Raw genomic sequence first — 72,089 nt, forward strand, 5'->3', positions numbered from 1 at the left:
AATATTCCAAAAGCTAGATGTTTTTATGAAACGCTTGTTGCCTAAGCGTTTAAGATAGGAGCTGTTTCTCAATCTAAAAGCTAGTAGCTATTTTAAGCCAAACGGAGATTTTTACTAGTAAAGAGCTTTTTCTACAAAAGCTAAAAGCTAAAAGCTTTAAAAAGCTTCAAAAAGCTTCTCGCCAAACATGGCCTTAGAACTTTTTAGAGACTATATACTTTCTCTCTCTAGAAATTAAGCAAATAAGCTTAGCCGGACTCAAATCTTATTTGGTTCCGATAGTCATCGTTAACGGAGAGCGACTTCTGTTAAGCCATTCACGATCAACGTGACTAAGTGCGCTCGTACGCAGCTCGGTGTCCGGAATACGTACGATCAATTAACAATCCATGAATATTGTCATGCTTGAATTGTCTTTTAAGTAGAACCATGAAGTAGGAATCTAGTCGCGTCCCAAAATATTGCAGTTTGACATCACAGGTCAAACAAACGTCCTTAAACTTAATAATCAGCCTATTATCTTTGATAATTACTAGCAAAAGATGATTTATTACCAAGCTAAGGACTTCCGCAAATAATATGTTCAAACTAATATGATTTGACCTTGCAGGATTTTCACTTTATCTTGGCTTCTTAATTGATCGAATGCACCATCATCTTAAAAAATTGATTACGTTGAGAAAAAACGGATCATCAAAGAAAGAAGTAGAAAAGCTCATGGCAGAAAAGTTGCAGCTAAAAGAAAATGAAGATAAAGCAAACGGAGAAATTAAAAGGTTGGAGAAAGAGATTTCGACTTTGTCAGAAAGCTTAAAGAAGCTTAAGCACGAGTCAAAAGAAAAGGATAAAAAGATCGAGACGGCAGAGAATCATGTTGCTTCACTTCAGAAACAATCTGCTGATTTGCTTCTTGAATACGACCGTCTTCTTGAAGATAATCAAACACTTCAAGCCCAAACAAAAAATCGAAAATTTTGAGGTTAAATTTTTATGACTTCAGTTTAGATATGGTCTGTTGTATCATGTTTGTATCACCCATGATCTTACATTTTTGTGAGAAGTATGGTCTTGTGTATCGAACTGGAAAAGGTATTGGTCTTGAACCATTTAAGTTGGGTACCGATTTGATTGTTTTAGAATCTAGATAGAATGCAACGATCAAGAAACAAACAGCACTCATGTCTTATAAGTCTACAAAAGTTATGGTTCACAAGTTTCTTTTTGGTCGTGGGTTTAAAACCAGATCATGTCATTTTTGTTTATTTAAATGATATAAGCTGGAGTTTCGTTTTGCTTCCGAATTGAAAACGAACCCTTATACTTGGCAATTGGGTCAAGTACTGGACTTATTTCTTTCGTTGCGATTTTTAGTTCTGTCGGGTTTTTTTTTTTTATCTTTAGGATTGCTCTTGTTAGTTGCAGTTCCAATCCGGTACACATTCATATAGTCTATACTATGATCTTGTTGAGCATAAAGGTGAATTTGCAACTCATATACTGCATGTGAACACTTCAACCATTTGGCGTTTTGCATTCACTCGTACTTGAATCTGATTTCTGACGACAACTGTTTTATATCTTCGACCATAGTTTTGTGTTCATAGACTAAAGGAAGATGACTGTATGTGAAAACAAGGGCCGTGTGTGATAAATTCATAATGGAAAATGCGTGCTGACTCTCTCCAAGTCTTAACCATTCAAGAACTTACATTTTTCTTTGATATCCTGTTTAATTTATACGGAGTATCCAAAAAAACGGTGCCTAAATACAAGCTATGGATTAAAAGTTATCGCGATTTGAAAATTTTCAATCGTACCCGGTCATGCCCAGTCACAGGGTCGCAAGACCACCTTGCGACCCGGCGATCGCAAGGTGATCTTGCGATCGTAGTCGTAAAGGCACCTTGCGACTTGCGATGACATTTTAACAATTTTCTTTAATGGCGAATCGTTATAGTTCACTTGAAAAATGGGCATTATGGTCAACAACCCTTTTTCATTTATGTAAAAAACTAAAAGGACCAAAATAACCATGTGAATAGTAAACTGCTCATCATATGTAGTATATTAGGATAAGCGATCGCAAGGTGGTCTTGCGATCGTAGTCGTAAAGGCACCTTGCGATTTGCGATGGCATTTTAACAATTTTCTTTAATGGCGAATCGTTATAGTTCACTTGAAAAATGGGCATTATGGTCAATAACCCTTTTTCATTTATGTAAAAAATTAAAAGGACCAAAATAACCATGTGAATAGAAAACTGGTCATCATATGTAGTATATTAGGATAATAATGTTATGTAATGTAATTATTCATCATTCAGAATTCACAGTCAAGTTCAATAAAATCATTCGGCTTTTAAACAATTTAACACTTAATCATCATGTTTTATTAAAATCACCTGAAATAAGCTTACATACCTCACACGGTGTGAATCACACCTGACTTGAGACAACAATTTTTTTTTTGAAAGGCAAAATAATTTTATTAATATATAAATATATGTACATTATACATCCCCGAAAAGTAACAAACATCCAACGATTATAACTACTAGACAAATGGAATTAAAAACCGACTATAAGTAAAACCCCCAGGAGAGGGGACTCAACGAATCGAGTAGGGACACGAAGTAGTACACAGTGCTGATCGAGCAGCGACAAAGCATAAACTCCAAGGCCCGTTTAACCCCTGAAGATCTTGCCTTATAGAAGGTTAGCCACGAGAAGCATAGGGGATGCTGTGGGGTATTAGCCAGTGCCCACTCTTGATGTAACAACGCAATACGAGCTCGGGTTAATGAGCCATTGTGACCATTGAATTTGAGCTTTCTTTATTCGACCCGAAATCCATTTAAAGGATGAAAGTTGGATATCCGCTAGAATTGAAGGTATGTCCCAGATTTGGTTTTGAAAGATTTTTAGGTTGCGATATCTCCAAATAGAATAACCGCAGACCCACTTGGTGGCTTCCCATATTTTTGAACCTATCGATGAGAGACTGGAGCTGCAGCTACTTGAAAATAAATCCGCGACGTTTAGTTCTGCCGGGGGAGAAAAATTCCACCATTTGTAAAAATCCAACCATATAGCTTTAACCTGGGGGCATGTGGCAAGAATATGTTCGGTTGTCTCGGACGAGTCTTGGCAGATATTGCAAAGAACCGAACCGAGGTCTAAACCACGTTTGTCAAGTTCGAGTTTAACTGGAAGTCGATGAAGTTTTGCTCGCCAAACGAAAAGTTCAACTTTTAATGGGACAGATCTGTTGCGTTTTGTAGGTGGTTTTACAGTTGAAGGTTGGAGACGAAGCATGTCTAAGTTTGCCGAAACTTGTTTGGTGAAAGAGTTATCCGAATCTGTTAGGGTGCAAAGCCACGAGTCTTCGGTAACGTTATTAGTATTCTGAGGTGGAGTAAAGTTCTCGATCAAACTTGATAGCTCCTCCATATCGCTAGCGCTTCTGCCCCTTGGAGAATGGAGCCAACTGCCATTGAATGAAAAGGATGACCCAGCTAAGTCCACCCGATCGAAGACGGTGCAACTTTTATCAGTATCAAGTGCAAATAATCGGGGGTATTTTTCTTTCAGAATGAAGCTCCCAAGCCAACGGTCGTGCCAAAAAGCTGTGCGTTTTCCATCTTTTAGAAACCTGCAAAAAATATGCGAAAAATCCCATCCAGCTTTCTCGAAATCCTTAGTGATATTGATGATGTTAAACCAAGTGGCACCGAGTTTCTTAAACCTTCAAAAGTCGTTAGTGACAAGCCCACCGTCCCTACCGTAAATACTAGAAATCACTTTAGTCCAAAGTGAGCAAGGTTCCGATTTGAACCGCCACCACCATTTTCCTAGCAAGGCTAGGTTTTTGGCGGAAAGCGATCCAATGTCTAAACCTCCCGAGTCGTAAGGTAGTAAAGTGTCATCCCATTTAACCCAACATATTTTCTTACCCGACCCGGACCCGCCCCAGAAAAAATTACAAAGAAGCGATTCAAGTTGTTTTAAGATAGAGGACGGGGCTTTGAAGAGTGAAAAGTAATAAAGTGGAAGACTAGAGAGAACGGATTTTACCAATGTGAGCCGACCTCCGAAAGATAGATTTCCACTCCGCGAGTCGCTTTTTGAATTTGTCCACCACCGGAAGCCAATGAGTGGGTTTGTTCATCTTAACTCCTATGGGTAAACCTAAGTAGGTAAAAGGAAAATCACCCGCTTTACATCCGATTCTTAGAGCTATACTTTCCAAGTCCCCATTCGAAACACCAACACCGAATAGATTGCTTTTATGGAAGTTAACTTTTAGACCCGAGAGATCTTCAAAGCACTTGAGAATTTTCATGGTGTTCAATATGTTGTGACGGGACCACTCACCAAAAAAGATGGTATCGTCGGCGTATTGTAAGTGCGAAATTATGACTTTTTCTTTACCGACTTCTATCCCTTTGAAATGCCCCGACAACATGGCACGCTTTACAAGGAGGTTTAAACCTTCCGCCGCAATTATGAATAAAAAGGGGGAGAGTGGGTCACCTTGCCTAACACCTCGTTCCGGGGTGAATTCACGGGTTGGGGATCCGTTAACGAGAATGGATATTGAGGCGGAGCTAAGGCATGCGAAGATCCATTTTTTCCATCTATTACCGAACCCGATATTCTCCATGGTTTCCATCAAGAAGTCCCATTTTAGGCAATCAAAAGCCTTTTCGAAATCTACCTTGAAAATGAAACCTTTTCTTTTTTGTCGTTTGAGTTCATCGATAGTTTCGTTTGCGATGAGAACCCCATCGAGAATAAATCTTCCTTTCAAGAATCCACTTTGTTCGGAACCTACGAGTTTATGGATAACCTTTTCGAGTCTCTTTGAAAGAACTTTTGCCACAATTTTATAGTAAGACCCGATAAGGCTAATGGGGCGAAAGTCACTGGGGGTTAGTGTAGTGACCCGAACTTTTCCATGTTTATATATATTAATTGAGATTGATATTTACATGATTAAATGTTTCCAACATGTTAAGCAATCAAACTTGTTAAGACTTGATTAATTGAAATATGTTTCATATAGACAATTGACCACCCAAGTTGATCGGTGATTCACGAACGTTAAAACTTGTAAAAACTATATGATGACATATATATGGATATATATATATAGTTAACATGATACTATGATAAGAAAACATATCATAAAGTATATTAACAATGAACTACATATGTAAAAACAAGACTACTAACTTAATGATTTTTAAACGAGACATATATGTAACGATTATCGTTGTAAAGACATTTAATGTATATATATCATATTAAGAGATATTCATACATGATAATATCATGATAATATAATAATTTAAAATCTCATTTGATATTATAAACATTGGGTTAACAACATTTAACAAGATCGTTAACCTAAAGGTTTCAAAACAACACTTACATGTAACGACTAACGATGACTTAACGACTCAGTTAAAATGTATATACATGTAGTGTTTTAATATGTATTTATACACTTTTGAAAGACTTCAATACACTTATCAAAATACTTCTACTTAACAAAAATGCTTACAATTACATCCTCGTTCAGTTTCATCAACAATTCTACTCGTATGCACCCGTATTCGTACTCGTACAATACACAGCTTTTAGATGTATGTACTATTGGTATATACACTCCAATGATCAGCTCTTAGCAGCCCATGTGAGTCACCTAACACATGTGGGAACCATCATTTGGCAACTAGCATGAAATATCTCATAAAATTACAAAAATATGAGTAATCATTCATGACTTATTTACATGAAAACAAAATTACATATCCTTTATATCTAATCCATACACCAACGACCAAAAACACCTACAAACACTTTCATTCTTCAATTTTCTTCATCTAATTGATCTCTCTCAAGTTCTATCTTCAAGTTCTAAGTGTTCTTCATAAATTCCAAAAGTTCTAGTTTCATAAAATCAAGAATACTTTCAAGTTTGCTAGCTCACTTCCAATCTTGTAAGGTGATCATCCAACCTCAAGAAATCTTTGTTTCTTACAGTAGGTTATCATTCTAATACAAGGTAATAATCATATTCAAACTTTGGTTCAATTTCTATAACTATAACAATCTTATTTCAAGTGATGATCTTACTTGAACTTGTTTTCGTGTCATGATTCTGCTTCAAGAACTTCGAGCCATCCAAGGATCCATTGAAGCTAGATCCATTTTTCTATTTTCCAGTAGGTTTATCCAAGGAAATTAAGGTAGTAATGATGTTCATAACATCATTCGATTCATACATATAAAGCTATCTTATTCGAAGGTTTAAACTTGTAATCACTAGAACATAGTTTAGTTAATTCTAAACTTGTTCGCAAACAAAAGTTAATCCTTCTAACTTGACTTTTAAAATCAACTAAACACATGTTCTATATCTATATGATATGCTAACTTAATGATTTAAAACCTGGAAACACGAAAAACACCGTAAAACCGGATTTACGCCGTCGTAGTAACACCGCGGGCTGTTTTGGGTTAGTTAATTAAAAACTATGATAAACTTTGATTTAAAAGTTGTTATTCTGAGAAAATGATTTTTATTATGAACATGAAACTATATCCAAAAATTATGGTTAAACTCAAAGTGGAAGTATGTTTTCTAAAATGGTCATCTAGACGTCGTTCTTTCGACTGAAATGACTACCTTTACAAAAACGACTTGTAACTTATTTTTCCGACTATAAACCTATACTTTTTCTGTTTAGATTCATAAAATAGAGTTCAATATGAAACCATAGCAATTTGATTCACTCAAAACGGATTTAAAATGAAGAAGTTATGGGTAAAACAAGATTGGATAATTTTTCTCATTTTAGCTACGTGAAAATTGGTAACAAATCTATTCCAACCATAACTTAATCAACTTGTATTGTATATTATGTAATCTTGAGATACCATAGACACGTATACAATGTTTCGACCTATCATGTCGACACATCTATATATATTTCGGAACAACCATAGACACTCTATATGTGAATGTTGGAGTTAGCTATACAGGGTTGAGGTTGATTCCAAAATATATATAGTTTGAGTTGTGATCAATACTGAGATACGTATACACTGGGTCGTGGATTGATTCAAGATAATATTTATCGATTTATTTCTGTACATCTATGTCATAACCCGTCCTTAACCATAAGAACGTGTTAGATAACGTATGATTTCATTGCGAGGTATTGACCTCTATATGCGACATTTTTTTAAAAAGGAAAACTGCATATATTATACATTACAAACCAAACCATTATTTTTGTTACAAGCTTTAGACAATAAAAAGATGATTAACGTTTAACGAAAATCTTCGACTTACAAACTTTACAAATGATAATAACAACACGATTTCTAGCATATTTTACAACACACGTCCTCGGATATGCAGTTTTATTTTTGACACAAATATGAGTACGCATGATCCTGCTTAGATTCAACATAATGCAGCGGAAGCTTTAATTATCACCTGAGAATAAACATGTTTAAAAACGTCAACATAAAGTTGGTGAGATATAGGTTTAGTGCGCAGCAATATATATATATAGACCACAAGATTTCGTATATAAACAGTTTAATAAAAGTATTCTAAGTGGTTGAGCACTTGGTAACCATACTTAACATTTTCACGTCGCATATTCCCTTTAATATGAAATCTTACTACACCGTACCAAGTGTAGTCACAAAACGAAGTACTGTGCAACCGTTGAATACTGGTCGTCCAGTCCGGTTGGGGTTGTCAGGCCCGATAGATCTATCAACAGGATTCGCGTTTACAATACCGCTGTAAATATTAGTTACCAAGCTACAGGGAAGTATGCCAGTGGTACAACTCAACGTAGAATATATTTTTCAGTTACTTGTGTCCATAGCGTAAAACATAAAATACATGTATTCTCATCCCGAAATACTTAGAGTTTAAAAGTGGGACTATATACTCACTCTTGTCTTGATGATATAAATAATTTGACTCGGTCTTCCGGTTGATATCACGAACCTATCCATATATAATATATCAATATGTTTTCATTTTTTTAAACAAACGTTATAAATATATACTTGTTATACTTTTAATACTTTGAATAATTCCTTAGTCCGTAGTTAGCAGTCCGATGTTAGTAATTCAATTTTTAATGGTTCATTTTTAGATGTTTAATATACCCGCAATGAAATAAATAAAACCCCCAATGAAATAAATAAAACCCCATCGTATATGTATTGGTCGAGATTAATCTTGACCCATGGTACCGGTGTTGTCAAATGACGTGTTGCGTACATAAAGTACCGGTGTTGTCAAATGACGTGTTGCGTACAAACATGGGATCTTATGATTAATCTTCTCGTATTGTTTACGGGTGATCCTGAACCATATAAAATTGAATTATAAGTACATATATATAAAATATCATGTTATCTTAGAAATATGTGATTTATATCATTTTTTCCAATTGATCCCGTAGTTGAAATGATCTAGGATAACCAATTTTGTTTCGGTCATAGTTTCTTCGTTACAAATCCGTTTTCGTTGATTCAAATTGCCATCTTCTTGGATCGAGTTCTTCTTTAAGACTATGAACTGTAAATACCTTGGTTTGTATTCAAAATCATACGGCATAAGTGAAACATTAGTGAAACATATGAAGTTAAACATTTTTGTTACAACAAAATCATTTAATGACCATTTTTCTAAAAATACTTATACTTTGAAAAACCAAGTTTTACCTTGTTAAATTAGCATATACATAAGTTATATTACAGGTCTTGAAGTATTTTAAAAGTTAAGTTAGAAGGATCTATTTAGTTTGCAAACAAGTTTGAAAACATTCAAACTATGTTCTTGTTGTTAAACTTTTGTACCACAAAATAAGATAGCTATATATGTATGAATTGAATAAGGTTATGAACATAGATTCTACCTCAAGTTCCTTGGATAAGTTTGCTGTAAAAGAGGAGTAAGAAGCTAGAATCAAAAGGGTGATAGAAGTGGATGAAAGATTGGAAGTAAGTTGGTGTTCTTGGAAGGTTTTCTTGAAGTGTTTTTGTATGGTTTTCTTATGGTGTTTTAGTATGGTTTTTGAAGCTAGATCTTCTTGGAAACTTTGCTGAATTGATTAAGGGTTTTAAGGCTTCAAAGTATGTGTGTGTTTTGCTAGAGAATTTGAGATAAAATGAATCAAAATGATGATACATATATACACCATAAAAAACGTGTTTCATGGGCATACATGGACAAATTTTAGTTTGTAATCTTGCTAATTAGTCTTGCAATCATACAAAAGTAATTACCTAGCTCTAAGGGCATGAATAATGGCTGGTTAGGTGGTGATGTTGATGTGTATTTACTATTAGTAAATACGTATAGGAGCTAGGTATGATACGAGTACAAATACTCTAGGTATACGTATAGAAATTTTGTGAAAAATGAAATGAGGATTCAAATATAGCTATCTTTTGTGAATACACTTATATGGTTTTATGTATTTAAGTTCTTTAAAAGTAATTAAATACATTACTTATACAATATATGTATAACATTATAAGTCTTAAGTATATATGTCAAATAACGTTACGTATTGTTATCGTTTTGAAAACTTAAGTTAGTAGTTTCAAAATACACATATAACTTGTTGTTATTAATATAAAATGAGATATTAAAACATTCTTTAATCATGTTAAATATGTATATATACATATATATACACAAACGTATAATTATCATATATTGTATAGTTCGTGATATCATCGGTCAAACTAGACGGTCAAACGTTGTGTAAAACTCTTTTCGGAAATATAAATCTCGACAATTTGGATTGCTTATCATGTTGGCAAGGTTTAATTTATGTAAATATCAATCTTATAAGTATAGAACGATCGAAAAAGTGCGGGTCGTTACATTACCTCCCCGTTAAATAAATTTCGTCCCGAAATTTTAAAATTGTACCTATTTTGCGTCATCGAGAAACAAATGCGGATACTTTCGTTTCATCTGATCCTCTCGTTCCCAAGTAAACTCGGGACCTCTTCTAGCATTCCAACGAACCTTAACAATCGGTATATTGCTCTGTTTGAGCTGTTTAACTTCACGGTCCATGATTTCGATTGGTTCTTCGACGAATTGTAGTTTCTCGTCGACATGAATTTCTTCAAGAGGAATGGTGAGGTCTTCCTTTGCAAGACACTTCTTCAGGTTTGAGACGTGAAAGGTATTATGTACTCCAGCGAGTTGTTGCGGTAACTCGAGTCGATAAGCTACCGGTCCAATGCGTTCGATGATCTTAAACGGGCCTACGTACCTTGGGTTCAGTTTACCCCTTTTTCCAAAACGCATCACACCTTTCCAAGGTGACACCTTTAGCATAACCATGTCCCCGACCTGAAACTCTAATGGTTTCCTTCGGACATCGGCGTAGCTCTTTTGGCGACTGCGGGCTGTTTTTAATCTCTCCTTGATTTGCACTATCTTCTCAGTCGTTTCATGTATGATCTCGGGACCAGTTAATTGTCGATCTCCTACTTCATTCCAACAGATAGGAGATCTACACTTCCTTCCGTACAATGCTTCGAATGGCACAGCTCCAATGCTCGCATGATAACTATTATTATACGAGAATTCTGCTAACGGTAGATATTTATCCCATCCGTTTCCAAAATCGATCACACATGCCCTGAGCATGTCTTCGAGAGTCTGAATCGTTCTCTCACTCTGTCCATCGGTTTGTGGATGATATGCGGTACTCATATCCAAACGAGTTCCTAGTGCCTCCTGTAGTGATTGCCAAAACTTTGAGGTAAATCTACCATCACGATCGGATATAATGGAAATAGGTATTCCATGTCTTGAAACAACTTCCTTTATATACAATCGTAATAGTTTCTCCATTTTATCCGTTTCCTTTATAGGCAAGAAATGTGCAGACTTGGTGAGACGATCAACAATCACCCAAATGGTGTCGTATCCCCAGGCAGTCTTTGGTAACTTCGTGATGAAATCCATGGTAATACCGTCCCATTTCCATTCTGGAATTTCTGGTTGTTGAAGTAACCCTGACGGCTTCTGGTGTTCTGCTTTAACCTTGGAACAAGTTAAACACTCCCCAACATATGTTGCAACGTCTGTTTTTAAATTAGGCCACCAATAATGCGTCTTAAGATCTTGGTACATCTTTCCAACTCCAGGATGTATCGAATATCTTGTCTTATGTGCCTCGTTCAATATCAACTTCCTTAATCCACCCAACTTCGGTACCCAAATACGATTTGCAAAATATCGAATTCCATCTTCCCGTACAACGAGTTGCTTCTCATACTTCTTCATTATTTCATTCTTTATGTTTTCTTTATTGAGTGCTTCTTGTTGAACTTCTTTGATTTGTGAGTTGAGGTTCATGCGAATTTTTATGTTCATTGCTCGAACTCGAATTGGTTCTCGTTCCTTTCTGCTTAAAGCATCAGCCACCACGTTCGCCTTCCCGGGATGATAACGAATTTCACAATCATAGTCGTTTATTAGCTCGACCCACCTACGTTGCCTCATGTTCAATTGTTTCTGATCAAAAATATGTTGAAGGCTTTTATGATCAGTAAATACAGTGAATTTAACCCCATACAAGTAATGTCTCCACATCTTCAATGCAAACACGACTGCTCCCAATTCTAGATCATGCGTCGTATAATTCCGCTCGTGAATCTTCAATTGTCGGGATGCAAATGCAATAACTTTCTTCCGTTGCATAAGAACACAACCAAAACCTTGTCGTGAAGCGTCACAATATATTTCAAAATCATCGTTCCCTTCTGGTAACGATAAAATAGGCGCCGTAGTTAACTTCTTCTTCAGTATTTGAAATGCGTTCTCCTGCTCCGAGGTCCATTCATATTTCTTCCCTTTTTGCGTTAACGCTGTCAACGGCTTAGCTATTCGGGAAAAATCTTGAATAAACCTTCTATAATAACCGGCTAAACCCAAAAATTGGCGTATCTGTGTTGGTGTATTAGGAGTCTCCCATTTTTCAATAGCTTCAGTTTTTGCTGGATCAACCTGAATTCCTTCGCTATTAACAACGTGACCAAGAAATTGCACTTCTTTCAACCAGAAAGCACACTTAGAAAATTTAGCATAAAGTTGTTCTTTTCTCAACAACTCCAGTATCAACCTTAAATGCTCTTCATGCTCTTGCTCACTCTTGGAATAGATAAGAATATCATCAATGAAAACGATAACAAACTTATCTAAATACGGACTACAAACTCGATTCATGAGGTCCATGAATACAGCTGGCGCATTCGTCAATCCAAACGGCATAACCAAAAATTCGTAATGACCATAACGTGTCCGAAAAGCAGTTTTCGGAATGTCCTCTTCTTTGACGCGTAGTTGATGATAGCCCGATCTTAAGTCGATTTTCGAATACACACATGATCCTTGCAATTGATCAAATAAGTCATCAATTCTCGGTAGTGGATACCGATTCTTGATAGTTAACTTATTTAATTCACGATAGTCTATACACATCCTAAAAGATCCATCTTTCTTCTTAACAAACAAAATTGGAGCTCCCCACGGCGAAGTACTCGGTCGTATGAATCCACGGTCCAGTAATTCTTTTAACTGACTTTGAAGTTCTTTTAACTCGGACGGTGCAAGTCTATATGGAGCACGAGCCACTGGTGCAGCTCCTGGTACTAAATCTATTTGAAATTCTACCGATCTAAATGGAGGTAGTCCCGGCAATTCTTCCGGAAAAACTTCAGGAAAATCTCTTGCCACAGGCACGTCGTTGATGCATTTTTCTTTCTTTTCGACTTTATTAACATGTGCTAAAATAGCGTAACATCCCTTTTCTAAACACTTCTTGGCTTTCAAACAGCTAATGAGTTTTAGCTTTGAATTACCCTTCTCTCCATAAATCATCACCGGTATTTTATCCTTACCAGGAATACGAATTGCCTTCTTAGCACAAACAACTTCCGCTCCTATTTTGGACATCCAGTCCATGCCGACTATTACATCAAAACCTCCTAATTCTACGGGTATTAAGTCGATTTTAAACGTTTCTCCGGCTAGATTTATTTCACAACCACGACAAATTTTATCGGCTTTAATTAGTTTACCATTAGCTAACTCAATCAAGTACTTAGCATCTAGAGGTAATGATGAACAATTCAATTTAGTGTAAAAATTTTTACACACATAACTTCTATCGGCGCCAGTATCAAATAAAATAGATGCTGATAAGTTATTAATGGTAAACGTACCCGTAACAAGCTCCGGGTCTTCTCGTGCCTCTCTAGCATTAATAACAAACGCTCTTCCACGTGCAGGTCCGCCATTCTGATTCGGGCACTGGCTCTTATAATGACCTTGTTTTCCACACCCAAAACAAGTAATGTTAGCCAAAGCAGTTCTATTTGCGTTGGTGGCAGGAGTCTTGTTACCATTTGCATTTGTAACGAGAGCCTTACAATCTTCAGCAAGATGTCCCTGTCGATTGCATTTGGTGCACAACACACTACAGTAACCAAAGTGATGTTTGTGACAACGGTTGCATAAAGGACTTTGTCCTTTGTAACCAAAGCCTGAACCGCTACCCGCACCTTTCGGGGTTTCTGGTTTCTTAAAAGATTGCTGTTGGTAACCTCGATCATAATTTCCGTTCCACTTCCTTTTGTTACTCGATACCTTCACCTCAGTAGTGAATGCTTTCTTATCCAGAATGACCTGATCCATTAACTCGTTCGCCATGGTTATAGCTTCATGAATTGTCTTAGGGTTCGATGCTGTAACGTTTGCCTTGACCTTTTTGGGCAAACCACCTTTGTACATTTCAATCTTCCGTGCTTCGGTTGGAACCAATTCAGGACATAGTAAAACAAATTCCATGAATCGCTGATTGTAGTTGGTGATTTCAGTACCAACCACCTTCAAACTTCGTAACTCATCTTCTAACTTAATAACCTCATTCCTTGGACAATACTCGGTGATTATCATTGCTTTGAATTCTTCCCATGGAGTATCATAAGCTACATCTCCTCCTACCGCCTTCACATAATTCTTCCACCATGTGAGTGCACTATCTTGTAAAGTGCACGATGCAAACTTGGTCATGTCTTTTTCATCACAACCACTGATTTTAAACACCGTCTCCATCTTTTCTATCCATCGGGTTAAACCGATCGGTCCTTCCGTTCCACTGAATGATGAAGGCTTGCAAGCTTGAAACGTCTTGTAGGAGCATCCCACACGAGGATTTGGATTAACTGCAGCAGCTCTTGCAGCCTCAACCCATAACATTCTGTCGTTCACTCGCTGGTTGATGAAGTCCTCGACTTCTTGTTCCGTCATTCGATTCAATCGTGCCATTTCCTAATGAAAGAAAATAATTATTCACATGGATTATTATAGATGTAGTGTGTATTTATAGTACATTATAGCTTATTAATAATATGAACTAGGTATTATTATAAAAGCCTTTTCTTCTTATTAGCGTTTTATAATTATATCTTGGGTAGTACCTACCCGTTAATGTTCATACTTAATAGCTTAGTACAGAATCAATTACTACAATCTAAATAATACTTAACCATGGAAAATTATTGCATTTCATACTTCAATATTTTACATATGCTTATCTTACATCGAACATTAAGCAAACCACACTATTAATATTATACAAAACATTATTCGGTTCCATGGTTTGACACAGCAGCGCATCGTTTGATCTATTTTCTAGGACGTTTAGACACAAAGATTTGCTTAACGCTTATCCTAACTGTCTGCCTATATTTTGGCTGTGGGACTGAAGAACTGGATGCCGGGACAGAACGAATAGGAATAGCGGGGATAGGGGTGGTAGTGTTGAGTGGAATTGGTGCCACATCATTCTCATTAAACTCGGGATTTGGATTTTCTAATTCATTAGCCTTTCGTTTCTTTCCTAGTTCGAACTCGTCTTTTGTAATTTCCTGTATTTCTTCCTCGGGTTCACTTTCCTCCTCGGGTTCACTTTCCTCCTCGGGTTCACTTTCCTCCTCGGGTTCACTTTCCTGGTTCTCTATAGTTGGTTCATCCGGAATTTGTGAGTCTTCCCCAAGGATATCATTTTCGTCATCGGACAGGTTAATGACTGGAACGCCATCTGAAGATTCTGATTCGGAGTCGTTGATTGTGATAACAATTTTTGAGCTCGACATCTATCACACAACAACTAACCCATTAGTACTTATATAATATTTACATATAAATTTTAACCAACAGTGATAAGCAATGGTTTTTTTTTTTTTTTAAATCAGACCCGGTCAAAGTCCAGACTTACTAATGTATCCTAACGGCTTCTCGGTTAGACACACTAATGCAGACCTGGTTCGCTAAGACCAACGCTCTGATACCACATGTCATAACCCGTCCTTAACCATAAGAACGTGTTAGATAACGTATGATTTCATTGCGAGGTATTGACCTCTATATGCGACATTTTTTTAAAAAGGAAAACTGCATATATTATACATTACAAACCAAACCATTATTTTTGTTACAAGCTTTAGACAATAAAAAGATGATTAACGTTTAACGAAAATCTTCGACTTACAAACTTTACAAATGATAATAACAACACGATTTCTAGCATATTTTACAACACACGTCCTCGGATATGCAGTTTTATTTTTGACACAAATATGAGTACGCATGATCCTGCTTAGATTCAACATAATGCAGCGGAAGCTTTAATTATCACCTGAGAATAAACATGTTTAAAAACGTCAACATAAAGTTGGTGAGATATAGGTTTAGTGCGCAGCAATATATATATATAGACCACAAGATTTCGTATATAAACAGTTTAATAAAAGTATTCTAAGTGGTTGAGCACTTGGTAACCATACTTAACATTTTCACGTCGCATATTCCCTTTAATATGAAATCTTACTACACCGTACCAAGTGTAGTCACAAAACGAAGTACTGTGCAACCGTTGAATACTGGTCGTCCAGTCCGGTTGGGGTTGTCAGGCCCGATAGATCTATCAACAGGATTCGCGTTTACAATACCGCTGTAAATATTAGTTACCAAGCTACAGGGAAGTATGCCAGTGGTACAACTCAACGTAGAATATATTTTTCAGTTACTTGTGTCCATAGCGTAAAACATAAAATACATGTATTCTCATCCCGAAATACTTAGAGTTTAAAAGTGGGACTATATACTCACTCTTGTCTTGATGATATAAATAATTTGACTCGGTCTTCCGGTTGATATCACGAACCTATCCATATATAATATATCAATATGTTTTCATTTTTTTAAACAAACGTTATAAATATATACTTGTTATACTTTTAATACTTTGAATAATTCCTTAGTCCGTAGTTAGCAGTCCGATGTTAGTAATTCAATTTTTAATGGTTCATTTTTAGATGTTTAATATACCCGCAATAAAATAAATAAAACCCCCAATGAAATAAATAAAACCCCATCGTATATGTATTGGTCGAGATTAATCTTGACCCATGGTACCGGTGTTGTCAAATGACGTGTTGCGTACATAAAGTACCGGTGTTGTCAAATGACGTGTTGCGTACAAACATGGGATCTTATGATTAATCTTCTCGTATTGTTTACGGGTGATCCTGAACCATATAAAATTGAATTATAAGTACATATATATAAAATATCATGTTATCTTAGAAATATGTGATTTATATCATTTTTTCCAATTGATCCCGTAGTTGAAATGATCTAGGATAACCAATTTTGTTTCGGTCATAGTTTCTTCGTTACAAATCCGTTTTCGTTGATTCAAATTGCCATCTTCTTGGATCGAGTTCTTCTTTAAGACTATGAACTGTAAATACCTTGGTTTGTATTCAAAATCATACGGCATAAGTGAAACATTAGTGAAACATATGAAGTTAAACATTTTTGTTACAACAAAATCATTTAATGACCATTTTTCTAAAAATACTTATACTTTGAAAAACCAAGTTTTACCTTGTTAAATTAGCATATACATAAGTTATATTACAGGTCTTGAAGTATTTTAAAAGTTAAGTTAGAAGGATCTATTTAGTTTGCAAACAAGTTTGAAAACATTCAAACTATGTTCTTGTTGTTAAACTTTTGTACCACAAAATAAGATAGCTATATATGTATGAATTGAATAAGGTTATGAACATAGATTCTACCTCAAGTTCCTTGGATAAGTTTGCTGTAAAAGAGGAGTAAGAAGCTAGAATCAAAAGGGTGATAGAAGTGGATGAAAGATTGGAAGTAAGTTGGTGTTCTTGGAAGGTTTTCTTGAAGTGTTTTTGTATGGTTTTCTTATGGTGTTTTAGTATGGTTTTTGAAGCTAGATCTTCTTGGAAACTTTGCTGAATTGATTAAGGGTTTTAAGGCTTCAAAGTATGTGTGTGTTTTGCTAGAGAATTTGAGATAAAATGAATCAAAATGATGATACATATATACACCATAAAAAACGTGTTTCATGGGCATACATGGACAAATTTTAGTTTGTAATCTTGCTAATTAGTCTTGCAATCATACAAAAGTAATTACCTAGCTCTAAGGGCATGAATAATGGCTGGTTAGGTGGTGATGTTGATGTGTATTTACTATTAGTAAATACGTATAGGAGCTAGGTATGATACGAGTACAAATACTCTAGGTATACGTATAGAAATTTTGTGAAAAATGAAATGAGGATTCAAATATAGCTATCTTTTGTGAATACACTTATATGGTTTTATGTATTTAAGTTCTTTAAAAGTAATTAAATACATTACTTATACAATATATGTATAACATTATAAGTCTTAAGTATATATGTCAAATAACGTTACGTATTGTTATCGTTTTGAAAACTTAAGTTAGTAGTTTCAAAATACACATATAACTTGTTGTTATTAATATAAAATGAGATATTAAAACATTCTTTAATCATGTTAAATATGTATATATACATATATATACACAAACGTATAATTATCATATATTGTATAGTTCGTGATATCATCGGTCAAACTAGACGGTCAAACGTTGTGTAAAACTCTTTTCGGAAATATAAATCTCGACAATTTGGATTGCTTATCATGTTGGCAAGGTTTAATTTATGTAAATATCAATCTTATAAGTATAGAACGATCGAAAAAGTGCGGGTCGTTACAATCTAACTGTGGACAACTAGTTATAGGTTACTAACGAGGACAGCTGACTTAATAAACTTAAAACATCAAAATATATTAAAAGTGTTGTAAATATATTTTGAACATACTTTAATATATATGTATATATTGTTATAGGTTCGTGAATCAACAGTGGCCAAGTCTTACTTCCCGACGAAGTAAAAATCTGTGAAAGTGAGTTATAGTCCCACTTTTAAAATCTAATATTTTTGGGATGAGAATACATGCAGGTTTTATAAATGATTTACAAAATAGACACAAGTACGTGAAACTACATTCTATGGTTGAATTATCGAAATCGAATATGCCCCTTTTTATTAAGTCTGGTAATCTAAGAATTAGGGAACAGACACCCTAATTGACGCGAATCCTAAAGATAGATCTATTGGGCCTAACAAACCCCATCCAAAGTACCGGATGCTTTAGTACTTCGAAATTTATATCATATCCGAAGGGTGTCCCGGAATGATGGGGATATTCTTATATATGCATCTTGTTATTGTCGGTTACCAGGTGTTCACCATATGAATGATTTTTATCTCTATGTATGGGATGTGTATTGAAATATGAAATCTTGTGGTCTATTGTTACGATTTGATATATATTGGTTAAACCTATAACTCACCAACATTTTTGTTGACGTTTTAAGCATGTTTATTCTCAGGTGATTATTAAGAGCTTCCGCTGTCGCATACTTAAATAAGGACAAGATTTGGAGTCCATGCTTGTACGATATTGTGTAAAAACTGCATTCAAGAAACTTATTTTGTTGTAACATCTTTGTATTGTAAACCATTATGTAATGGTCGTGTGTAAACAGGATATTTTAGATTATCATTATTTGATAATCTACGTAAAGCTTTTTAAACCTTTATTGATGAAATAAAGGTTATGGTTTGTTTAAAAATGAATGCAGTCTTTGAAAAACGTCTCATATAGAGGTCAAAACCTCGCAACGAAATCAATTAATATGGAACGTTTTTAATCAATAAGAACGGGACATTTCAGTTGGTATCCGAGCGTTGGTCTTAGAGAACCAGAAAATTTGCATTAGTGTGTCTTATCGAGTTTGTTAGGATGCATTAGTGAGTCTGGACTTCGACCGTGTTTTCTTTAAAAATGATTGCTTAACATTTTTGTTGGAAACTATATATTTTTAACATATGAATATTATGTGATATATTAATCTCTTAACGTGTTTGATATTATGTGATAGATGTCTACCTCTAGAACAAGTCCCATTGACTCACCTAATAATAATGAAGAGTCAAATGTAAATTGGAATGATTTGTGGACTGATTCACAAGTTCCCGAAGAGGAACCGGAAGAAGAGTCGGAACCGGAAGAAGAATCGGAACCGGAAGAAGAATCGGAACCGGATGAAGAAATAGAACCGGTGGGGGAAATAATAAAACGGTTAAGTAAAAGAAAATCCTCAACCAACCGACCAAAGTTAATTATGGTCAATGGTGTTTCCGCCAAGGAAGCAAAATATTGGGAGGATTACCAATTCTCCGATGAATCGGATTCCGACGAGAATTCCGATGATGTTATAGAAATTACCCCAACTGAATTTAAAAAGGTAAAAGAAAATAATAAGGGAAAGGGCATAAAAATAGAGAAATCTAATTCCAACCCCGATGAACTTTATATGTATCGTCAACCCCCGAAGTCCTTAAGTTGTAACAATGACCCGGGAACCTCTAAACCACCAGGTTTTTCTAAACCAATGTGGACAACGACGGCTCGTATTAGGGGAACATCATATATCCCTAGAAACTTGGCAAAATGAACCAAAACCGAAGAAGAAGAAACGAGCGAGTCGGAATAAGATAGTTGTATTCGTGTGGTGTAATATATGTAATATAGTGTTCTTATGCTTTATGATATATGTAAAAATTGCTTGTATTAATAAGTATTTTTTTATGAATCTAACTCTTGTCTATTTTACAGTTTAAAAACACAAAATGGATAGACAACCCAATATTTTAAGAGACCTACCCGGAGACATGATTGATGAAATCTTGTCTAGAGTCGGCCAGAATTCTTCGGCACAACTATTTAAGGCGAGATCAGTTTGTAAGATATTCGAAGAACGTTCCAAGAATGTCTTGGTTTATAAGAGACTTTCGTTTGAAAGATGGGGGATATCACATTGGGAAACCCATAAGTTACGATGTGTTTACTTTGACGCATATATTGCGGGGAACCCAAATGCTATTTTACGCAACGGGTTAAGAAATTATTTTGACTCAATATATCCGAATATTGGACTTCGTGATTTAGAAAAAGCGGCTAACATGCAACATAAAGAAGCATGTTATGCTTACGGATTAGTAATGTTCGCTTCTCACCAAAGTGAGAACAAGAACATCGGGCTACAACTATTAAACAAAACGTTTCCACAAGTGACGGAGTCGGTAATTGGGGTAAGAAATGAGGTTTTTAGATTATTACGGGACTGTTGGACATTACGTAACCCTCGTCCCTTTGATGACGTTACAACACGCTGTCTTATCAACGGCCATAACGGTTATGTTGCACAAGACCAAGGATGGGAAGTAGTCCTAGTAAAACCAGAATGCATGACTTGTTTCTGGACGTATGAATTACGTGTCTTTATTGCCTTTGCTGAACGACTTGTGTACTAGCTAGAATTGTCTTCACAACTATCTTGTATCAAAGTTATTGTATGCTATATTTCATGCTTTATGTAAAATAAGCGGTATTGTAAGTTTGTAAAATATTGTATAAAAGTTTGAACGCGAAATATTATTATAATCAGTTTTTCATATAGAATTGTAGTAGTTGAATTGTATATTAGCTACTAAGTATGAACTTAACGGGTAGGTACTACCCGAATTTAAACTTATAAAACGCTAATATGAAGAAAAAGCTTTTATAAATGAGTTCATATTATGCTACGAAATACTATTAACTACTCTTAATATTCTGTATGATTAACTTGTTCCATTTAACTATTTTGAAGGAAATGGCACCGACTACTCGACACACCGTGAATATGAATGAAGAGGAATTCCGTACTTTTCTAGCTTCAAACATAGCCGCAGTACAGGCTGCGCTACATACCAACAATAACCTTGGATCTAGCAGTACAGGAAATCGTGTAGGATGCACCTACAAAGAATTCACTGCCTGCAAACCTTTGGAATTTGATGGAACCGAAGGACCGATCGGATTGAAACGGTGGACCGAGAAGGTTGAATCGGTGTTTGCCATAAGTAAGTGTACTGAAGAGGACAAAGTGAAGTACGCTACGCATACCTTCACAGGTTCTGCGTTAACATGGTGGAATACCTATCTAGAGCAAGTGGGACAAGATGATGCGTACGCACTACCGTGGTCAGCATTCAAGCACTTGATGAACGAGAAGTACCGTCCCAGAACCGAGGTCAATAAGCTCAAGACAGAACTTAGAGGGTTACGAACCCAAGGATTTGATATTACCACGTATGAAAGACGATTCACAGAATTGTGCCTATTGTGTCCGGGAGCATTCGAAGATGAGGAAGAGAAGATCGACGCATTTGTGAAAGGATTACCGGAAAGAATCCAAGAAGATATAAGTTCACACGAGCCCGCCTCCATACAACAGGCATGTAGAATGGCTCACAAACTAGTGAACCAGATTGAAGAAAGAATTAAAGAACAGACTGCTGAAGAGGCCAATGTGAAGCAAGTCAAAAGAAAGTGGGAGGAAAATGGTGATAAGAATCACCAATACAACAACAACAGCAATCGCAACAATTATCCCAACAATCGCAACATCAATCGCAACTACAACAAACGGCCCAACAACAACAACAACAACAACAACAACAGCAACTACAACAATCATCCCAACAACAATAATAACCGCAACAACAACAACAATCAGAAGCAGCTATGCCAAAGGTGTGAAAAGTATCACTCGGGGTTCTGCACCAAATTTTGCAACAAGTGTAAAAGAAATGGTCATAGCGCGGCGAAGTGTGAGGTCTACGGACCAGGGGTTAATAGAACGAAAGGAACAAATGGTGTCGGAACGAGTAATGGCGGAGCAAGTAGTGTCGGAGCAAGCTATGCCAATGTAGTTTGTTATAAATGTGGAAAACCGGGCCACATTATTAGAAATTGCCCGAACCAGGAGAACACGAATGGACAAGGCCGCGGAAGAGTTTTCAATATTAATGCGGCAGAGGCACAGGAAGACCCGGAGCTTGTTACGGGTACGTTTCTTATTGACAATAAATCTGCTTACGTTTTATTTGATTCGGGTGCGGATAGAAGCTATATGAGTAGAGATTTTTGTGCTAAATTAAGTTGTCCATTGACGCCTTTGGATAGTAAATTTTTACTCGAATTAGCAAATGGTAAATTAATTTCAGCAGATAATATATGTCGGAATCGAGAAATTAAACTGGTTAGCGAAACATTTAAGATTGATTTGATACCCGTAGAGTTAGGGAGTTTTGATGTGATAATCGGTATGGACTGGTTGAAAGAAGTGAAAGCGGAGATCGTTTGTTACAAAAATGCAATTCGCATTATACGAGAAAAAGGAAAACCCTTAATGGTGTACGGAGAAAAGGGCAACACGAAGCTACATCTTATTAGTAATTTGAAGGCACAAAAACTAATAAGAAAAGGTTGCTATGCTGTTCTAGCACACGTCGAGAAAGTACAAACTGAAGAAAAGAGCATCAATGATGTTCCCATTGCAAAAGAATTTCCCGATGTATTTCCGAAAGAATTACCGGGATTACCCCCACATCGATCCGTTGAATTTCAAATAGATCTTGTACCAGGAGCTGCACCAATAGCTCGTGCTCCTTACAGACTCGCACCCAGCGAGATGAAAGAACTGCAAAGCCAATTACAAGAACTTTTAGAGCGTGGTTTCATTCGACCAAGCACATCACCGTGGGGAGCTCCTGTTTTGTTTGTCAAGAAGAAAGATGGTACATTCAGGTTGTGTATCGACTACCGAGAGTTGAACAAACTTACCATCAAGAACCGCTACCCACTACCGAGAATCGACGACTTATTTGATCAACTACAAGGCTCGTCTGTTTATTCAAAGATTGACTTACGTTCCGGGTATCATCAAATGCGGGTGAAAGAAGATGATATTCCAAAGACTGCTTTCAGAACACGTTACGGTCATTACGAGTTTATGGTCATGCCGTTTGGTTTAACTAATGCACCAGCTGTGTTCATGGACCTTATGAACCGAGTGTGTGGACCATACCTTGACAAGTTTGTCATTGTTTTCATTGATGACATACTTATTTACTCAAAGAATGACCAAGAACACGGTGAACATTTGAGAAAGGTGTTAGAAGTATTGAGGAAGGAAGAATTGTACGCTAAGTTTTCAAAGTGTGCATTTTGGTTGGAAGAAGTTCAATTCCTCGGTCACATAGTGAACAAAGAAGGTATTAAGGTGGATCCGGCAAAGATAGAAACTGTTGAAAAGTGGGAAACCCCGAAAACTCCGAAACACATACGCCAGTTTTTAGGACTAGCTGGTTACTACAGAAGGTTCATCCAAGACTTTTCCAGAATAGCAAAACCCTTGACTGCATTAACGCATAAAGGGAAGAAATTTGAATGGAATGATGAACAAGAGAAAGCGTTTCAGTTATTGAAGAAAAAGCTAACTACGGCACCTATATTGTCATTGCCTGAAGGGAATGATGATTTTGTGATTTATTGTGATGCATCAAAGCAAGGTCTCGGTTGTGTATTAATGCAACGAACGAAGGTGATTGCTTATGCGTCTAGACAATTGAAGATTCACGAACAAAATTATACGACGCATGATTTGGAATTAGGCGCGGTTGTTTTTGCATTAAAGACTTGGAGGCACTACTTATATGGGGTCAAAAGTATTATATATACCGACCACAAAAGTCTTCAACACATATTTAATCAGAAACAACTGAATATGAGGCAGCGTAGGTGGATTGAATTATTGAATGATTACGACTTTGAGATTCGTTACCACCCGGGGAAGGCAAATGTGGTAGCCGATGCCTTGAGCAGGAAGGACAGAGAACCCATTCGAGTAAAATCTATGAATATAATGATTCATAATAACCTTACTACTCAAATAAAGGAGGCGCAACAAGGAGTTTTAAAAGAGGGAAATTTAAAGGATGAAATACCCAAAGGATCGGAGAAGCATCTTAATATTCAGGAAGACGGAACCCGGTATAGGGCTGAAAGGATTTGGGTACCAAAATTTGGAGATATGAGAGAAATGGTACTTAGAGAAGCTCATAAAACCAGATACTCAATACATCCTGGAACGGGGAAGATGTACAAGGATCTCAAGAAACATTTTTGGTGGCCGGGTATGAAAGCCGATGTTGCTAAATACGTAGGAGAATGTTTGACGTGTTCTAAGGTCAAAGCTGAGCATCAGAAACCATCAGGTCTACTTCAACAACCCGAAATCCCGGAATGGAAATGGGAAAACATTACCATGGATTTCATCACTAAATTGCCAAGGACTGCAAGTGGTTTTGATACTATTTGGGTAATAGTTGATCGTCTCACCAAATCAGCACACTTCCTACCAATAAGAGAAGATGACAAGATGGAGAAGTTAGCACGACTGTATTTGAAGGAAGTCGTCTCCAGACATGGAATACCAATCTCTATTATCTCTGATAGGGATGGCAGATTTATTTCAAGATTCTGGCAGACATTACAGCAAGCATTAGGAACTCGTCTAGACATGAGTACTGCCTATCATCCACAAACTGATGGGCAGAGCGAAAGGACGATACAAACGCTTGAAGACATGCTACGAGCATGTGTTATTGATTTCGGAAATAGTTGGGATCGACATCTACCGTTAGCAGAATTTTTCTACAACAACAGCTACCATTCAAGCATTGAGATGGCGCCGTTTGAAGCACTTTATGGTAGAAAGTGCAGGTCTCCGATTTGTTGGAGTGAAGTGGGGGATAGACAGATTACGGGTCCGGAGATTATACAAGAAACTACCGAGAAGATCATCCAAATTCAACAACGGTTGAAAACCGCCCAAAGTCGACAAAAGAGCTACGCTGACATTAAAAGAAAAGATATAGAATTTGAAATTGGAGAGATGGTCATGCTTAAAGTTGCACCTTGGAAAGGCGTTGTTCGATTTGGTAAACGAGGGAAATTAAATCCAAGGTATATTGGACCATTCAAGATTATTGATCGTGTCGGACCAGTAGCTTACCGACTAGAGTTACCTCAACAACTCGCGGCTGTACATAACACTTTCCACGTCTCGAATTTAAAGAAATGTTTTGCTAAAGAAGATCTCACTATTCCATTAGATGAAATCCAAATCAACGAAAAACTTCAATTCATCGAAGAACCCGTCGAAATAATGGATCGTGAGGTTAAAAGACTTAAGCAAAACAAGATACCAATTGTTAAGGTTCGATGGAATGCTCGTAGAGGACCCGAGTTCACCTGGGAGCGTGAAGATCAGATGAAGAAGAAATACCCGCATCTATTTCCAGAAGATTCGTCAACACCTTCAACAGCTTAAAATTTCGGGACGAAATTTATTTAACGGGTAGGTACTGTAGTGACCCGAACTTTTCCATGTTTATATATATTAATTGAGATTGATATTTACATGATTAAATGTTTCCAACATGTTAAGCAATCAAACTTGTTAAGACTTGATTAATTGAAATATGTTTCATATAGACAATTGACCACCCAAGTTGATCGGTGATTCACGAACGTTAAAACTTGTAAAAACTATATGATGACATATATATGGATATATATATATATAGTTAACATGATACTATGATAAGAAAACATATCATAAAGTATATTAACAATGAACTACATATGTAAAAACAAGACTACTAACTTAATGATTTTTAAACGAGACATATATGTAACGATTATCGTTGTAAAGACATTTAATGTATATATATCATATTAAGAGATATTCATACATGATAATATCATGATAATATAATAATTTAAAATCTCATTTGATATTATAAACATTGGGTTAACAACATTTAACAAGATCGTTAACCTAAAGGTTTCAAAACAACACTTACATGTAACGACTAACGATGACTTAACGACTCAGTTAAAATGTATATACATGTAGTGTTTTAATATGTATTTATACACTTTTGAAAGACTTCAATACACTTATCAAAATACTTCTACTTAACAAAAATGCTTACAATTACATCCTCGTTCAGTTTCATCAACAATTCTACTCGTATGCACCCGTATTCGTACTCGTACAATACACAGCTTTTAGATGTATGTACTATTGGTATATACACTCCAATGATCAGCTCTTAGCAGCCCATGTGAGTCACCTAACACATGTGGGAACCATCATTTGGCAACTAGCATGAAATATCTCATAAAATTACAAAAATATGAGTAATCATTCATGACTTATTTACATGAAAACAAAATTACATATCCTTTATATCTAATCCATACACTAACGACCAAAAACACCTACAAACACTTTCATTCTTCAATTTTCTTCATCTAATTGATCTCTCTCAAGTTCTATCTTCAAGTTCTAAGTGTTCTTCATAAATTCCAAAAGTTCTAGTTTCATAAAATCAAGAATACTTTCAAGTTTGCTAGCTCACTTCCAATCTTGTAAGGTGATCATCCAACCTCAAGAAATCTTTGTTTCTTACAGTAGGTTATCATTCTAATACAAGGTAATAATCATATTCAAACTTTGGTTCAATTTCTATAACTATAACAATCTTATTTCAAGTGATGATCTTACTTGAACTTGTTTTCGTGTCATGATTCTGCTTCAAGAACTTCGAGCCATCCAAGGATCCATTGAAGCTAGATCCATTTTTCTCTTTTCCAGTAGGTTTATCCAAGGAAATTAAGGTAGTAATGATGTTCATAACATCATTCGATTCATACATATAAAGCTATCTTATTCGAAGGTTTAAACTTGTAATCACTAGAACATAGTTTAGTTAATTCTAAACTTGTTCGCAAACAAAAGTTAATCCTTCTAACTTGACTTTTAAAATCAACTAAACACATGTTCTATATCTATATGATATGCTAACTTAATGATTTAAAACCTGGAAACACGAAAAACACCGTAAAACCGGATTTACGCCGTCGTAGTAACACCGCGGGCTGTTTTGGGTTAGTTAATTAAAAACTATGATAAACTTTGATTTAAAAGTTGTTATTCTGAGAAAATGATTTTTATTATGAACATGAAACTATATCCAAAAATTATGGTTAAACTCAAAGTGGAAGTATGTTTTCTAAAATGGTCATCTAGACGTCGTTCTTTCGACTGAAATGACTACCTTTACAAAAACGACTTGTAACTTATTTTTCCGACTATAAACCTATACTTTTTCTGTTTAGATTCATAAAATAGAGTTCAATATGAAACCATAGCAATTTGATTCACTCAAAACGGATTTAAAATGAAGAAGTTATGGGTAAAACAAGATTGGATAATTTTTCTCATTTTAGCTACGTGAAAATTGGTAACAAATCTATTCCAACCATAACTTAATCAACTTGTATTGTATATTATGTAATCTTGAGATACCATAGACACGTATACAATGTTTCGACCTATCATGTCGACACATCTATATATATTTCGGAACAACCATAGACACTCTATATGTGAATGTTGGAGTTAGCTATACAGGGTTGAGGTTGATTCCAAAATATATATAGTTTGAGTTGTGATCAATACTGAGATACGTATACACTGGGTCGTGGATTGATTCAAGATAATATTTATCGATTTATTTCTGTACATCTAACTGTGGACAACTAGTTATAGGTTACTAACGAGGACAGCTGACTTAATAAACTTAAAACATCAAAATATATTAAAAGTGTTGTAAATATATTTTGAACATACTTTAATATATATGTATATATTGTTATAGGTTCGTGAATCAACAGTGGCCAAGTCTTACTTCCCGACGAAGTAAAAATCTGTGAAAGTGAGTTATAGTCCCACTTTTAAAATCTAATATTTTTGGGATGAGAATACATGCAGGTTTTATAAATGATTTACAAAATAGACACAAGTACGTGAAACTACATTCTATGGTTGAATTATCGAAATCGAATATGCCCCTTTTTATTAAGTCTGGTAATCTAAGAATTAGGGAACAGACACCCTAATTGACGCGAATCCTAAAGATAGATCTATTGGGCCTAACAAACCCCATCCAAAGTACCGGATGCTTTAGTACTTCGAAATTTATATCATATCCGAAGGGTGTCCCGGAATGATGGGGATATTCTTATATATGCATCTTGTTATTGTCGGTTACCAGGTGTTCACCATATGAATGATTTTTATCTCTATGTATGGGATGTGTATTGAAATATGAAATCTTGTGGTCTATTGTTACGATTTGATATATATAGGTTAAACCTATAACTCACCAACATTTTTGTTGACGTTTTAAGCATGTTTATTCTCAGGTGATTATTAAGAGCTTCCGCTGTCGCATACTTAAATAAGGACAAGATTTGGAGTCCATGCTTGTACGATATTGTGTAAAAACTGCATTCAAGAAACTTATTTTGTTGTAACATCTTTGTATTGTAAACCATTATGTAATGGTCGTGTGTAAACAGGATATTTTAGATTATCATTATTTGATAATCTACGTAAAGCTTTTTAAACCTTTATTGATGAAATAAAGGTTATGGTTTGTTTAAAAATGAATGCAGTCTTTGAAAAACGTCTCATATAGAGGTCAAAACCTCGCAACGAAATCAATTAATATGGAACGTTTTTAATCAATAAGAACGGGACATTTCAGTTAGCGGGTTATGTTTTTTGGGGATGAGTGTGGTAAAGGAAGCATTACACCCCTTGGAGAATTCCATATTTGACCAAAACCAGTTGAAAGCGTTAACTACATCATTCTTCACTAACCACCAATATTTTTTGTAGAATTTCAAATTGAAACCGTCCGGACCGGGTGCTTTAGAGCTACTACAACAACGAATTGCCTCCCAAATCTCGGATTCACTAAAGGGGTTTTCGAGCATCTCATTATCATTGTCGTTTAAGATCTTTGATTGAAGGTTGAAAGAGCATGAAGAATCATTATTAGCTTTGAAGATGTTCGAGTAATGGTTGAAGATTTCATCTTTAATTGCGTTTGGTTCCTCCGACCAACAACCATTAATTGAAATGCCGAAAATATTATTTTTCGTGTTTCTCCTTTTGACGTAATTGTGGAAGAACTTTGAGTTTTCGTCTCCCTCAAGGGACCATTTGATGCGGGCTTTTTGTTTAAGCATTTTACATTTGATTTTCTCTTTTTCAATCCATGCTTTACGTTCGTTCAACCACGTATCCCTCTCGGTTTGAGATAAAATTCTGATCTGAGCATTCTTTTCCCACTCGCTAACCGAATCTGCTAGTTCTTGGATCTCGATATCGAGTTTACCAAAGTTTGTTTTGCTCCAATCGTTGAGTGCTTTTTTCACGTTTTTTAGCTTATTTCGAAGTATGCAATCACCACGGTTACCACCGACATGTAAATTCCATGCATTTGAAATGACTTCCACCGAACCCTTATCATCGAGCCAAGCGTTGAATACTCTAATTGGCTTTGGGCCAAAGTCGATGATTCGGTCTCGGAGAATTATTGGGCAATGGTCGGAGGTGAATCTATCCAAGGTGTTTGCGAAAAGAGTTGGCCAAATATTATGAAACTTGCTGGAGACAAGGAAACGATCTAACTTACTGAATTTTAAACAGTCTCCGCTGATTCTCGTGAACTTTTGGCCGCCAAGAGGTATTTCAATTAAACAGCACTTATTGATGAAATCGTTGAACATATCCGACCAGGGTTTGTTGAAGTCGCAATTTAATCTTTCGTCTAAACCTCTAACCTCGTTAAAATCCCCGCAAAGTAACCAAGGCATGTCTTTAATGCTGAGAAGATTTTCTAAACTTTCCCACATTAGTTTCTTCTTGGCGGTGTTATGTGGTCCGTAGACATTGACAAAAGCTATTTCTTCATCGATACCTTTCCAATGTCCTTTGATAGTTAAAAAGAATTCGCCTTCGATCGCTTGATTGACATTAAAAACATCAGTGTTCCAGACTAACAACATCCCACCCGAGAAACCTACTGCATGTTTTTGTATGTACTTGAAGTTTTCAGAACCCCAAAAATTCTCTATTATTTTGTCTTCGATCTCACCACACTTGGTTTCCTGGAGTGCTAGCACCTGTGGTTTTTCTTGTCTACAGAGTTTTTGAATCCAATCCTTTCGATCATCCTGTCCAATACCACGAATGTTAAGAGATAAGATATTCATTATGAAAACAATGACTTACCGAGGGTTGGAGGTAGATCAACAATGTTGATCCGCTTTCCAACGAATGCCGATCTCTTTTCCGAGCTCTTTATGGTTGAGGCTGCCGATGGATCCCGAAGAGTTACCTTTCCTGGAACGAGAGAGACCATTGGAAGAAGCTTCATTGATGTGTTTCGATGATGTGTTTTTATCTTTCAATTTCTTTCGATTGTTGGTAGGGAGTTTCTTGATAGAGTTGAAAGCATCTGAGAGCTTTTGGAGATCAAGGTCAATAATTGGTGATTGGTTTGATGCAGCGTTGGTTGCCAAAACAGTGTCAGTGTTTAAGTTATGCTCGGGGTTGGGATTAGGGATTGTTGGGTTAACTGAGTTTAGATCGGGGATAGGTTCGGCAGTTGAAATGGGATTGTGAATATCATTACTGGGATTAGCTGCGGGTTGATCCGGGATATTAATAATGGGTTGGGTAGACTTTGGTGTAATAATGGGCTCAGGAATTGGGCTAGAGGGTTGATGAGGTGAATTGGGTTTAGGGGGAGTAATGGGCCTGGAGGTATTGATTGGGCTCGTCACCGTGTTAAAAATAGTTGAAGGGTCAGGGGTATTTTGGTTACCGTTATTCTCGACATTAATGAAGGTATCGGGAACATGAGGGGATTTATTGCTCTGTGAAAAAATCTTGTTAGTTTCGAGGCGTTTTGATTCGGAAGACAAACCGTTTGTTCCACCTTTATTGTGCTTTGTTTCGACCGGTGCCGGAGTATGACTGTTGCAATCAGAAAAAGAACCATGACCTTCAATGTTGACGTTATCGGAATCTGGATTTAGGGGCGGAAAGGAATCGTTCACCGATTTTATCCCATCATCGTTACTAGACGTATAACCATCACTTTCACTAGAGTTGGAAGTATCATCCGACGTGTATGAATCCGAATCCGAGACAATTTCCACAATGTCGTTAGTATCTTCGATAACATGGACATAGACGAATTGAGTGCCTACCAAAAGTCTGACATACCCACTAACAATCATTGGATCCCAAATTTTGATGAGGACTTTACCTTTAACAAGATTCTTAGCTTCTAAAAGGTTGCAGTTTTGTGTGTCGAGGGGTTCTCCCCACCATAAAGCAATTGATTTGAAAGTGTTTTCATTCCAGCATATCGTTGGGACGCCTGTGATCGTGACCCAGGTGAGTCGACCCGGGGGGCTATCCTGGATATTCCAAGGTTTAAGGGAATCCAACCAATCACGAATGGGATGATTTTCATTCTCCAAAATATTGGTAACCACTGCCTTGTTGTTTAAGATTAGTAACACAGAGACTCCACCTAAATACTTAATGTTACAGTCGTGTAAACCCGCTGCAATGCAGACTTCTTCAATGCATTCAAGTGTTTCAATCTTCTTGACCACACCACCGATGGCGTTTTCAAGATATTTGACGTTGGTTTCGCAATCCTTTGCTTGAGTTACTCTTTTTGTTTTTGATTTTATTTCCTGCCCTTGTTGATGGATAGTTGGGTTGTCGATAATTACTTCTTTGAAGAGCCTCTCACACGGTGAAAATGTTGGAATGCATAAACCGAAAGCAGAGGTCAATATATATCGTAATGTAGAACAAGTGAAATTCTGGATTATAACTCTATTAACAAATACAAACAACCATTTCAAACCTCTAAGACAATACATGTTAAAGATATGGTGTAGCAAAGCATCAGGTTGATTGAGACGCATAAATGGATACAGAGCAGAACTTAAAAGCATGCAAAAGATTATAAGTTTATAACTGACCACATACTGGGTTAGAAAACCAGGGATTATACAATTTTTTACGTGACATTGTAAGTATTTTATAATTTACTAAAGTATACAGTATACTATGCATAGTTTGAAACTAATTAAGGTTATGGGCTCTGAGCGTATCTAACATACATTTTGTTCGGTTACTGCCTGCATACAAGCCTAAGATTTCGAACTCTTTCTTATCTTAACAACAATGATTATAAGACCAATACAAGTTAAAAAAAAAAAAACACTATTCAAACAATATCTTCAATTTTATAGAGACGCAGATATTATTCGTCAAGAACATCTCTGGAAATTATTTTTAAGAATGAAACCATGACATACAATAATAACAATTCCCGGAGTAACAATTCCCGGAGCAAATACTAAAATTGACCCCTATTTAACCCATTAACCAGCCCACCGAGCCCCCAATCCCCCATGGTCCACCTCTTGTTTTGTGACAGAACCAACCATCTTTTAAACGCTTAATTGGACAGACGTGAAGCAAAATAGTCATTAAAAACGAGGATACATTAGAAAACAATATGGTTCTAAGATTCCTAATTTGTGTAAAAGGCCTAATAAAAAGGAAATCTCATGTTTTGTTCACTACAGTAGTATACAAGCCTTGTGTATCGCCTAAATCAGGATCTCATCCATTATAATACTGCCATCCGAAAGCAATTGCCGCCATAAATATGATTTTCATAATTACCTTTGAACTTATGAAATTTGATGACGAAGATGGTGGTGTTGATGAGGGCGGTGTCCAAGTTTTCCCTCTTAATTTAGCTGACAATTTGGATAATAGCAATGAGAGCTTTCCAGTCCTTTTATCTGCAGAATGAGAGAAATGTATAAGTAGACTAAGTGTAATGGTTTAATAGATTGGGGAAATTTGGGATGCAAAAGGTTCAAAGTTGGTATTAATTGCTCCTGTTTTTATGATAGGGGCACAAGGTTAAGCTGTGTTGTGTAAGCAAGAGTGAAATGGATTTTCAATATGTAAATATCTTAGGACACAGATTTATGTAGTTGTACTTTCATGATAACCACCCACCAACTTTTAATAACCACCTCACTACTATACCTTAATGTACCAATTAATATGCATAAAACGTTTTCTTAATGTACCAATAAATATGCATAAAACGTTTTCTTAACCATCGCGCTAAGGACTACAGTTGGATAATTCCTAAATTTTATCGGAAGAAATGAGAAGCAAATGTATTACAAAAATCTTGGGCGAATCCAATGAACGTTTTCCAGTACGATCATCATAAAATATCTAGATCCCAATACACCCAAATACAAAAAAGGAAAATAACTTTTGATCCAAGTCTAATTCATCTTGTGTGATACACAATGAAGTCAGCTCATTATAACACCGCGTCTTTAAAAAAGAAACAAAACAAATTAAAATACTTTTGAATAACATGAAATTCAACCAATGAAAAGAGGCATCTGTGCAAATATAAAAGAATAAAAGGTTGCTTCAGGCTGCTATAAGTGACATAAGTCCTTTATGTTATCTATCTTTAGATCTACCATGCAATGATACCAGTTATGTTCTACGATCTAACACAACTACACAAGCATGCATTCCGTATATTTGAGAGTAAAATATGGCTAATAAGTTTTACCTTTGTTTTTCAAAAGTCTTTCTTCCTCACCAGCACGCCTTATCAGTGCGTTCAGCAACGACCCAAAATATAACGCAAAGACAGTGCATGTAATCGTGATTACATTGTAAGGCATGCTAAAATCAGGAGTTGTCAAAGGAACAAGAAGCACTTCTGTGTAAGACAATATTGTTCTTTTTTCCTGCAATGGAAATCAGACCCAGAATAACGATAATGAGGTGAAATATAGACGATAAATATACGTTTACACTCTAAATAATCTATGTACAAGTCTCACATACCTGCATTTTAGACACCATAGGAGACTTGATTGAAGTGTTATCACATTTATAGTGCAAGCGTGTCTGAAAATCCGGGTAACTGATTATGGCAGATGGGATGTCAAACCCTTGGTTAGCATCAGGAGGGTATTCATCTATGTGCAAGAAACCCTGTCGTGATAATTTTACTACGTCAATACGTATAACGATGCAGTCAGATGATTTACATTTAAATATTTATGAAAAAGGAGACAACAGGTAACATTATACATCAGTGAATTACTGACTCCTGACAATGGATAAGGCATGAGATATACTAAGATTTTTTATTTTTATTTTTTTTAGAGTTGTATATGAATATGAATAAGAATAAAAAGAAGAGTTTGAAAAGCCATATAATTGACTGAAGTTAAAAATAATACTGTAATAATAATAACCTTATAAATTCACGTCATCATTATGCCACATGTGGTGACTAACATGACAATACATATATAAAACCGATGACATGTCAGAGAGTAATAGATGACAGGTAACAAAATCCATTATCTGGCAAGACAATGAACGTAAACTGGGTCGTCTCATCAAACATGTAGATTACATGCTTTGGCAGACAGAATAGTATATTGCACTTTCCTGCATTTATTTCAGCATTATATATGTTATACCAATATCTCATAGCAATACGTAGCATAACAGGCACATGAATGTATTAAACTGGAAATACAGGTTAGTAAACAAAAGAAAGAGTCATCTACTACAATGTTAACAAGGTAACCTTAAGATACTTCTATTGGATAGAAATTGGGATGTACTATATTATACAGATCAAATGATATACATACCTTGTCAAATTCTAAAGTTAATGAAGCTGATTTCATGTCACAAGGTAATCTTAAGATCATTTCCATTACGCCAGGGGAAACCTTATCTTCGGAAGGTGATACACGGAGATTTTCTAAGTTATCTCCAAGTGAATGTGGTATCCCATCTACAAATAATTTGACTGAGTGATAATATACTTTGATATACCAAGGCACGACTTGAAATACATCTACTCGTAGCCTACAATTTTCTACATTATGGTCAACCTTCACGAGACTTTGACTCAATTCTGTTGACTGCAAAGTAATTGCAATAGCACCCTTCTCATTACCACTTCCCATTAGGAAACGGCTAACACGTAATGGCGCCTTGACACATGACCAAGTTACAGGACGCTTCCATATGAATCCCAAATCAAATGGCTTAGAACTGTGAGAATCCTTGATTGAGAAACCATATAAGATAGAAGAACCTTCTTTATGAAAGCTGTTTACTTCTTTCATCATTATGTCAGGAGAAACTGAAAATCCATAGTTAGGATTACTACTGTATCCCTCATTATCGTTCCATGTATCTTTCATATTATGAACTAAACTTCCCTCGAGCTGAACATACACGTTACTAGACTTTGCAAGAGAACATTTACCATCAACTGTTCTTCCGAACAATGAACTCATAGACCAGCTCGGTTGTAGTTTTCTGCTGCTGGAAAGGGTTTCATAAGTTTCCAAATCATCTGGTTTCAGAACAATTGTAAGGGTTTGTTCAAGAACTATTCCATGAGTAGAAGCCATAGGATCAAATTCACCTGAAGTTAGATGTAACCGTTGAGAATGATAAAATCCACTATAAATTGATGGTCTGTTCATCAATGAAGAAAGCCCAGATTTATCTCGACATGGAAGTAATTTTAACCAAGGAGTCAGATTCTCAGTGCAAACAGCCTCTCGAGGCAACGAGCCATATCTTAGATTGCCTGAAAGTGACCGAAAGCTCCAATCAGGAGCTGAATATGTAGTAGAAGATTCTAGAAAGTTTATTGAAGCACAAAAGAGGCCTGAAAGTGTGTGTGTAAGATTTTTCCATGAAGCGTCAACAAGATTAGAGGGTACATCAAATACGGCCCACAATTCAACTCCGGGAGGTTTTGCATTGCTGCTTGCAACAGGATCAAAACCACCCCAACTTTCATAGTTCCAACGACCTTGAGTGAAAGACAATTCCATTTCTTTAATTCGATATTTGTGAACCTGAATAAGCAGCACAAAACATGGTCATACTTAAATCAACACACGTCATAACGGTCTCCATCAATTTGGAATCAAGAAGTAATCAGAGTTATCGAACATACACAAAAATGGTGAGAAGATAAATACACAGTTAAGAAGATATTACAATTTCATTTCATTTCTAAGTAGATAAAACAATCATATCTTGAATCTCCACTAAGGCATTCAACCATTCACATAACTGATTAAATCGTTTAAATATTAAAAAAGTAAACGGTGACTCCACTAAACTCTCTGTAAGCCCTAACCTCAATTAGCAACGCTGAACACAACAATTAGAACAGTTATCCGTACAATTTAACCTGCTAATCCACTAAAACACAAAAATAGAAACACGTAACTGATCAAATAAATCAATTGTATATATCATATATATGGTAATATGCAGCAAGTATACCAGCTGATAAATAGCTTTAGGAAAAAGGCTGTGGTGATGTCCATAACTATTCGTCGGCGGAACTTTAGTTTCAAAGTGAAAATGAGAAAGAACTTTCCGATCAGGAAGTGGTCGGAACAGCAACTCCTCCGTGAATTCTTCTCCGCCGAGCGGTTCTGATACTTCGCCGGTGGATTCAGAGGAAACGCAGAGTATGATAATTAATAAGATGCAGGGTGATAGTAAACGAGGCATTATGATAATTTTTAAAATAATTTTGTAGCAGACGTGAACTACAGTAATGGAGTCAATCGCGTAGTGAATTCGGCCATGGCTGGAACTTGAAAATCAAAATGTGTTTTCAGTGAATCGGAGATCACGGCTTACACTTCTCCGGGTCATGATTTTGACCCGAAATCAACAAACGAATCGGGTCATTTTTATTTTAATTGTTTTAAAAGCCCAATGAGCCGACTTTATTTTATACTTTGTCTTGAAAAAGCCCAATAATCAGAATTATAGGCCTTCTTTTATTTTCCTTCAAAGCCTAATTAATACTGTCCCTTTCTAATTCTATGTTTGAGGAAGTGTGAGTTTTTTTTTTTACTAAACCTTTTTGCTTATGTTGAATCATGGTGTGGGGGGTGGGGGTGGAGGGGTGTGGAGAGTCTTTTCCTAAACCTTCGGGTTATGTTGAATCTATCGGTGATCATGGTGCGACACATGGTTCGGCCAAATGTGCTCTAGCGATTTCAAACTTTGATCCTCAGATTCAAGGCCTTGGCAAAGTGTGTCTGTGTTATTAACATCAGCGCTCCCTGATTCCATTTATGGTATGGGTGAACGAAGAAAAGGGGTCGAAGACCTTGGGCTCGGTTAAGATAAAAGAGTGTGATTGTCAGGGGCGAAACTATTTGGGGGCAGGGTGGGGCGCCCGCCCCTTGTGGATTTGCAATTTTTAGTATAAGAATTTTGAGTTTTCGACTTTGCTCCCGGTGGATTTGTTTCTCCCAAAACCTACATATTTTGGCTCAAAACTTTCAAATTTTGCCTAAAATTCTCCAACTTTTGCCCCAAAACTTACATATTTTTGCCCAAAACATTTAAATTTTGCCCAAAATTCTGCAGCTTTTGCCTCAAAACCTTCAAATTTTGTCCAAAAAACTTCAAATTTTGTCCAAAAAACTTCAAATTTTGCCCAAAAACTTCCATAATTTGCTTAAAAACCTCAATTTTTTTGCCCCAAAACCTCCATATTTTGCCCAAAAAATTTGCTACCGTTTTAATTTTAATTTTTTTTTGCCCCCGATGAAAAAATCCTAGTTCCGCCACTGGTGATTGTTGTTATTCGTTTAGGGAAAAACTACGAGTTCATAAGGAGCACTTGTTATCAAGTAAAGGTATTTGTGTTGAGAAGCATGTTGATTCAGATCTTAAGTCGAATGGGACTAAGAAATGTATTAGTGGATTGGAAGAGGTTGGCAAGAAGATGTATGGGAAGGTTAAATCGTATGCGGGTGGCGAGCCGAGTATTGACGAGTCAAGGATTGAAAGAATGGAAGGGAAAGATGGTGGAAGTCAATGTGGAGGTTGATCCGCTTCCTATTTCGTCTTCGGAGGTTCGATATGGATTATTCGTTCTCCTTTAGATCCTGTAAAAATGTCCGGTTTACCAAAATAACTGGAAAACTTCTAACGCCAATTTCTAAAAAAAAGAATGTTAGTGTTGAAGTGGAGAAGTTTCGAAAGAATATGAACATCATCTTTGGAGGAGTTGATTTGTCAGGATCTTAGACGGGCTCATTTATTTTCTCTATTTTTCAGATTTGTGTGAGCCAACATTTTATTTTGTTTAGTCCCCTTGCTTTTAGTTTTTTGGGAGTTGTTGTTTGTTGGTTTTGTTTTATTAGGGCCGTGTTAGGATTTTTGTTTTTTTTCATCCGTGGGTTTTCTTCATCTTTTTATGAAAGTTTCATTTCTTTTTATTTACTCGCAGTTTGTTTTTTTGCAAAAAATTGTGACGACCAGGAAATTTCCGACCAAATTTAAACTTAATCTTATAATGATTTCGACACGATAAGCAAAGTCTGTAATGTTGAGTCACAAAACAATTTAAACTGTATTCATGTAATCATTTAACCTCAGGCTATGCCCGACGATTCACGAACAATTGTTGAAAATAAATATATAAATATACATAAATATAAATATAAATACAAGTGTATATGTATTAACTCCGATTAACAAAATATAAAATAATCATTAGAACTCAATATGTAAAATAAAATACAAGATAAGGAAGTTGTTATTAAAATAAATCTAGGTATAGATATATATGAATTCTATACATAATTATTAGATGTATATTGGAATATATATAAAAGTTATAGATATTATATAATTATTCAATAGCACATAATTAATAATATGAAATATTAATATATTAGATATAATTATAAGTTAAGGATATAGTATCATAATACTATTATTATTACTTTCATTATTATTAATAATACTAATGTCAATACTAGTATTAATTATATTATTGTTGTTATGATTGTAATTAATAAATTCTAATAGTTTTAGGGTTATCATAATAAAGATTTCTTATTATATATATTTTATGAGAAAGGTTGAAATTACAACTTGGTTATGATTTAAATAAATTGTTAGTTATTATTATCTTTAAAATTATAAATCTTAGTATTAGGTTTATCATTACTATTAGTAAATATTATTAAAAGTAAATATGAAATGTGATATATAAATATTATTATCAATATTAATATAATTATTATTAATTAGAATTATTATTACTTATTTATATATATTTATTATTATTACTAATTATATAAAGACACACATAAGAGCTGGATCAGTTTAATATCACCATCAAAAACGTACTTCTTGTCTCTAGTATTATTCCAAGCCAAAATCAGATGTATATAACAAACAAAATCTGTTAGAAATCAACCTCAACTGTTAAATTATCCCTTAATCCCTGTTCTTGATTGATTAATTGGTACTAGTCGTCAATTGTATATTAAATTCGACCAACTCCAGTGTAAAGAAGTCATTCAAACAATTCTATCATCACTACCAAATACAACAGCTCCTATCTCCTGCTAATTGTCAAAATTTAAACCCATTTTATCAAAACAAGCTCGATACCTCTGTTTTCATTTAGTTTTCCAAATATTCGAATTTGAAAATAATATCAAAAAGTAATATTGCGGTTTTGTTAGGAATATTTCGTTGAATCTATCTGAAAAATTACAACTCTTAATTTTTCAAAACAAGTTTGAATTTAAGAGTCAAAGTTTTGTTTTAAAAAGTCAAACGAATCGTTCATCGCGAAATTCGAATTCTTGTTTGCGTTTCAGGGTAAATTGATGATTTCAATAGTTTGTATATATGATTTACAAACTATTTTATGTTGTAACTATAATCTATTACGTACTCAAACTAAAAATCTAATTTTTTTTAAACCGTAAGCTGCTGTACAACATTTTTTTATTTTTTTTTTCTTTTTTTCGGTTTCAGATAATTCAACGACTTATATAGGTCGTTTATATATTGCTTGATAGTCCTAAAATGTTTTGGTGAATGATTATCAGGTTGGATTTACCCTGGTCGAATTCGAGTTGGAGAGGAAGAAGATGAACACAAGTAAACGGGTTAAATAAATATAAATTACCTATTAAAACAGATAGTAACGGGCAGCAGAATGGTAGAGGGCATTTGCGGGGAGCGAGGGGTCTCGGGTTCAATTCCGGGCTGGGGATTTTTTTTTTAAAAAGATCCTTTTATAAGGTAGTCTTCTTTATTATTATTATTATTATTATTATTATTATTATTATTATTATTATTATTATTATTATTATTATTATTATTATTATTATTATTATTATTATTATTATTGTTATTGTTACTATTATTATTGTTATTATTATTATTGTTATAATTGTTACTTTTATTATTGTTGTTGTTATTAGTATTAAATGTTATTATTATTATCATTAAGTAACAGAATTATTATTATTATTAGGTATTACGAATATTAGTTATTATAACCAATGTAAGTATTAGTTACTATTTATCATAACCCTAGTTACAATTATGATTATTATTATTATTATCGTTATTACTAATATTATTATCTACATAAGAATTATAGCTAAGTAATATGATTAGCATTATTAATAAGATTTCTATTACTATTATTATAAGTATTAGTATTAACAAAATCATTATTAGCATTATTATGAATAAAGTTATTATTAGCAGTAAATCATTATTATTATTATTATCAAAACTATCTTTTTAAAACAAATGAATAATTTGTGCATAAACTATACTTATTACATATATTATAATTATATTAATAATTTACATAACTATATATATCAAATCTATTAATATTATTTATATAAATACTTGCATATAATAAACTATTGATTTCTAATTATAACACTAAACAATTAGATATATAAAAATGGATATATTAATATAACTATATAAATATTAATCATTTTGAATATATACACAAATTAAATATATATAATATATAAATTAAGATATAATAAATAAATTGTTCAGTTACGATTATATATATATATATATATATATATATATATATATATATATATATATATATATATATATATATATATATATATATATATATATATATATATATATATATATATATATATGAACGATATAGGTTCGTGAATCCGAGGCCAACCCTGCATTGTTCAATGTCGTCATATGTATTTTTACTACAAAATACAGTATTGTGAGTTCATTTGATTCCCTTTTACTCTTTACTTTTTTGGGACTGAGAATACATGCGCTACTTTTACAACTGCTTTATTAAATGCTTTTGAAATACATTTTAAACTGCGAATACATGAAATGCTTTTATAAATGTTTGACGAGATAGACACAAGCAAAACATTCCTCGAATGAATTATGTGAACGTGATAATTGCCACCAATGAATTATGTAGACGTGATAATTGCCACAATTGATATGAATATTTTTCCCCGCATTATTATTGCTTGGTAACCTAAGAATTAGGGAACATCACTAATTTTGAGAATTAGTTCACGCCTAATTGACGCGAATCCTAAAGGTAGCTACCGGGTTTAACACCCCCACCCAGAATGTTCACTAGACGGAAGGGCTAGTGGGCGTGGTGTTTAGTACTTCGAAGTTTATATGATTATTATACAGACGAGATGTTCTGTTTTGGGGATAATATTATGCGCATTATATGTTAAGGTCGGTTACCAAGCCAAGCTATGAAAGCAATGAAAAGTGAATGTTATGTATCGAGAGAATGATTTTATACGCAGGTTATGTGTATGTTATTTTGTGCACAAGATATGTGTACGGTTACTAAGATTTATGAAAGATGATTTCGTACACGAGAAAGGTGTACTGTATTTAAAAGATATCGCATGTACATTACAGGTGGGTATAGGATTCGGGCCCATTTGTGTAACATCCCGCCTTTTTCCGTTTACTTTTCTGTTTAATTATTTAAAGTCCGTTATATGACTATAACATCTCCCGTTAATATGCGTTTTAAATTATCTCGTTTAGGTAATTCACGCACCCGAACGAAAGTTGAGGGACTAAACTTGACAAGGGATCAAACCCTTGACTAGGTCAAAGGGTCAAACCCCTTTCATCCATTCATTTTCATCCTCATCTTTTACTACTTCCAAATCCTCTCAACATTCAATCCTTAATTCATCATCTAAATCCGATTTTGGAGGCTAACATCAAAACAAATTACATATTTAGAATCCTCTCTTCATTCTCTACGTTTTGATACTAATTTCATCTCGATTGGGTAACTTTCTAAAAACTCTAAATTTCATAATCTTAGTGTTCTTGACTTGAAATGGTGTTAGTTAGTGTCTATGGCTCATTGTGATGTCGTGTATGTAATTTGTATGCTCGATCTTGTTATTTGGTGTAACTAGCATGAACACTTGAAATGGGTTAGTTTAATCTTTGATTTTGATTGATTAAATGTTGTTAGATGTTAAACCCATTGTGTTAAAAGTGTTACTAGCATCGTTAGTTTCGTTTTGGTATGTTGGATGATATGAAAACCTTGCGTTAACATGATTATTGATTTTGTGATTCTTAATTAGGGTTTGATGAACCTTAAAATGAACTTTTGATGCATTGAATGCTTGTTAATGTTGTTAGTAAGTGTTTTGTTGCAACGTGTGTTTGATTACCTTCGAAACGGCATATCATACATGTAAATTGGTTACCCGAATCATGAAATGCATTTTTAGAACTTGAACCTTTGATTATGAACGTTTAATGCGGTTTTGGGTTGTTGTAGGTGTTGAATTACTTGTTGAAATGTGTCTAGTCGTTTTCTTCGTCAAAATACCTTTTCAACGGGGTATGATACATGTTTTGGTTGTTTGCGGATCATAAAATGTGTTAGTTTGGTTTTTGGTTCGTGCACTTAGAAGGCTTCTGCATCAGACTTGAATACCAATCTGGACGCCGTCCAGACCCTTGGACGCCGTCCCAGATTTCAAAGCTGGACGCCGTCCAGATATTTGGACGCCGTCCCAGCCTTCAAAGCTGGACGCCGTCCAGATACACTGGCAGGCTTCTGTCTTCGCTGGTCATTTTACGGAAAATGTTTGCTATGCTATGGACCTCCAATTCACATGTAACTTGTTCTAACATGCTCATATATGATTAAAAACCTCAGAAAAATAGTTCGGGACCCGACCCGAACGTGTTGACTTTTTCGTTGACTTTGACCAGACCTAAGTTGACTTTTAATCAAACTTAACCAAATGTTTGTGCAAATCATTCTAACATGCTTTTATACTCGTATCTTGCACGAAACATGACAATTTGACTCACATGTTGTAGTATTCGAGTCGTAACGAGCCATAGGACTAATTGAACATCTTTGACCTATCGTGTTTACCGTTATTGATACAACCTATTGTTTAGGTCAAGACTAGCATTGTTCTTTGCACACGTTTACTTGTTGAAGTACTTTACTACTCGTGCACTCAAGGTGAGATCATAGTCCCACTTTTACTCTTTTGAAACTTACATTTGGGATGAGAAAACATAAAAGTTCCTTTTTAACTAAGTGAACACAAGTACAGGAAAACAAACATTCTACATACGAGTTTAGAACAAAAATCCTCAATTCGATTATCATTAGTTACACTTGCCGAGTGTAAGCGAGAACTTATGTTATATGGCCATATGGGTTTGACAAACCCTCATTCAAACGGTTCGCTACCGTTTACGAATGAAATATATTTTCGAGAAACAGTGTATGTTCTAGCACTAAGGTGATGGGGTTCTATGGAAGGAATGTTAAGCATTGATAATTGGGTGCTCGTGATAACAAATTTTTGGAATGGTTAACTATTATTGAAATGTTATAAATCTTGTGGTTCATTTGTACTTACTTACTTAAACCTATGATTTCACCAACGTTTTCGTTGACAGATTTCTATGTTTTTCTCAGGTCCTTGAACGATACATGATACATGCTTCCGCTCATTATTTTGATACTTGCATTGGATGTCGAGTATATATATGCATACATGGAGCGTCTTTTGGCTACTTTTAAATTGTGTCGCATAAGTTTCATTTGTACTTATAACTTTGTAACGTAACTTGTGGTGGAACTATTCTTGTAAACTTTGAACAAATCTTTACATTTGAAATGAATGCGACATATCTTTTGGTCAAACGTTGTTTTAAAGACTTATGACCACGTAACGGGACCTAAGTAGACGGCGCCGTCAATGACGATTTTTCCGGGTCGCTACAGATGGTATCAGAGCGTTGGTTGTAGTGATTTAGAGTTCATTGGTGTCAACCTCGAGTCATAGGGTACATTGGTGAGTCTAGACTACAACCGGCATATAGACTTGAAGTAGGAATTACTTGACTACTTGTGCATTTATACTCGAACGCTTCTACTCATATCTACTCTTAGTTCATCTTAATCTCACGTTGTTTAATTTGATTGACACGCCACCTTGACTATATGAAATGATGTCGAATGCACATATGAATCAGGGTAATATAATTTCCGGGATTATATTACGGTGACTCATATGAACGTTCCGACATTGTGGCATAAAGAATTTAAGGCGAGTCAAGGAAAATTTTCTCTCTATCTTTATTCCATATCACGGTTAGTATTATTTAGAATACTAACCAACGGTATTCTTTTGTTTTGAAGGAACAATGCCTCCTCGCCGTGCGCCACGCCGTGAAACTCCCGAACAAGCTCTACAACGCATGATAGCCACCGCCGTAGATGCGGCCATGGCCGGTCACTCATCCAACAACAATAATAATAACAACCACAACAACAACAATGGAGCCGGTAACTCAAACGAGGGATGCTCCTATAAAGCTTTCATGGGGTGCAAACCTCACACTTTCAATGGAACCGGAGGACCGGTTGTACTCACTCGATGGTTCGAACAAACGGAAGCCGTTTTTAGCATAAGCGGTTGTCGAGACCAAGATAAAGTCAAATATTCCACCCACACCTTTTCCGGTATCGCCCTCACGTGGTGGAACACCTATGTACAATCGGTGGGTACCGATGAAGCTCACGCCCTCTCTTGGGCCGACTTGAGGGAAAAGATGATTGTGGAATATTTCCCTCGTGAAGAAACCCGAAGGCTCGAACAAGAGCTAAGAACTTTAAAGGCGATCGGAAATGATCTCAAGGCTTATAATCAACGATTTTCCGAACTAGCCTTGATGTGCCCAAATCTTGTGAACCCCGAAGCTTTAAGGGTTGAACTTTACATGGATGGTCTTCCAAAGAGTATCAAACACGGAGTAATGTCATCCAAACCCACAAATCATCAAGAAGCTTTGAACATGGCCCGCAAATTGATAGAAACGGTGGACGAAATTGTAGTACCGGCACCTAAAGCCGAGGACAAGTCGGGTAACAACAAAAGAAAATGGGAAGCTCCCCAATCAAGCAACAACAACTTTGCCAAGAAATCTTTCACCTCCGACGGCAAGAAGGGTTATGCCGGAAATCTACCTCTTTGCAACAAATGCAACAAACATCACTTTGGCGAATGTAGTAAGCTAATCTGCCATCGGTGCCAAGGAATTGGTCATAAGGCCAACGATTGTAAAAGTGCCACTCCCGTCGCTCGAAAGTGGCCCAATGCACCAAAGACGGGCACTTGTTACGAATGTGGCCAAACGGGTCATTATAGAAATGCATGCCCAAAGAAGAAAGATAACCCCAACACGCGCGGTCGAGCTTTCAACATCAACACCGAGGAAGCCCGGGATGACACTGAACTAGTCACGGGTACGTTTCTTCTCAACAATTCTTATGTCTCTTGCTTATTCGATTCGGGTGCCGATAAATGCTTTGTATCCAAGACTTTGACTCATTCTTTTAGCACTCCACCTCTTCCATTAGATACCACTTATACCATTGAAGTGGCTAACGGGAAACTATTAAGTGCCGACACATATTACCGGGGGTGTACGTTAAACATTTTGGGTAAGGAATTTGAAATTGACTTGATACCATGGAACTAGGAAGCTTTGATGTAATAATCGGTATGAATTGGTTAGTCAAAACGAAATCTCACATCCTTTGTGATCTTAACGCAATCCGAATTCCTATCGAGAATGGTGAACCTTTGATTGTTTATGGCGATAAGAGTTGCACCAGACTCAACCTCGTTTCGTGCCTTAAAGTTAGAAAACTACTCCGTAAGGGTTGTTTGTGATCCTTGCCCACGTTAAGAAAGTCAAGTCCGATGAGAAGCATATCGATGATGTGCCAATTGTTAGTGATTTTTCCGATGTATTCCCCGACGAATTGCCGGGTCTTCCACCTCATCGACCGGTAGAATTCCAAATCGATCTTATTCCGGGAGCCGCACCCGTAGCACGTGCACCGTATAGACTTGCTCCATCCGAAATGCAAGAATTGCAAAGTCAAATCCAAGAACTACTTGACCGTGGTTTTATCCAACCTAGCCATTCACCATGGGGCGCTCCAATTTTGTTTGTTAAAAAGAAAGACGGATCCCTACGAATGTGCATTGATTATCGTGAACTAAATAAATTGACGGTTAAGAATCGATATCCTCTTCCTCACATCGATGACCTCTTTGATCAACTACAAGGGTCTTGTGTATATTCAAAAATCGATCTCCGCTCGGGTTATCATCAATTAAGGGTTAAGGGGGAAGATGTCTCCAAAACCGCTTTCCGGACTCGTTATGGTAGTTATGAATTCCTTGTCATGCCATTTGGTCTCACTAACGCACCGGCGGTGTTCATGGATCTTATGAACCGCGTGTGCAAACCGTATCTCGATAAATTCGTTATTGTGTTCATCGATGACATATTGATCTATTCTAAAAATGAAGAAGAGCACGAACAACATCTCCGACTTGTGCTTGAACTCTTGAGACAAGAACGACTTTATGCCAAATTCTCCAAGTGTGAATTTTGGTTGAAGGAAGTTCAATTTCTTGGTCATGTTGTAAGTGATCAAGGTATTAAAGTCGATCCCACGAAAATCGAAGCCATTAGTAAATGGGAGACTCCTACTACTCCTACTCACATTCGTCAATTCTTGGGTCTCGCCGGGTACTATCGTAGATTCATAGAAAACTTCTCTTTGGTTGCACGTCCTCTAACCGCATTAACTCACAAGGGAAAGAAATTCATTTGGGCGACCGAGCAAGAATCCGCATTTCAAATCTTGAAGACAAAGCTAACCACCGCTCCTATCTTGTCACTTCCCGAAGGCAATGATGATTTTGTTGTATATTGCGATGCCTCGAAACATGGTTTTGGGTGTGTATTGATGCAACGGAAGAAAGTCATTGCTTATGCCTCTCGACAACTAAAAATTCATGAACGGAATTACACGACTCATGATCTCGAACTCGGAGCTGTTGTCATTGCACTTAAAATGTGGAGACACTATCTTTATGGAACCAAGAGTACTATCTTCACCGATCACAAAAGCCTTCAACACATCTTCGATCAAAAGCAACTAAACATGAGACAACGACGGTGGATTGAAACTTTGAACGATTACGATTGAGAGCTTCGTTACCATCCCGGGAAGGCAAACGTAGTAGCCGATGCCTTAAGTCGAAAAGAAAGAGCGGTGCCTCTTCGTGTCCGAGCTTTAAACATCACCATCCACACCAACCTTAATAACCAAATTCGAGTAGCCCAAGACGAGGCTCTCAAGGATGAAAACATCTCTTTCGAACACTTGAATGTCCTCACCTCTCGATTCGAAGTTAAAGAAACCGGACTCCGATATTTCGCCGGGAGGATTTGGGTGCCTAGTTATGGAGACCTACGAAGCCTTATTTTAGATGAAGTACATAAGTCACGATACTCGATTCACCCCGGTGCCAATAAGATGTACCACGACCTTAAAGAACAATATTGGTGGCCGAACATCAAAAGGGACGTAGCTACTTATGTTTCCAAGTGTTTGACATGTTTCAAAGTCAAAGCCGAACACCAAAGACCATCTGGACTACTTCAACAACCCGAGATCCCACAATGGAAGTGGGAAAGGATAACGATGGATTTTATCATCAAGCTACCAAAAACGACGGGCGGTTGTGATACCATTTGGGTTATTGTTGACCGTCTCACCAAATCCGCACACTTCCTTGCCATGAAAGAAACGGACAAAATGGAGAAACTTGCACAACTTTACATTAAGGAGATCGTAGCCTGACACGGTGTACCTTTATCGATTATCTCCGACCGAGATGGCCGTTTCGTTTCTAGATTTTGGCGTACTTTACAAGAAGCGTTGGGAACGCGTTTAGACATGAGCACCGCATATCATCCTCAAACCGATGGACAAAGCGAACGCACAATTCAAACCTTAGAGGACATGTTACGAGCTTGCGTGGTTGATTTCGGAAAAGCTTGGGACAAGCACTTACCTCTCGCCGAGTTCTCCTACAACAATAGTTATCACGCGAGTATTAAAGCCGCAGCTTTTGAAGCGCTATATGGCCGAAAATGTCGTTCACCTCTTTGTTAGGCCGAGGTAGGCGACGTGCAAATCACCGGACCCGAACTCATTCACGAAACCACCGAGAAGATCGTACAAATCCGAGATAGGCTTCTGACTGCCCGGAGTCGTCAAAAGAGCTATACCGACAAATGACGCAACGACCTCGAATTTCAAGTCAGTGATCGCGTAATGTTAAAAGTCGCACCTTGGAAAGGTGTAATTCGTTTCGGGAAACGCGGGAAGCTAAATCCGCGGTATATTGGTCCCTTCGAAATCTTGGAGCGTATTGGAACCGTTGCTTATCGTTTAGATCTTCCGCTTCAATTGAACTCCGTTCATCCTACTTTTCATGTATCTAACTTGAAAAAGTGCCTTGCCGAACCCGATATCGTCATTCCTCTCGAGGAACTTACTATTGGTGACAAACTTCATTTTGTGGAGGAACTTAAAAAAAAAAGTGCCTTGCCGAACCCGATATCGTCATTCCTCTCGAGGAACTTACTATTGGTGACAAACTTCATTTTGTGGTTGAAATTGTGGACACCTCCGTCAAAACGTTAAAAAAAGCCGAATTCCAATTGTCAAGGTCCATTGGAATGCCAAAAGGGGACCCGAGTTTACTTGGGAAAGACAAGATCAAATGCAAAGGAAGTATCCTCATCTATTCGTGAATTCGGAAACGCAAGATTTCGAGGAAGAAACAACGACTACTACGCCTACTTAAATTTCGGGACGAAATTTCCTTTAAGGAGTATATATATATATATATATATATATATATATATATATATATATATATATATATATATATATCCCGCCTTTTTCCGTTTACTTTTCCATTTAATTATTTAAAGTCCGTTATATGACTATAACATCTCCCGTTAATATGCGTTTTAAATTATCTCGTTTAGGTAATTCACGCACCTGAACGAAAGTTGAGGGACTAAACTTGACAAGGGATCAAACCCTTGACTAGGTCAAAGGGTCAAACCCCTTTCATCCATTCATTTTCATCCTCATCTTTTACTACTTCCAAATCCTCTCAACATTCAATCCTTAATTCATCATCTAAATCCGATTTTGGAGGCTAACATCAAAACAAATTACATATTTGGAATCCTCTCTTCATTCTCTATGTTTTGATACTAATTTCATCTCGATTGGGTAACTTTCTAAAAACTCTAAATTTCATAATCTTAGTGTTCTTGACTTGAAATGGTGTTAGTTAGTGTCTATGGCTCATTGTGATGTCGTGTATGTAATTTGTATGCTCGATCTTGTTATTTGGTGTAACTAGCATGAACACTTGAAATGGGTTAGTTTAATCTTTGATTTTGATTGATTAAATGTTGTTAGATGTTAAACCCATTGTGTTAAAAGTGTTACTAGCATCGTTAGTTTCGTTTTGGTATGTTGGATGATATGAAAACCTTGCGTTAACATGATTATTGATTTTGTGATTCTTAATTAGGGTTTGATGAACCTTAAAATGAACTTTTGATGCATTGAATGCTTGTTAATGTTGTTAGTAAGTGTTTTGTTGCAACGTGTGTTTGATTACCTTCGAAACGGCATATCATACATGTAAATTGGTTACCCGAATCATGAAATGCGTTTTTAGAACTTGAACCTTTGATTATGAACATTTAATGCGGTTTTGGGTTGTTATAGGTGTTGAATTACTTGTTGAAATGTGTCTAGTCGTTTTCTTCGTCAAAATACCTTTCCAACGGGGTATGATACATGTTTTGGTTATTTGCGGATCATAAAATGTGTTAGTTTGGTTTTTGGTTCGTGCACTTAGAAGGCTTCTGCATCAGACTTGAATACCAATCTGGACGCCGTCCCAGATTTCAAAGCTGGACGCCGTCCAGATATTTAGACACCGTCCCAGCCTTCAAATCTGGACGCCGTCCAGACAATCTGGACGCCGTCCAGATACACTGGCAGGCTTCTGTCTTCGCTGGTCATTTTACGAAAAATGTTTGCTATGCTATGGACCTCCGATTCACATGTAACTTGTTCTAACATGCTCATATATGATTAAAAACCTCAGAAAAATAGTTCGGGACCCGACCCGAACGTGTTGACTTTTTCGTTGACTTTGACCAGACCTAAGTTGACTTTTAATCAAACTTAACCAAATGTTTGTGCAAATCGTTCTAACATGCTTTTATACTCGTATCTTGCATGAAACATGACAATTTGACTCATATGTTGTAGTATTCGAGTCGTAACGAGCCATAGGACTAATTGATCATCTTTGACCTATCGTGTTTACCGTTATTGATACAACCTATTGTTTAGGTCAAGACTAGCATTGTTCTTTGCACACGTTTACTTGTTGAAGTACTTTACTACTCGTGCACTCAAGGTGAGATCATAGTCCCACTTTTACTCTTTTGAAACTTACATTTGGGATGAGAAAACATAAAAGTTCCTTTTTAACTAAGTGAACACAAGTACAGGAAAACAAACATTCTACATACGAGTTTAGAACAAAAATCCTCAATTCGATTATCATTAGTTACACTTGCCGGGTGTAAGCGAGAACTTATGTTATATGGCCATATGGGTTTGACAAACCCTCATTCAAACGGTTCGCTACCGTTTACGAATGAAATATATTTTCGAGAAACAGTGTATGTTCTAGCACTAAGGTGATGGGGTTCTATGGAAGGAATGTTAAGCATTGATAGTTGGGTGCTCGTGATAACAAATTTTTGGAATGGTTAACTATTATTGAAATGTTATAAATCTTGTGGTTCATTTGTACTTACTTACTTAAACCTATGATTTCACCAACATTTTCGTTGACAGATTTCTATGTTTTTCTCAGGTCCTTGAACGATACATGATACATGCTTCCGCTCATTATTTTGATACTTGCATTGGATGTCGAGTATATATATGCATACATGGAGCGTCTTTTGGCTACTTTTAAATTGTGTCGCATAAGTTTCATTTGTACTTATAACTTTGTAACGTAACTTGTGGTGGAACTATTCTTGTAAACTTTGAACAAATCTTTACATTTGAAATGAATGCGACATATCTTTTGGTCAAACGTTGTTTTAAAGACTTATGACCACGTAACGGGACCTAAGTAGACGGTGCCGTCAATGACGATTTTGCCGGGTCGCTACAATTTGTACCATGCAGGATTTAAATCTTGTGGTATATCAAAATGATGAATTTTATTGTTTTATGATAAACCTATGAACTCACCAACCTTTTGGTTCACACTTGAAAGCATGTTTATTCTCAGGTATGAAAGAAATCTTCCGCTGTGCATTTGCTCATATTAGAGATATTACTTGGAGTCATTCATGTCATATTTCAAAATACGTTGCATTCGAGTCGTCGAGTTCATCAAGATTATTATTAAGTCAATTATAGTTGGAGGTATTATGAAATAGTATGCTTTCCGTCAACTTTCGATGTAAAGAAAGTTTGTCTTTTAAAAACGAATGCAATGTTTGTAAAATGTATCATATAGAGGTCAATTACCTCGTGATGTAATCATATGTTATTGTATTCATTCTTATGGATTAGGACGGGTCTTAACATGTGGTATCAGAGCGGTGGTCTTAGCGAACCAGGTCTTGCATTAGTATGTCTAACTGATAGTTGTTTAGATGCATTAGTGGGTCTGGACTTCGACCGTGTCTGCATGTCAAAAGTTTTGCTTATCATGTAGTGTCGAAAATTATTTGCTTACCATCCTTAAAGTCTAGACACGTCTTACTGACTCTATTGCATAGACATTGTATAGATAAATTCATATCTTAGCGTATCTGTTATTGTTACCTTTGCCTGACAGTTTCCGTAGATTCCTCCGTAAATTATGGGATTTTAGTATTATATATGCATATGTAAATTATGTATTGCAGGGTACTAATCTACATCCTATAATCTATTTCTTATCGAAAATCCTTCATCTAATCGTACGAGATGAATCCCTTCCACCAATCGAATTCACCTCTTGGTGAAGAACCTGAAGCACTTACCGGCGAACCTATCGGAAACACCATTTTCAGCCTTATTTCCAGGGTAGCTCGATACGATTATATTCTATCCATAATTCTAAACCTTATTCATCCGCTCGTTCCGACCGACAATCATTCCGGAATAATGGAAGAAGTCAACGAGCTTCGCGCTGGAGTAATCAATTTGGAAAATATGATGCACAACTTGCAGGCATCACAGACAGCACCATCCGTACCAACAGTACCACCAGCACCAGTAGTACCACCAACAACAACATCCGCATCACACGCCTCAATATCACCATCTGTACTTCGAGTATGATCTTCGTTCTACGTATCATTCTATCTCATTTATTTTTGTTCGACATGGCGATTATGTAATCTCTAAAGTTTTAGAGATTATTCATTCTAGTTCCAACCGAAAACCAAATGAGTTTAATATCATATTAACTCATTAAATCCATGATTGCATCTGAAGAAAATATATATGTAAATATATTTTCATAAAGATTGTAATTAAAAATTCTTTTGTACAAACTGTTAATGGTGAAAATATTTTAACGGGTAGGTAATACCCGAGGAATATTTAGATTTCACATTAATATGTTACAATATACATTCTTCGAATCTGATTCAACAGTCATTTACTATCCTACTCACACCCACAGATATAAGAATCCGTTCACCACAGAATAACCATTTTCATTCAATTTCATATTTGGATTTTGACTTTTCAGAATCCAACAAGTGGCATAATGAAGAAAACATTGGACAAAATAAAATTTGATAGAAACAAACAATTTAACAATGAGAAGAATTTTGTTAAGAATCCATGCTAACTGTTCATAGCTAACTGTTCCCAGCTAACTGATTACATTTTATTTATCGCAATTTATTATCGCAATTTTAATTCTCGCAATTTTATTTATCGTCATTTAATTTCTGTTATTTATTTTACGCACTTTAAATATCGGGACACGTATACAAGGTTTTGACATATCATATCAACACACACACACACACACACACACACATATATATATATATATATATATATATATATATATATATATATATATATATTTATATATATATATATATATATATATCATTTAGAGTCACCATAGACACTCTATATGCTGTAATGATCGAGTTTGCTATACAGGGTTGAGGTTGATTCTCAAATAATATATATACTTTGAGTTGTGATCGAGTCTGAGACTTGTATATAACGGGTCACGACACGTATTAATTAATTCGAATATTATATATTAAACTATATATGAATTATTAAATTATTAATTGTGTACTGCTAACTGTGGACTGCCAACATCGGACAATTAAAATGAATTAAAATATTGATTATAACATATGAAACTAAACATTTCTTCAAGTTTCCTACTTGATTTCATCTTAAACCTCATTTGTATCTTGACGATTACAATCTGCTTTCAAACTTTTCATGATTCTTGAAAACACCTTAATCGGGAGAATGGACCAACTGCATCTCATCTACGGAAGGAAAGATTTATGTATATAGTTATGCACCTGATAACACTCGGAACCTGAGTAAACGTTTAAAACGTATCTGTGCTAGCTCCTTTGGCGTTGTTATTATCGAAAATAACTTTGCAATTTCTTTTCAACTTAGCCAATTTTGTCACAGCTCCAGCAAGTCAACTTCGACTTTTCGTTCGAAACAACCTTATTATGACCTTGATATATGCGTTGCCTCTTCGCCTTAGTTACCGGGGAACCGTTTATATTCCACCACATTAGCAGTAAACTTATCAGCAACTGTAATGATCTAGGATTTTCTGAAAAATCATTATATTCATTGAAACCCCATCATATATTCATCGCACCTTGTAACGAGAATTACTATACCAATTATTGGGAATTAGCAATCAGTATTTTGAAATCTCGCAGCATGTCTACATCAACAGTTATAAGTATACATATAATCCTTATCTCTTAGAATTACGATCTTCCATTCTGAAATTCTGAAAAGCACCCAGTCTACAAATTGATACTTCAAATTCTGAAAAAGCTGAATACAGCAGCAAAAACTGTACATGACCTTAACAGTCGAAGGTATAAAGATAAAGAATAAGTGTGTTTGCAAAGCTCAGAAAAGTTGGAACTGGAAAACGGAATTAAGCAAACCATGAAGGAGGCTGTAGACAAATCACAAGGACTAAACTTGTACATAAAGAATCCTGATGATTCTGATTTTGATGAAATCTTTAGCGAATATCTTGCTCCTTATTTATTCTAAATCCTTGCGAAAAGATTTTCTTCATCAGCCCTCGATCTTAGAAATTCCAAAATATCATCATAAATATCTTCGATATTTCTGAAGATATTTTCATAACTATTCTTAGTTGAAATCATTTACCTCTTTGCGATATCAGTGTTACATCAGAAAGGAAACTGTCTTAGTTTCTAAATTCTGAAAGATTCGAATTTAAAATATGAATGATATTGAAGTAATGTTGGGAACTGAAGCATGAGTTAGTATAATATAATGACACTTGATCAACGTTATTATATTACAGTAAGTTATGCTGAGTTTCTAATGAAACATGATGATTCACAGACATACCGTCATCATGTGCCATGTCACACGACTCTTACATTCTATCTAATCTATAAACATATCAAGAACATACTTTCTTGATAGTTCTATCATTCTCTCGAATTCTGGTAATTTGATAAGTCAGATTGTGCTATTACCATTCCTTTCTTAGAACATTAACTCTGTTTATTTCGAAATTCATATCTACGAATTCTGGTTCATTATTCGCTTAACTTGAAGACGGAAGAGAAAATAAAAGTATGGAACTCCGAAATATAAAGAAGAAAATAAAGCCCGATAACAACACATAAATTACAAACCGTGTATATCAATGTTTATCGCAACATAAAAACACGGGAGAATTAAAAACACTATAACCCCAAGGGAGAAGTAGAAGAAAATAGATTCCTCAGGTGAAAGTTGGAAAAGGAGAATGATTGTTGCAATAGTTAGGATAAGAACAAGGATCAGAACTGGATTAAGTATTTTCACAATATTTTAGATGTATGAACTAAGAAAGAAAGTATAGGAATGGTGAGAATAATGGAACGGAAGAGTTTAATTTATAATGGAAATATCAGACAGAGTAATGGAGGCAGATCACCGTATTTAATCATAGAGATCTTAATTTCCATAAATCCCGAAGAATCGGATCTTATAGATTTCCAAGATTTTCTTTTAAATTCCTTGATTTCCGGAAATCAACTGTGACTACGTCAAAAAGTTAAATCTCTACCTCAATCTTTCGTGATAGCTTCACTCGTACTCTTCATAAAAATCGAATTATTTTATCCCTATTACTCAATGATAATAAAAATCTAATTTCTAGCTCGTATGTGTCATGAAAACATATTTATTGTTAGCTATGACTATCTCACTCAAATTTCGGGATGAAATTTCTTTAACGGATAGATACTGTGACGACCCGAAAATTTACGACCAAATTTAAACTTAATCTTATAATGATTTCGACACGATAAGCAAAGTCTGTAATGTTGAGTCACAAAACAATTTAAACTGTATTCATGTAATCATTTAACCTCAGACTATGCCCGATGATTCACGAACAATTGTTGAAAATAAATATATAAATATACATAAATATAAATATAAATACAAGTGTATATGTATTAACTTCGATTAACAAAATATAAAATAATCATTAGAACTCAATATGTAAAATAAAATACATGATAAGGAAGTTGTTATTAAAATAACTCTAGGTATAGATATATATGAATTCTATATATAATTATTAGATGTATATTGGAATATATATAAAAGTTATAGATATTATATAATTATTCAATAGCACATAATTAATAATATGAAATATTAATATATTAGATATAATTATAAGTTAAGGATATAGTATCATAATACTATTATTATTACTTTCATTATTATTAATAATACTAATGTCAATACTAGTATTAATTATATTATTGTTGTTGTTATGATTGTAATTAATAAATTCTAATAGTTTTAGGGTTATCATAATAAAGATTTCTTATTATATATATTTTATGAGAAAAGTTGAAATTACAACTTGGTTATGATTTAAATAAATTGTTAGTTATTATTATTTTTAAAATTATAAATCTTAGTATTAGGTTTATCATTACTATTATTAAATATTATTAAAAGTAAATATGAAATGTGATATATAAATATTATTATCAATATTAATATAATTATTATTAATTAGAATTATTATTACTTATTTATATATATTTATTATTATTACTAATTATATAAAGACACACATAAGAGCTGGATCAGTTTAATATCACCATCAAAAACGTACTTCTTGTCTCTAGTATTATTCTAATCCAGAATCAGATGTATATAACAAACAAAATCTGTTAGAAATCAACCTCAACTGTTAAATTATCCCTTAATCCCTGTTCTTGATTGATTAATTGGTACTAGTCGTCAATTGTATATTAAATTCGACCAACTCCAGTGTAAAGAAGTCATTCAAACAATTCTATCATCACTACCAAATACAACAGCTCCTATCTCCTGCTAATTGTCAAAATTTAAACCCATTTTATCAAAACAAGCTCGATACCTCTGTTTTCATTTAGTTTTCCAAATATTCGAATTTGAAAATAATATCAAAAAGTAATATTGCGGTTTTGTTAGGAATATTTCGTTGAATCTATCTGAAAAATTACAACTCTTAATTTTTCAAAACAAGTTTGAATTTAAGAGTCAAAGTTTTGTTTTAAAAAGTCAAACGAATCGTTCATCGCAAAATTCGAATTCTTATTTGTGTTTCAGGGTAAATTGATGATTTCAATAGTTTGTATATATGATTTACAAACTATTTTATGTTGTAACTATAATCTATTACGTACTCAAACTAAAAATCTAATTTTTTTTTAAACCGTAAGCTGCTGTACAACATTTTTTATTTTTTTTCTTCTTTTCGGTTTCAGATAATTCAACGACTTATATAGGTCGTTTATATATTGCTTGATAGTCCTAAAAATGTTTTGGTGAACGATTATCAGGTTGGATTTACCCTGGTCGAATTCGAGATGGAGAGGAAGAAGATGAACACAAGTAAACGGGTTAAATAAATATAAATTACCTATTAAAACAGATAGTAACGGGCAGCAGAATGGTAGAGGGCATTTGCGGGGAGCGAGGGGTCTCGGGTTCAATTCCGGGCTGGGGAATTTTTTTTTAAAAAGATCCTTTTATAAGGTAGTCTTTATTATTATTATTATTATTATTATTATTATTATTATTATTATTATTATTATTATTATTATTATTATTATTATTATTATTATTATTATTATTATTATTGTTATTATTATTATTGTTATTATTATTATTGTTATAATTGTTACTTTTATTATTGTTGTTGTTATTAGAATTAAATGTTATTATTATTATCATTAAGTAACAGAATTATTATTATTATTAGGTATTACGAATATTAATTATTATAACCAATGTAAGTATTAGTTACTATTTATCATAACCCTAGTTACAATTATGATTATTATTATTATTATCGTTATTACTAATATTATTATCTACATAAGAATTATAACTAAGTAATATGATTAGCATTATTAATAAGATTTCTATTACTATTATTATAAGTATTAGTATTAACAAAATCATTATTAGCATTATTATGAATAAAGTTATTATTAGCAGTAAATCATTATTATTATTATTATCAAAACTATGTTTTTAAAACAAATGAATAATTTGTGCATAAACTATACTTATTACATATATTATAATTATATTAATAATTTACATAACTATATATATATCAAATCTATTAATATTATTTATATAAATACTTGCATATAATAAACTATTGATTTCTAATTATAACACTAAACAATTAGATATATAAAAATGGATATATTAATATAACTATATAAATATTAATCATTTTGAATATATACACAAATTAAATATATATAATATATAAATTAAGATATAATAAATAAATTGTTCAGTTACGATTATATGTTTTAATATATATGTTAGGACCCCGAAGTTGTATAGTGTTAATGTGAATTAAGCTTAAATGAAGGTTCCTTAGAAGAGGGCTATATAAGGAACCTAAGTAGTCCTAATTAGATAGCCATTGCATTATAACTGAGTTCTAGAAGCTGTGGAATGTAATTTTACCGATTCTCTCTCATATCGAGTCTTCTTCCTATATACCAAATCTCACTCTATCTTATCTTTTCTCTCAATCTCAACATGATCTAACCTATCATTTGGTATCAGAGCTTCCAAGAAGTGATTCTACATCACTATATCGATCCAGAGATTGTAGATTACAGAATCTGAATACTCTCGATAAAATGAATCAGATTCGGTATTATCGAATTTGATAATATGACGTTCAGATTCTTGTGATAAGTTCAGCGAAGGTGTATTAGGTCTATTAGAAAGAGTTTCGATCATCGTTACAGCTTTTTAACTTCAATTATGGAGAATCAAGTTGATTTTTAGAGTTTGTGGCTAAAACTCTCGGTATTACTTAATTCAAGCTTGATTCTGGTGTTTTGTGAAGATTTAAAGATTCAGTTGTGTTCGTGAGGTGTTAAATCACATTTCTGTCAGATCAATTTCTTCAATTCTTCAAGTTTTGAAGATTTGATCAACACTCGGTATCGTAACTGTCATACCGAATCTGCTTCATTACTGGAATTTCATCTTAAGTGTTGCAGATTGTGGTATGTTTGTGATTTTATCACATTTGGTTTGTTCATACGCAGCTAATTGGTGTGGTTTGAGAAAGGATTCTGTTATATTTCTAAGTTTTAGACTTAGACTCGGTATTGTCAACTGCTACAGTTGACATTCCGTATCCTGAATCTTCGATATCATTGATATTCTATTTGTTACTAACTTGTTTTCTTGTGCAGCAAGGTTACCGAATCTAATTCAAGGGAATTGGATTGAGTTTACACATATTATTGTACAGAATTTGACTACCGAGTCAATTACCGAATCAGAATCTCGATTTCACTTAATTCTTTGGTTTTAAGTATACTGAAGCTTCAAGTTGTGTGGTTATCGAATCCATACCAAATTTAGGTTTGTTACTTGTGATTCTTATCAGTTTCTGATACAGAATCTGGTTTACCGAATCTGCTACAGTACCGAACCACTTACCGAATCTGCTACTGTACCGAATCTTTTACCGAATCTGACATTCTTGTTAGATTTTATACTGAACCCTGATCATAGATTGTGTTTAATACCGAATCTACCTTAATTTAAGATGTCTACTCAAGATACTCTTATCATTGGATCAGATTCCCGACCTCCAGTGTTGTTTGATGGCAAGTACACTCAGTGGCTTCATCGTATTACTCAGTACATAGACTATAAGGGTGAGAAAGCTAAACATATTTGGGCTTCTCTGAGAGATGGTCCAGTTGTTGATTTTCATCCGGATACTGGTATGCCAATTCCAATCTATGAACTTTCTGGTGATAAACGTGAAAGAGCTCAGGGTGACATAGAGGCTAAGAATATTGTCATGCAAGCTATCCCATATGAGCTATTTGAAAATGTTGATAGCAACACTACTGCAAAAGATATATGGGATGAGATCAAACGACAACAAGAAGGTTATGACATGTCAGACGTTACTAAATTGAATAAGGCTCTGGGATTGTATGAAGATTTCAAGCAGGAACCAGAAGAACTACTCAAGGATACCTACCGTCATTTCAATGGTGTTCTCAATGAGTTGAAAAGGTGTAAGATTGTAAAAGTACATGCTGAAGTCAACATGAAATTCCTCAAAAAGGTCAATGCTGATTGGCTTCCTTATGGAACCATTGTTCGATCTACCAAAGAGATTGACAAGTTGACTATTCATGAGCTTGTTGGAGTTCTTATGCATTACCAACCTGAGGTGTCTAAACTTCAAGAAGGAAGGAAAGAGTCTTCTCCGGGCGATCCTATTACCCTAATTTCCAAAAAGAAGAGCAAATCTTTTACGACTTCCAAAAGCTTGTCCAAGAAAGTGCTTGTTGAAGAATCAACTGATTCTGAAGAGTTGAATCTTTCTGATGTTGATGATTCACACCTTGAATTATTCAAGATGGCAGCCATGTTCACAAACGCCTTGAACAAACACAAGTTTAAAGGCAAATCAAGCAATCAACGCAAACACTCATCATCTTCCTCGTACTACAAGAAAGCTGATCAATCCAAACAACAACATGCTGATGATTCCAAGAAGGAAGATTCAATCTGTTTCAATTGTGGCAAAGCTAGTCATTACTCTCGTGAGTGTAAGATGCCTAAGAAGAAGGACGCAGCTTACTACACGAAGAAAATGTTGATGGCTAAGATTGTGGAAACTGGGGGAGAGCTGAAACCGGTTGATGATACTTGGTTTAACTGGACTGATGATTCAGACTCAAAGGTGGAATATGCAAATGTTTGCAAGGTGACTAAGCTTATCAAAGCTAAGGAAGCATTGGAGAATTCTGACTCAACATCTGACGATGATGAGGTACAATCAACTGAAATCTCACCTGATTTTATAAAAATGTAAAATGACTTGATGAAGAATCTGGTCTCAATGTCAAAAGAAGTCAAAGGCTTAAAATCTGAAAACAAGGTTTTAAAAGATAAAATCAAACTTTCTGAGACCAAACCATCTTCATCCAAATTACAATCGAAATTGCAAAAGTTAACCGTCCAACTCAGCTCCTCGGAATCTGAGTTGGAAGATCTTAAAAAGACAATTCATCCGATTAAAGTCGAACGAACTGATTATCGTTTAAAATCTGAACGACTTGCAGAAAAAGTTTAATTCTTAGAAAAAGATCTTTCTGATTTAAAAAACCAATATGAACCCACACTTTCAAAGCTAAACAAGAAAATTATTCATTTGGAAAATGCAATAGTTGAAAAAGACACCGAAATCTCTTCGTTGTCAAAAGAGTCTGTTCTAATGAAAGCTCAACTTGCTCGATATGAGGAAAAACTCTATCGAACAGAGCAATCCAAAGCTATCATGGATATGGAACTTTCAAAACAAACAATTTTCATGAATAGACCAAAAACGATTCATGGTGAAAAGTGGGGGTTGGGTTTTGAAGATCCTAAGATCTTAGATGGAGCTTCCAAAAAGATTCCAGGATTATATCATTCTGATTACTTTCAAGCTGGTTTACCACCGCATTTTGTGCATTCTTCTGATGCTGATTTTGATGATATTATTGTTAATCGTAAATCTAAAAAACACCATCAAATTAGCTTAATGTATGAGAAAATTAATGCAAAAATGGGTAAATCAAATCCTGATTTCTTGAAGGAACTTGTTGAAACTGAAAAGAATGTGCAATGTGCTAATTATGTGCTGACACGTAGATTGGTTTACATTCCTACACTCATGCTAGAGAAATACATTTTAATGCTTGAGAATGATGTGTTTAACAAACCTAGTTCTAGCATTGTTAATATAGATGAGGTGTTTGATGAACCAACTTTTGATGTGAAACTAATTCTACCTGCTTTACCTGCATGTTCTGATAATGTTTTCCGTGAAGACCTAGCACATGAACTAACTGTTTTCTTTGAGACAGAATATCTAGGTCAAAATTCTTTAGATGAAAAAATAGAACCTCATAATGAACCGATCATTGAACCTTTGATAGATTTTGAAAGTCAACTTGATCCTTTGTATGATTATTATTTGCATTTACCTGCTGTACGTAATTTGAATCGTATAGTAGCTCAACTAGAAAAGGAGAATATTGACTTGCAACTTAAGTGCCAATCATTAGAACAAATGCTTGCTCTGTGTGATAAATTGTCTTCCCTGCCTAAGAAAAAATGTTCCTACGTTTTTAAGGAGGGTGAAGTGATAGTTTCTGCTAAAGAATTATGTCTTGAGATTAAAAGCTTAAAACAAAAGATAATTCAACTGAAACAGGCTAACACACTTAAGCAATCTTCTAATGTTGAAACCAATGTGCTTGAATGTATTGGTGGGATTACTAAGAAGGGGAAGGGAACAACAACATCTAAGGATGTAAAACCCATTACTATTCTTAAAAATCCTCTACGTTCTCAATTTGGCAATCATGGTTCAAAATTTGTTTCTACAACTCAATTTGTTGTCAAAAAGGTTCATTCTCCCGATGGTTCTGTGTCAACTGAAAAGATTCCTATGATTCCAATGACAAAAACTTCAAAAGCGAGTCTTTTAACGACATCAGTTAAGTCCAAACAACACACAAGTCCTAAACCTGATTTAATTGAGTATGATGCAAAAGAACGTAAAATCAAATTGGAAATTTTGCAAAATCAATCATCTCATGTGTCAACTGAAAAGTTTGGACGTCTAACTAACAAAGGTGTTTTTCGTGTCACAGGTCATAATCCAAACTTGAATTATAAATCTGTATGGGTTCCTAAGTCCACGACTAAAAAAGTAGCAACCAAACCAACGCAATCTGCTAGTCGGCCTAGGAAATCATGTCATGTTTTTCAATTTTCGTCTGTGAACAAAACATCTACTTGGAATAAGTTGTGTGTTAAGACTTCTGATAATGATGTAAAACTTGATATTGCGTATGATGCTTCATGTAATGTGGTTTTAAATGATGCTTTATTGTCTAAACTGTAGGATGCTTTACGTGATTATCTTGTTTTTGATCTAAAGTTTATTGTTGGTACTAACCATAGAGGACGCAAGAAACTTTGGGTACCTAAACTCTAGGAAATTCACATTTACAGGGTTTCGACGTCTGTGTTTGGTATATCGATTCCGGTTGTTCTCGACACATGACGGGCGATAAATCCTTGCTTGTCAGCTTCATTAACAAATTCCTAGGAACGGTTACTTTTGGAAATGATGAAATTGCAGCGATAACGGGTTACGGAGATTTTGTGCAAAATGGCATAACAATCAAACGGGTTTCATATGTTGAAGGTTTGGGGTGCAGTTTATTTAGTGTGAGTCAATTCTGCAATGGAGATCTTAAAGTTCTGTTTGAACATCAACAATGCTCGGTGCAATTCACCGAAGGAAATGATCTTCTTGTTGGTAAACGTTGTACTTCACTATACACTATTGACCTCAATGATGCACCTTCACATATAACCATGTGTTTGGCCACTCGTTCTACCAAAGAAAATTCATGGTTATGGCATCATCGGATGTCACACCTGAATCACAAGGGTATCAATCGACTAGTCTCTAAAGACTTAGTTGATGGTATTTCAACCTTTCACTATGATAAGCATCATGTGTATCCATCATGTGCGATGGGTAAGCTGAAACGGACTAATCATCCGCTTAAGCAAAACCCCAGTACTTCATCGTCTTTTCAATTATTGCATATGGACTTATGTGGACCCATGCGTATTTCTAGCCTCGGTGGCAAGAAACATGTGCTTGTCATTGTCGATGACTATACCCGTTTTACATGGATTTTTCTTTTGCGAACTAAGTCAGAGACCCCCGCCATTATCATTGAGTTCATTAAAAAGACTCAACGATCTTTTAACAAACATGTTAAGAGCATTCGAACTGATAATGGGACGGAATTTAAGAATGACCTGCTTGAAAGACCTAGGCATTGAACATCAATTCTCTACTGCTCGGACCCCCCAACAGAATGGAGTAGTCGAACGACGTAATCGTACGTTGTGCGAAGCAGCTTGAACGATGCTTGCTTACTCCAAACTACCTCCAAAAATGTGGGGGGAGGCCATTTCAACTGCATGCTATACCAAAAATCGTTGTATTGTTAATAAACGTTTTGATAAAACTCCATATGAGTTATTATATGGTAGACGCCCGAATGTCAAATATTTTCGTGTCTTTGGTTGTATATGCTATGTGCTTAACGATTTTGACAGCCTCGGAAAGTTTGATCCAAATGGCGATCAAGCCATATTTCTCGGTTATTCTTCGAACAAAGTTGCTTATCGGGTTTATCACAAACGGACAAAAACGATTAAAGAGAGCATAAATGTCAAGTTCGATGAATTTTCGGGAATGGCTTTTGAACAACTCAGTTCAAAACCAGATCCTAACCTGGCTACTTCTTCTTCCGCGCAAAACTCAATTTTCTCGATGAAAGGTGTTCCTACGGTTACATCAGAGGAACTGGATATCTTGTTTGATAGTTTTTATGCTTCTCAACGGATTTTAAATGTTCAAGCCGTACCGGTTACACCGTCACAGTCAACTACTGTGGAGACTCAACAGAGTCTTTTTGATGAAGATACAACACCAACTGATTCACCTGTTGCTTCTTCATCCTCCCTACCATCTCCTGTTACTGATAATCTTGAACCTATTCAAGATTCATCAGTTGATACAACTCCAGCTGTTTCTCCAGATACTCTATTGAATCCATTAGATAATGTTACATTAGATCAAGCGGATCAAGGCTCAACGTCAACAACAGTTGATGTTTTAATGGATACCACTGATGTACAACCTCTTCCACACAACCGATGGACTAAAAGTCATCCAATAGATCTTATTATTGGTGATGCATCTGCTCCAGTCTCAATTCGAAGGGCTACTTAGAATATGTGTCTATACACTGCCTTTCTTAGTAAGATTGAACCAACAACGGTTGCTCAAGCTTTACTAGATCCGAACTGGGTGGTTGCAATGCAAGAAGAGATCAATCAATTTGAACGGTTGAAAGTATGGCGATTGGTTGCAAGACCAACTGGTCAACGACCAATAGGGGTTAAGTAGATTTTTAAGAATAAGAAGGATTCTGATGGAATTGTGGTTCGGAATAAGGCACGTCTTGTGGCCAAGGGATATCGACAACAAGAGGGTATTGATTATAACAAAATGTTTGCTCCGGTTGCTAGGATTGAGGCTATTCATATTTTCCTTGCATTTGCTTCTCATATGAAGTTCACGGTGTTTCAAATGGATGTCAAAACTGCTTTTCTGAACGGTTATCTTCAAGAGGAAGTCTATGTTGATCAACTAGAAGGCTTTGTCAATCCCATTCATCCAAATCACGTATACTACTTGGAGAAAGCTTTATATGGTCTGAAGCAAGCACCGCGTGCATGGTACGAGACCTTAACAAAGTATTTGCTAGATAATGGCTTCTCTCGTGGAATGATTGATACAATGCTATTCATCCGTAAAAACTACGGTCACATTCTCTTGGTTCAAATTTACGTTGATGACATTATTTTTGGTTCCACGACCCCGACCTTATGCAAAGAATTTGGTGACCTTATGGCCAACAAATTCGAAATGAGCATGCTTGACCAGTTAAATTTCTTTTTGGGGTTACAAGTAAAACAATTACCAAATGGGATTTTTCTCAGTCAAACAAAGTATATCAATGATATACTAAAACGTTTTAAAATGACTACTTTAAAACCAATGACAACCCCAATGAGGACTTTACTGGATGCTGATACTAATGGGGAACCCTTTGATGTTACACTTTATCGAAGCATGGTTGGTTCTTTAATGTATCTGACTGCAAGTCGACCTGACATTACACTTGCTGTAACTGTCTGTGTCCGCTTTCAGTCAAACCCTAAGAAATCTCATTCCAAAGCGGTTGTTAGGATTTTTCAGTACCTTAAAGGTACACCTAACCTTGGGATCTGGTATCCTCATGGATCCGATTTCAATCTCACTGCTTACACTGATGCGGATCATGGCAGTTGCCATGTTGATCGAAAAAGCACATCTGGATCAATTCAGATGTTGGGAAATAGGCTAGTTGGTTGGTCATTCAAAAAGCAGAACTGTGTGTCTTTATCAGACGCTAAGTCTGAGTACATTGCTGCAGCTCATTGTTGTTCACGAGTTTTGTGGATGCAAATTCAACTTTCAGATTATGGCTTTAAGTTTTCTAAGACCCCAATTTACTGTGATTCACAAAGTGCTATTGCAATTACAAGCAATCCGGTCCAGCATTCTAAGACTAAACACATAGATATTCGCTATCATTTCATTAAGGACCATGTAGAGAAAGGGGATGTAGAGTTATACTTTGTGCCTACCAAAGTGCAATTAGCTGACATGTTCACTAAGACTTTAGATGAACTTAGGCTAAAGTTCTTGATCAAAGAGATTGACATGGTAGAGTATAGTGCTTGATATTCCTTAGATCTGTTGGGACTTATTCTTGGGATCTTGTGTTTAGGGGGAGTAGATACTTTCTAGGGAGAGCAACTACTTTCATATGCTTTGGATATCATCTTTTAAGGGGGAGCCTTTAGATTTATGTTAACTTCCTGGATATAATTGTTCAATGGTTACGTAAGGGGGAGGTAACTCATTGATATCATATTTCAAGGGGGAGTTAATTCATTTTCTTGGGAATTTTATCAAAATGCTGATTTACATTCTTGTATATCACATTTTGAGGGGGAGAAAAAAGGAGAAAATGAGAAAATTACTCAAAAATATTGTTTTTCAAAAGTGAATTCATAAATTCTTTGTTTTAGATTTGAAATAATTCACTAAGGCTTGTATACATCTCAGTATGCAACCCGTTTTAATAATTGGTATCACTGAAGATTTGTACTTTGTTCACAAATTCAAAGTTCTTTTAAGTACAAATCTTATTTTGAAAAATTCATAAAAATTAGAAAAGATAAAATCCAAAAATATTTGATTTTTACTGAATAAATGCTATTTTTAGCATTATACCGAATCTGACATCCAACAGTACAGATTCGGTAAGTTCAAAGTTTTTCAAAAATTGTCTCAGAATTGTTTTTCATGAAAAGATTGAAATGAATTTTAAGAGGAAAAGTCAATTTGTCAAGATTTTGAAGTTAAATTGATAAAGTTTTGAAAAGTGGACTGTATTCGGTAAAATAGGCCCATTCGGTAAAGCCCATTCGGTATTTTATCTTCGGTATCTATAAAAGGTGGGTCAAAGTCAAACTAACTCTCTTACTGTGCTTAATTACCTACCGAGTCTTACTGATCATACCGAATCTGCCTAATCTACCAAATCCGTTCTTCTATTTCTTTAAATCTTTGGTATAATTTCATTTTTATCATTGATTTAGTTACATTCGTGTAGATCTGAGATAATTAAATGTTTTTCAACCAGAAAAGATCAAAATAACTGGATTGTGACTCTCAATTTTGAAATTCTGTTGATTATACCGAGTCTGAGTCGTATTCTACTAATCTTTGATTAAACTCAATTGATTTGGTTAATTAACATGAATTATTGTCTACTCTGAGTTATATTAATTGATCTATCATTTGACCGAGTTTGATTACATGTTTAATTGATTGTTTGATGGATTCTGTATTTACCGAATATGTTCTGTCTACTATACCGAGTCTGTTCATACGATTAACATGTTGATCTGCTTCTAATTGAGTGGTTAATTGATTATGGTTGTGATTTTACATGATAGAATATGCATGTTTGAGTGACTTTATGTTAATTTTGGAGATACCGAATCTGTTCTTCTCTTGATACCGAATCTGACTTTTGGTACCTTGAAACTTTCTGATTTTTATCTTCAAACACTTAACATGTTTATTCTATATCTTTCTGATCTGAAAACACAAGCTTATTTGGTTACAGAATCTCAAATTTTCATGACTACCGAATCAGCTTGAATTGTGTTTAAAAATTGACTAAGTGTTGTTCCGATTCTTTGTGTTATATAATTGATTTTGCATGTTGAATTTGTATTGTGATGAATATCATATGAATGTCATGATTGTCAATTACTTGTTCATATTTGAGAATAAAGGATTTTTATATCTTTGAAAAACCATAAAAATCATAAAATATAAAAGATAAAACATATACAAAGGATTTCAAAGGCAAATAAGAATAGAGATATATGTTTTATATTAAATATCTTGTGGTCTTCTATTTCTTATTTATACAGCTAAATGACGAACAATCACTTCATCAACTCTGAAACCAACATTCCCTGCAACTACTGGACTACAATTCTAGAGAGGCACACTCTGTGGCCAGCTCTAAACTCTACAGTCAGTGTACATGTAACAGATCTGGAGCTACTTAACAGAACAATTAGGTTTGTGGAAGCTACACAACCTACTGCTGAAAATCCAGAGGGAACACAAGCTCGTTTTGAATTTCAACTGAGAGGAGTTCAAGGGAGGAGGAGTATCACTAAGGCTGATTTCAGGAGGATATTCAGACTTCCTGTTGTACAGAATGCTCTTGTTTTTCCTGCTACTCAACAGATGATGTCATCTGTCTTTGATCTTGGTTATGTTGGAGCCCGCAATGTTCCTCCGGCTAAGTTTCAGAATAAATATCTGCATTCAAGGTGGTACGTGATCTTCTCAATCATCAACCGATGCTTGCTGATGACAAGGAGTGGATCCGACAGCCTGACTGTGCCTATGCTGAAGTTGTTCTACTCTTTCATAAGAGTAGAAACTCCTGACTATGCAGAACTAATATGGGACTTGGTTCAAGCTCAAGTTGATAAACCAAGGGGTTCATACATCCCTTGCGAAAGGTTTTTCTGTATCTTTATCCATGATGCTATAAATGCTTGCAGAAATGCAAATATATTTGTACCAGGTACACATGGATTACAGATGAAATGATTTGGGGAGCTGAAGATGAATACCCCGATGGTATCTGATAATCAATTCACTGCGCCGATTCCAAATTGGCTAGTGAGGCTAGCTGAACCCCAAGACGCTCGTATGCATTCTTATTTTAAGGCTGTAGGAATACCTCTTCTGAACCCAGTACAACAAGAACAAGTTGAACCCGCCGCGGTTCCAGCCCCAGAGGTTGTAGAGGAACCTGTAGTTCAACCACCCGGGCCAGCTAATCCTCTACTTAGGGTGAACCTTAAACGATCTAGGGCAGCACACCAAGCTCAACCCGTGAGGATCAGGGAACTTAGTCCAACTAGGATTGAACCAACCCTTTCCACAACACCCGAAGTGAGCAGTGACACCGACACTTCAGCAACAGCATCTGAATCGTCTCCCGAACATTCTCCTAAGAGAACTCGATATATACCTGATGAGATGATTCAGACTCCGCCAACCCAACGAGTAACTAGATCTAGGACTTCGACACCTATCGTCCGCTAAACAGTTACTACAACCGTTGGTGATACGGACCAAGACCTAGAGCCAATTAGGTCACCTTCACCCATTTTCGTATCACATCCAATAATAACATTAAGCCCTACGCTAAATGAAGCACAAGTTTCGGTAGGCAAGAGATCTAAACGCACGGATGGTAAAAAGGCCACTAAGCCCATCCAATCTAAACAAGACTTAATAATAAATCCTACAAAGCAAGGTGCTTCGGCATCTAAGGAAGTAAAGTCTTCCTCTGCAGTAAAGTCTGCGTTGACTCAATCGATTGAGGAAACTCAATCATTGAAGTCCAGAACGGCCGAAGGGGAGCTGAAAAGTCTTGAAAAGGCACCCTGCGTATCGGCTGGAAATCCTCATATGCCTCAACGTACAACAGGGTCTCGAGGTCCGGCTTATCTTGATGATGGAGATCTGCCGCGTCCCATGGAAACGAGTCAACATGACAATCCTTCGGGATATTTATCAGACTTCCAGCAGACTGATCCCTTGATTCATGAAAGTGATTCATTGGATCAAACCACTTCTCTTCCGGATTCTGAATCTCATGGTCTGGAGGAAGAGTCTTTAACTGAAAGAGATTTGCCACCTCATGGTATATCAATGATTTCAGGAGTCGGAGATAGCAATATCTCTGCGAGAGCTAAACCGACGGGTAGTTCTGCTACTCTGTCAGAGTCCCATGAGACTAAAGTCATGGAGGCGGATGCTTCGAAAGAAACTTCGCCGGTGACAACTCCGGTTGTTACCCAACCTCTATCAGAAGGGGATATCACGAATCTGACTAGTAGTATGTACAGCCCTACATATAAGAATAATACCGCACAATCATCCTTACCTGCCCTCACAGCAACTCAAACACTTCCATCGACATCGCCTTCAACAGATACTGCTGATGCTGCTGTTCCCATTGTTACTTTGACATCCTCACCCTCTCGTTTACCACATTTCTATGATGCTTTGGAGCAAGAATATTTCAGTCGTATGTTTTCTAGAGTCAATCTTGATGTTCTTCGACGCACTTCGCTTCAAGCATTGTTTCGTGCTCGTGTTCGATATCCACTTACTTCCTGCTCTTCTCCTTTAAGTCCTCACCGTGATGATGAACATGATGATTCTGATCCTCAGAATAGCCATGAGGGGGAGATAGGAGTAGATGGAGAATATCTATCGATGAACATTTCAACCAAGGGTGGTGATGTGAGGTCTTCATCAACTTCACAAGCTCAACAAGTTCAGACGGAATCAGAAATAGTTTCTGTATATAATGAAATTGATGATAAGGAGCCTGAGCAAGTTATAATTCCAATTGTTCATAAAGAGGCTGATAGTGGATCAGTAGATGAGGATTTGAACTTAAGTTATTTTTATCTTGAAGAGACGGATGATGATGGGTTTGTCATCTTAAGCAAGTTATCTTCAGTATCTTCAATTCCGAAAGATGTAGAGATTGTAGATGAAGGGAATCCTGATCCAGTAATAGAAAGTGATGATGAAATGGATTCTTCTGATGACAATGAAGACAATCTTTATGTTGATCCAAATGAAGATGATATCTTTGATCATATTGAAGATGATGATGTTCCAAATGATGATGCAACAAATCCTACTGATCATTCATCAAATTCTACACCCTCATCGAGTTCACATACAACAAATGCTAATGAAAGCTCAACTTCTGGTACATCTACATCAAGTGAAACAGTAAATTCCATATTCAAATACAACCATGGAATATTCTTTAAGAATCAGGAACAAAGATTGTTATTGAGAGTTGAACATGATTTTATAACGTTACGAAACACATTCATCGAAGAAAATGCCTACAAGATCTTCCGCATCAAAGATACACCAAGGAGTAAAAGGTTTACTTATATAGGTTCACGATTGCTTTCAGCAAGTGAAAGGAATTGGTATGAGTTTATGTGGAGGAAACATATCAACAAAGATGAAGATGATTTGTGGCTTCAAAGAAATTATCGTATTTCAGAAGTGTTGAATATTGCTCGAGTCGGAGTAGAGATAAGTGAAAAGAAAGACATCATCAGTCAGTTCCACGTTATTAGAGAAGATGAGAAAGAG

The 72,089-nt window shown here is 35.5% G+C and overlaps 4 protein-coding genes across 4 annotated transcripts in view; 1 reads left to right on the forward strand and 3 right to left on the reverse strand.

Moving 5' to 3' along the window:
* LOC139879731 (uncharacterized) overlaps nucleotides 1-1,260 on the forward strand; it is a 5,268-nt gene extending 4,008 nt beyond the window's left edge. Inside the window, exon 2 of the mRNA XM_071865445.1 lies at nucleotides 611-1,260. Within this exon, the coding sequence (XP_071721546.1) occupies nucleotides 611-978 (368 nt within the window). The 3' untranslated portion in view covers nucleotides 979-1,260. The remainder of the gene's footprint in view (nucleotides 1-610) is intronic.
* A 1,490-nt stretch (nucleotides 1,261-2,750) lies between these two features.
* LOC139843592 (uncharacterized) lies at nucleotides 2,751-4,662 on the reverse strand. The gene is made up of 2 exons (XM_071833708.1): nucleotides 4,088-4,662; nucleotides 2,751-3,651 (listed from the first exon to the last, which is right to left on the reverse strand). The coding sequence occupies exons 1-2, from the start codon at nucleotides 4,660-4,662 to the stop codon at nucleotides 2,751-2,753; spliced, it is 1,476 nt and encodes a 491-aa protein (XP_071689809.1).
* Nucleotides 4,663-29,062: 24,400 nt separating this feature from the next.
* LOC139843603 (uncharacterized) lies at nucleotides 29,063-30,578 on the reverse strand. The gene is made up of 2 exons (XM_071833718.1): nucleotides 29,256-30,578; nucleotides 29,063-29,158 (listed from the first exon to the last, which is right to left on the reverse strand). Exons 1-2 carry the CDS (start codon nucleotides 30,576-30,578, stop codon nucleotides 29,063-29,065), a joined length of 1,419 nt encoding a protein of 472 aa, XP_071689819.1.
* Nucleotides 30,579-32,751: 2,173 nt separating this feature from the next.
* On the reverse strand, nucleotides 32,752-37,029 carry LOC139879747 (uncharacterized). Its single transcript, XM_071865446.1, has 5 exons — nucleotides 36,784-37,029; nucleotides 35,118-36,347; nucleotides 34,294-34,443; nucleotides 34,013-34,193; nucleotides 32,752-33,206 (listed from the first exon to the last, which is right to left on the reverse strand). Exons 1-5 carry the CDS (start codon nucleotides 37,015-37,017, stop codon nucleotides 33,022-33,024), a joined length of 1,980 nt encoding a protein of 659 aa, XP_071721547.1. The 5' UTR covers nucleotides 37,018-37,029; the 3' UTR covers nucleotides 32,752-33,021.
* Nucleotides 37,030-72,089: the final 35,060 nt, after the last annotated feature.

This window comes from Rutidosis leptorrhynchoides, chromosome 1 (assembly GCF_046630445.1).
Source record: "Rutidosis leptorrhynchoides isolate AG116_Rl617_1_P2 chromosome 1, CSIRO_AGI_Rlap_v1, whole genome shotgun sequence".
NCBI classification, from domain to species: Eukaryota; Viridiplantae; Streptophyta; class Magnoliopsida; order Asterales; family Asteraceae; genus Rutidosis; species Rutidosis leptorrhynchoides.

Excerpts from the sequence above, each read along its gene's own strand:
- LOC139843592 (XM_071833708.1), bottom strand. The coding sequence starts at position 4,662 with ATGGAGAATATCGGGTTCGGTAATAGATGGAAAAAATGGATCTTCGCA. Across the intron at positions 3,652-4,087 it reads TGGAAATCTATCTTTCGGAG|GTTTCTAAAAGATGGAAAAC; the intron begins GTCGGCTCACAT and ends TATTTTTTGCAG.
- LOC139843603 (XM_071833718.1), bottom strand. The coding sequence starts at position 30,578 with ATGAATATCTTATCTCTTAACATTCGTGGTATTGGACAGGATGATCGA. Across the intron at positions 29,159-29,255 it reads GTGAATCCGAGATTTGGGAG|TTAACGCTTTCAACTGGTTT; the intron begins GCAATTCGTTGT and ends AGAATGATGTAG.
- LOC139879747 (XM_071865446.1), bottom strand. The coding sequence starts at position 37,017 with ATGCCTCGTTTACTATCACCCTGCATCTTATTAATTATCATACTCTGC. Across the intron at positions 36,348-36,783 it reads CTAAAGCTATTTATCAGCTG|GTTCACAAATATCGAATTAA; the intron begins GTATACTTGCTG and ends CTGCTTATTCAG. Across the intron at positions 34,444-35,117 it reads TAACTTTAGAATTTGACAAG|GGTTTCTTGCACATAGATGA; the intron begins GTATGTATATCA and ends TTATCACGACAG.